At 36.8% G+C, this 71,403-nt stretch overlaps 2 long non-coding RNA genes and 20 other non-coding genes across 25 annotated transcripts; all 22 read right to left on the minus strand.

Annotated features, from left to right (window-relative positions):
• Nucleotides 1-16,068: 16,068 nt before the first annotated feature.
• On the minus strand, nucleotides 16,069-17,405 carry LOC149621652 (uncharacterized). The gene is made up of 2 exons (XR_016375018.1): nucleotides 16,223-17,405; nucleotides 16,069-16,158 (listed from the first exon to the last, which is right to left on the minus strand). It is a non-coding gene; the product is annotated as an uncharacterized LOC149621652 (long non-coding RNA).
• Nucleotides 17,406-17,480: 75 nt separating this feature from the next.
• On the minus strand, nucleotides 17,481-19,090 carry LOC149621653 (uncharacterized). 4 transcript variants are annotated; one of them, XR_016375021.1, is made up of 3 exons: nucleotides 18,525-19,090; nucleotides 17,918-18,410; nucleotides 17,481-17,659 (listed from the first exon to the last, which is right to left on the minus strand). It is a non-coding gene; the product is annotated as an uncharacterized LOC149621653 (long non-coding RNA). The 4 variants fall into 4 exon arrangements; XR_016375019.1 differs by having other exon boundaries at nucleotides 17,481-17,662; XR_016375022.1 differs by having other exon boundaries at nucleotides 17,481-17,662; nucleotides 18,521-19,090.
• Nucleotides 19,091-63,845: 44,755 nt separating this feature from the next.
• On the minus strand, nucleotides 63,846-63,917 carry TRNAC-GCA (transfer RNA cysteine (anticodon GCA)). Its single transcript has one exon. It is a non-coding gene; the product is annotated as a tRNA-Cys (tRNA).
• Nucleotides 63,918-63,975: 58 nt separating this feature from the next.
• Nucleotides 63,976-64,047, minus strand: TRNAC-GCA (transfer RNA cysteine (anticodon GCA)). The gene has a single exon. It is a non-coding gene; the product is annotated as a tRNA-Cys (tRNA).
• Nucleotides 64,048-64,105: 58 nt separating this feature from the next.
• On the minus strand, nucleotides 64,106-64,177 carry TRNAC-GCA (transfer RNA cysteine (anticodon GCA)). Its single transcript has one exon. It is a non-coding gene; the product is annotated as a tRNA-Cys (tRNA).
• A 318-nt stretch (nucleotides 64,178-64,495) lies between these two features.
• On the minus strand, nucleotides 64,496-64,567 carry TRNAC-GCA (transfer RNA cysteine (anticodon GCA)). Its single transcript has one exon. It is a non-coding gene; the product is annotated as a tRNA-Cys (tRNA).
• Nucleotides 64,568-64,890: 323 nt separating this feature from the next.
• TRNAC-GCA (transfer RNA cysteine (anticodon GCA)) lies at nucleotides 64,891-64,962 on the minus strand. Its single transcript has one exon. It is a non-coding gene; the product is annotated as a tRNA-Cys (tRNA).
• A 187-nt stretch (nucleotides 64,963-65,149) lies between these two features.
• Nucleotides 65,150-65,221, minus strand: TRNAC-GCA (transfer RNA cysteine (anticodon GCA)). The gene has a single exon. It is a non-coding gene; the product is annotated as a tRNA-Cys (tRNA).
• A 188-nt stretch (nucleotides 65,222-65,409) lies between these two features.
• On the minus strand, nucleotides 65,410-65,481 carry TRNAC-GCA (transfer RNA cysteine (anticodon GCA)). The gene has a single exon. It is a non-coding gene; the product is annotated as a tRNA-Cys (tRNA).
• Nucleotides 65,482-66,058: 577 nt separating this feature from the next.
• Nucleotides 66,059-66,130, minus strand: TRNAC-GCA (transfer RNA cysteine (anticodon GCA)). The gene has a single exon. It is a non-coding gene; the product is annotated as a tRNA-Cys (tRNA).
• Nucleotides 66,131-66,453: 323 nt separating this feature from the next.
• TRNAC-GCA (transfer RNA cysteine (anticodon GCA)) lies at nucleotides 66,454-66,525 on the minus strand. The gene has a single exon. It is a non-coding gene; the product is annotated as a tRNA-Cys (tRNA).
• A 188-nt stretch (nucleotides 66,526-66,713) lies between these two features.
• On the minus strand, nucleotides 66,714-66,785 carry TRNAC-GCA (transfer RNA cysteine (anticodon GCA)). Its single transcript has one exon. It is a non-coding gene; the product is annotated as a tRNA-Cys (tRNA).
• A 323-nt stretch (nucleotides 66,786-67,108) lies between these two features.
• TRNAC-GCA (transfer RNA cysteine (anticodon GCA)) lies at nucleotides 67,109-67,180 on the minus strand. The gene has a single exon. It is a non-coding gene; the product is annotated as a tRNA-Cys (tRNA).
• A 187-nt stretch (nucleotides 67,181-67,367) lies between these two features.
• On the minus strand, nucleotides 67,368-67,439 carry TRNAC-GCA (transfer RNA cysteine (anticodon GCA)). Its single transcript has one exon. It is a non-coding gene; the product is annotated as a tRNA-Cys (tRNA).
• Nucleotides 67,440-67,627: 188 nt separating this feature from the next.
• TRNAC-GCA (transfer RNA cysteine (anticodon GCA)) lies at nucleotides 67,628-67,699 on the minus strand. Its single transcript has one exon. It is a non-coding gene; the product is annotated as a tRNA-Cys (tRNA).
• Nucleotides 67,700-68,276: 577 nt separating this feature from the next.
• Nucleotides 68,277-68,348, minus strand: TRNAC-GCA (transfer RNA cysteine (anticodon GCA)). Its single transcript has one exon. It is a non-coding gene; the product is annotated as a tRNA-Cys (tRNA).
• A 323-nt stretch (nucleotides 68,349-68,671) lies between these two features.
• On the minus strand, nucleotides 68,672-68,743 carry TRNAC-GCA (transfer RNA cysteine (anticodon GCA)). Its single transcript has one exon. It is a non-coding gene; the product is annotated as a tRNA-Cys (tRNA).
• Nucleotides 68,744-69,060: 317 nt separating this feature from the next.
• On the minus strand, nucleotides 69,061-69,132 carry TRNAC-GCA (transfer RNA cysteine (anticodon GCA)). Its single transcript has one exon. It is a non-coding gene; the product is annotated as a tRNA-Cys (tRNA).
• Nucleotides 69,133-69,838: 706 nt separating this feature from the next.
• TRNAC-GCA (transfer RNA cysteine (anticodon GCA)) lies at nucleotides 69,839-69,910 on the minus strand. The gene has a single exon. It is a non-coding gene; the product is annotated as a tRNA-Cys (tRNA).
• Nucleotides 69,911-70,488: 578 nt separating this feature from the next.
• Nucleotides 70,489-70,560, minus strand: TRNAC-GCA (transfer RNA cysteine (anticodon GCA)). Its single transcript has one exon. It is a non-coding gene; the product is annotated as a tRNA-Cys (tRNA).
• Nucleotides 70,561-70,748: 188 nt separating this feature from the next.
• On the minus strand, nucleotides 70,749-70,820 carry TRNAY-GUA (transfer RNA tyrosine (anticodon GUA)). Its single transcript has one exon. It is a non-coding gene; the product is annotated as a tRNA-Tyr (tRNA).
• A 316-nt stretch (nucleotides 70,821-71,136) lies between these two features.
• On the minus strand, nucleotides 71,137-71,208 carry TRNAC-GCA (transfer RNA cysteine (anticodon GCA)). Its single transcript has one exon. It is a non-coding gene; the product is annotated as a tRNA-Cys (tRNA).
• Between the last annotated feature and the right edge of the window lie 195 nt (nucleotides 71,209-71,403).

A 71,403-nucleotide genomic window follows, 5' to 3' on the forward strand; every position in this document is an offset into this window, starting at 1 on the left:
TCTCGAAAGGGTGCTTGTTGTAACTTTTTAAAGCTGTGTTGCCAATGTGTGGGTAATTTTGTGGGGAAAAGGTAATATTTTTCCGAAATCGATCAGATGTCAGAATTTTCCTGTTAAAGGGTTAATAGTGAAGACTGTGCAGTTAAAATTTGTGTATTTTCCAAAATTTTGTCCGGTTTAATAATTTCAAGCGACATTTTGAAATAAATTCGGTGATTTTAAGTTTGGCACTGAAAAAGAAAGAAAGCATATTTTGAGAATTTTTAAGCTTTATAGCATTTTGGAGCATTTGTACATATTGTCAAATCCATGCAGAGTGATATTCCATATTAAGCTTAGTAGGATAAAATAATCCAGATAAATATGACTGTAAAAAAGGGGGTGCGGGAAATGAGTGAAATTTTAAAATGGAAGTGAGGAAATCCACTTTCTAACATTGGCAACACTGATTTGAAAGTGTTGGTCATGTCTAAACAGACCGCTCATTCAGTTTTTTATTGTTTTAAAGCTTATTTTGACACGTTATCTCTCAAAAGTAATTAATGTAATGATAAAATGTTTTGGGGGAATGGAATTGTGCCCGAAAACCCGAGATAAGTAAATTTTTGAAATTGATTACCTGTAAAATAAGTTATTTCAACGGAAAACGGTAATGGAACGTTGTTTTTTCTTAAGCATGCCTTTAAGTTTCAATTAAAAAGAAAAATTAATATCTGAACCTTAAGTCAAGTGATAACCTCAGTCTTATCGATACTTTTTTAAGTCTTGATTCTAATCAAGACATTTTTGATTAATATCTGCAACTTCAGTCTTAATTGTTTATTAATTTATTTTAATGTTGAAACCGGGGTTGCTATTAGCCATTATTTCATCGCGTATTGAATTATAACATAGAATCGGCGTTATTATTTAATTTCCGATTTCCACATACCATAGAATCGGCATTATTAATTAATTCCCGATGGGGGTTGACCAGAAATATACCAGATGTTCCCACGTAGATCATTCTTAATCACGTTCAACATGAATGACTTTAAAGTATGTCTTATTCCGCCAGTTGGTGAAATAGTCAATTTCTGGTAAACCTGACTATAAATAAACCAACTACCAATAATTTGGGAAAGGTAGCAATATTTTGGTGGAAAAACATCCAATTTAGTAATATCGTTCTAAATGGGGCAATTTGAAAATAATTTGAAAACAATAACAGGCGCAAATTTAGTGCAACATCGCTACTTTGGTACTGTTAGAGATTTTTTTGTGTGTTTTTGAAAAAGCTGGCATAAGCTACTTAAGGTCCGCCCTCGTATTGACTTCTAGTTGGTTTCTGACTTTGGTATTGAAAAATTGTAGGGTAGAATATTAGGCACCGTGTTAGGGCAGGCAATGGAACTGTTTAGCCTTAGCATTAAGCATTGAAAATAACTATTTATTTATACTTATGAAATGAATCGTGAAATTACGTGTTGTCAGCTATTTAGGTCTTGAGTACAGTAATTTAATAACTATAAAATTTATGGTCAATAATTTTATTCAAGAAAAGAGTTCTTTAATGAAAAATTATAACATTATCTGGAATTTTGAAGTTAACTTTTGTTCAATAATTCCTCGTGAATCATTAAAGAATTAAATAACATTATGAATATTTATTTTTTTGAGTATTTTAAAAGCTTTAAACACGTATGATGATGTTCTGTTAATGCACAAAAGATTTATTTTATGTACACTTTTGGTTTGGTATAGCTGCATTTATTTACAGCATTTAATTTGGGCTTAAATTCCCATGGTTTATTTGTTATTATGAATTGTATTATTAAATTTTTTTTTTCTAGTAATATTTTTGTTTTCCATGTTTAAGCTAATAGTTGCGTATTTTATAAGGTTTTATTCGTAGCTTCCTAACTGTTGTCCCCAGAATGGTATTTAAAATAATTAGTGATTTGTTCTCGTAAAATTCTCAATTCAGTAGTAAATGTAAGTTTCACTATGTAATCATTGAAGAGATTAATGAAATTTTCAAAGACAATCATACGTGAAGGATGGACTTAAGAGTCCAACATTATTGTTGAATGCCTATAATAATTTTGATAATCTCTCAAGTGAAAGATTCCATTTTTAAAAAGTGTTTATATACATGTAATCCTAGAACTCTCAAATTGGGAACTTATAATAGCCTAGTTGCCAGAAAAAGAGTAATTTTTTTGTCTTCTATAAAGGGGGGGGGCAGGGGTGTTTTTGTTAAATCACCTTTAACATTTTTAAAGATGCTTTTTAAAAGCGTACTGATATGTTGATGTAAAATATGAGTTTTTCTGATGCCCTTTAATTGTTAGTGATAATTCTAATTCATTTCATAAACATTTTTCGTATGCATTATTGCTTGATAGCGTTAGTGGTTGGTGAGTGTCATTGATTGACATCTTTAATTACTGATTTCATCGAGCTTGTTTTGTTTGTCAAACGTTCATTGCGATGGTTTTAATTACGAAGTTTCAATGTAAATTGAATTGCGATGGTTTTAATTACGAAGTTTCAATGTAAATTGAATTGCGATGGTTTTAATTACGAAGTTTCAACGCAAATTGAATTGCGATGGTTTTAATTGAGAAGTTTCATTGCAAATTGAACTACGATGGTTTTAATTGAGAAGTTTCATTGCAAATTGAATTGCGATGGTTTTAATTGAGAAGTTTCAATGCAAATTGAACTGCGATGGTTCTAATTACGAAGTTTCAATGCAAATTGAATTGATAGTCCACGGTGATGAAAGATTAACGAGTGAAGTAATTGAGGTTTAATCGGGTGGTGAAGGAGGGCGATTTGGGGTATTTCAGCACCCTCTGGACACGGGGTAGCCAGTTCCTGTAGGGTAGGCATTCTGACAAGTCCCTTATTCCCTCAAAACTTTGTCGCCCAGAAGCTAGGCTTACAGAAGTGAGCTAAACTTCCGACAGTACATATACAGCCGTTATTAGGCAACCTTTGTTTGAAGAAGTTATTTTGCGAATCCTTTTACGAGCTTCTATTTGTTTGTGGACCGCTTGCCAAGTCGTAAAGGAGTTATGTAGCGAAGTTGAAGAATTGAGATGTATTTTTTGTAATTGATATAGTTGAAGCCAACACAAAGGTTGTTTCTTTGTACATCTTTGTTGTTCTTGATCCTAAGTCACTTTCACTCTTTGAACGTGCCAGTCCAAAGCGTCTGAATATCAGTAGAGATATGGATATTTCTTGATATATCGTGTCTGTCGTAGGTCTTGTTGGTTTTTTCCATAATGATAGTTCGGGAAGTTCTATAGGGCATCGTGTTTTTAACTGTACATTTTAAGTATTTTATTTTACTCGTGTTGGCTATGATGAAATATCTTTCTGTTGGCGCATGTTGATACCATAGGAAATTACGGATTTGTCGAAAGAATGTTGTACTTGGTTATATCAGTTGTGTAAATGGGCGGGGGGGGTCGGGTTGAAGTAAAACTTTACCATTTACTGGCTATTATATGTTCATTTAAATATAAAATTTTAGGCTATGTTTTAAAAATTTTGTCACGCAACTATTAGCTTAAAGTAAAAGAACACTGTGTGCATGGGTTACCAAAAAGACAATGAAATGGTTATTAAACTTAAAAATATGTTTTTTTTTAAATTTTCCAGAAACTTTTTGCAAATTCTACCCCTGTTGATTTATAGGAAAAGTTACCTGTCACGCAGATAGATTACCTTAGCTGTTTAGAAACACTAAGAGAATATGCAAAACTTCCTGGAATAATTTGATTGAAAAAAATAGTTTAGTTATTTTTTTTTATGGGGGCAATGTCTATATTTTTTTGGTGACAATGTCTATATTTTTTTGGTGACGACAATAGTGAAAAGTTCTATTACACTTTAAAATCAACTTCTACACAAAGTGTAGAGTGTTAGTTAATCAGACAATTAAATTAGTTCATATATTTCTAAGCCAAAATACAATTACTGGTATATTATACAAAAATTATACAAAGAAAAGGATATAATAAAAGATATTATTTAAATATAAATTTTAAGCTATTTGGGTGTTCTAGTTGTAATGACTTAAAATTTGTTTAGATTTTTTTAACTTTTTAAAATGCGTAATGTATAAATTTAAAGAGTGTCTTAACGTTAAAATATGTAGAGCGTTGGTAGTGAAGTTGTGAAACTGATATTTAGTGAACCCTTTGAAAAAATTAATTGGAATTGATATTGGTTTAAAATTTGGATACTAGTGTCTAAATTTCAGTTCAACAAGTCTGTTCAGTTTTAAGTAGCCTTTTTACGAGCTTATTAAGAAATTTAATTTCATTGCAACGCTTTACTAACAGGGGTTACGCTTTTAGTTATTTTAACCTCTTGGAAATTCTATAATTAAAGCAAGATTCGTGTTTTTTTTTCTCTCGTAGCAATAGCTAGGCCCTACAACCCTCCCTCCGCTCGATCCCTTTTAACAGCTATTGCCAAGACGACTCCGAAATGAACCTTGAACCAACGTAAACCTTAAACTTTCTCGAGGGCCGATAATTTTACCTAGTCATGAATTACTCTAAGGCAGTAGGAAACTATTCGTCCATCTCTGGCAGGATGTATCGTAAAGTTATCCAATATAACGGTTCACACAGAACACTTTGGAATCACAAAGATATCTAATAGAGCGATTCACAAAGAACACTTTGGAATCACAAAGATATCCAATAGAGCGATTCACACAGAACACTTTTGAATCACAAAGATATTCAATTGAGTGATTCACACAGAACACTTTGGAATCACAAAGATATCCAATAGAGTGATTCACACAGAACACTTTGGAATCACAAAGATATACAATAGAGTGGTTCACAAAGAACACTTTGTACCTGCAAAACATTCAAAATAAGTGAGTACACGCTTCACACCGAGAACTGTGAATCCAAAGTACACTCAGATTTAGATGATGTACTACAAAACTTAAAAATTAATTTACGTTTTAATATCGAGGCGAACGATAATCTTTCTTAAAAAAAGTTACATTTTTTATCCTATATAGTTTTTTCTTCTGTATAACACTGGCCCAACAACCCTCCCTCCGCTCCCCTTTTCACAGCTATTGCCAAGACAACTCCGAAATGAACCTTGAACCAACGTAAACCTTAAACTTTCTCGAGGGTCGATAATTTTACCTAGTCATGAATTACTCTAAAGGTAATATGAAACTATTCGTACATCTCTGGCAGGACATGACACCATCTGATACGTAGCATAAATTTTAGAGGGTTTACTACGGGTTAATTTTTTTAGGAATCCGGACGCTTAACATTTCCTTTAAAATGTCTATACTCTTTCCAAAAGCAGAACAGTGACGTCAGTCAAGTTACTGACGAATCTCTCTCTTTTTCTAATCATAGTATCGCTGACCTCGTACCAGCCGTTATCTTTTCTCACAAAGTTCACATAATGTCCCTCGGCCAACGATTCACCTTTATGAATAATCACCCCTTTAGTTTTAAAAAGCATCTTGTTCATTGTGACTTTTTGATTTTCGAAACTTGATATTTTGGTCGAAATCTTAATTGGTCGACCATCTTTGTAGTCGCCACGTAGAAGACACAGAAATACGTACTTTCCGCTGGATATCAATACATCACGCTCTTGTATTGTAGGATTATTACAAAATACGCATCGCATTTCTGTTAATCTCATCCTTTTTTCTAAAGATTTCCAATCAATTTTATCTCGGTTTTCTAGTGGAAGATTGAAAATGTTGCTTTGAACAATGTTTTCCGAATTTTGTTCAACTTGACATTTGGGGCATTTGGTAACGTTTCGAGACTTTGACCAAAAAAGATCTTTTAAAGCCTTAGAGTAATCGGCTTCCATTTCTTGGCTTAGTGTCGTCAAGAGAACCATCAAAAATTCACTGGCGTCTTGTTGCTCATTTAGCGAAAAGTGATTACCAACAGCTATTCTCAGTTCCAAGCCTTTACGGCTAAAACTACCTTGAGAACTCTCGATGTCGTTTATTGAGTTATGAAGGCAGCGTAAAACTGGTTTTTCTACGAATGATCCGTTGTAAGATTTGACCAATTCTCTTAATTCGGGCACTAATAACAGTAATTGCAAAACGCTATTTGAATAGCATGTTACTTGATCATCGTTATTTAAACCTTTCACGGGAAAACTATCCAAACTCTGTTGGTCCTTCCTTTTCTTCTTTGGCATTTCCTGCGCCGTATCGTCACATCTCTCTTCCTCGCCTTCTAAAAGGCTTTTGGATAGAGTAGGTGCACTTCTTTTTCTACCTTGGCTTTGTTTTGACTCCGTTATTTTCAATAGAGGCAGATCTGGCCTATATTTTTTGCGAAGCCTGTTATACTCCATAATGGCTCGTCCATCCGCCTTAATTTTAGTCGGATCGAACTGTAATAGATGTAGTCCGGCTAAAGACGTCACTCTTGATAAAGCGACGTACGCCATGCCGGTTCCGAATAAATTCGGACCTAAATCCATAATGGCGCATTTTAAACTCATGCCTTGGCTTTTGTGTATCGTAATAGCGTACGCCAGGATGACGGGAAACTGGGAGCGCTTAATATAAATTTTTGCCATGAGCAAAAATTTAACGCTAATTTTCTCAACTAAAAAATCGGCGATATCGTCGTCGTTATTCGGTTCGCGATCTACTCTGAGAAAAATACCAGTAACGTTTCCTTGTTCGTCCTTCTTGAATCCAGTTATGAAACCCATCGTACCATTTACAACGCCTTTTTCAAAACTGATATTCCTTCTGACCATTATTCGGCAGCCAACGCAAAGAAGTAACTTGCTCTCCAAACCGCCCGTTTTGGACGGTTCGTTTTCTAGCCTTTGCAGCCTCCCGAGAATGTTTTTATTCATTTTTTTGTCACAGTCTGCGAGTCTATCCTGACAAGGAATACTTTCAACTTTTTCGCCGCTTTTTCGCAGCATTTCAAAGTTGAATTTATCGCACATGGCTAATTTAGGCATCAAACAAATTGGTTGAAACCCTTCATTGGACAGCTTAATGAAAAGCTCCATAGCCACCTCGATGTTTTTTCCTCCCTCAACGAATCTAGATTCTAGGGTTGTAACATCAGCTTCGGAAATATTTCCAATTCTAACTCTGCTAAGAATGTCGCCGTAACTTTGGTCTTTGGCTTGTCTAACATTTTGCGTTAGTTCATCGTATTTAAAAAACTTCCAAAGATCACTTCCTCCGATGCAATTGAATCTAAGTCTGGCTTCTTCGGAAGTGATTTTGATAAACGCGGGATTTCCTTGAACCGGAGGCAATTGGAAAAAGTCTCCCAAAACAAGGATAAATACAACTCCACCAAATGGTTGGTTCATTTCCCAAAATTCGTTCAGCCTCAAGTGAACGTGAGTCAGTAACACCGAAGAGACCATAGAAATTTCATCAATAATTAACAGTTTTAAATTTCCCAAAGTTTCTTTCATAATGCTCATATTGTCAGAACTCAGGGAATGGTATTCGGCGATACGCCCATGATCTACCGGCAACATTAGTAATCTGTGTAATGTTACGCCATTAACATTCAACGCTGCCAAACCCGTTGGCGCGGCAATTGCCACGCTAGCAGGATTTTGAAAACGTCGCCTAACGGCGTTGGCGAGAGTGTCGATAAGAAACGATTTGCCAGTGCCACCAGGTCCCGACACAAAAAGGCACTTGTTTCTAGACTTTTCTCCCTCTTGGGAGAAGTGATTCATGATCTGATCATATATTCGCCTTTGATCCGAGTTTAGTAACGCCACATTGTCAACATCAGTCTCGAAATTCATTTCCATGGCAGCTTCCACATCAGCCATCGCGTGTTCGGTTTCGATAACAATTTCTTTCCCTTGTAGCGCATTTTCATCGTCTTCACTTTCGGCCTCAGAAATTATGGTTTCTGGCTCTTTCGCCTTTTTAGAAGCCTTCCGTTTCTTTTCAACTTCTTTGGAAACCGAGAGTTTCTCGTGATATTCTCTCATATCTTTTAACACTGAAAGCGAGTTTTCGAAAGCATCCGCGTAGGTTTCAAACTCGCCCAATAGCTCATTTTCGTCACGCCACGGTTTGAAGAGGATCAGTAGAGCGTGACAATACTTTTCTTTCTCCTCTATCGGGTCGTGAATGTAGTGCTCTACTATGTAGGGCTTAATTCTCTTTCTCATGAAACCCAGATTGTTTTTCAACTCGATTACATTCGCATTTTTCTCGACACCATCAGAGTGCTTCTTATAATCGTAAAACCGTCCAAATTCCCGCAAACTAAGATTTTCCAAGCTGTCGGGACGATTTGGATACTTGTCGTCGACGAACCCTTTTAGGTAAGTGTCCTTGCTTTCGGGGTCAGTTTCCCTTAAACGTTCGAGTTCCTTGTAACCTTTCAAAATTCTCGATCGGTTTTCTTTCAAGTTAGTGTTTATAAATTTAGTGCTGTCGGATTTGTTGTAAAGATCTTGGCCCAACATAAGATCCATAGCTTCGTATATGCCTACTGACTTAGAAGTCAGTGATTTCAATCTATAGGCAAATAATCTTTTGGACAAACTTTCGTGCCCTAACTCGGCAAAACTTTGATCCATGTCAGCCCGGTCTCCCTTTGTGACGTACGCAGTGACATAGTTTGCCACTATTTCCGATTTGTCAGCGACAAATTGCAAATCCATGTTGGCTTTGGAAGCCAATAGTAGCGCGGGATTATAATCATTGATTAAAACTTCGTGCTGTTTTCTTGGCAAGTCGTACAGTCGTTTCTGCACCTTTTTCATTTTACGGTGACGAGTAACTGATCCAACGGCATTCATAGTGGCAACGTTTGTTACGTTTCGAGGGAAACCGTAACGACACACTTTCAATCCCTTTTTAGAATTTTTGACCTTCTTATAACAACTGGAGGTGCATTTATGAGTTTGGAATTTTTTTACCAGCCGGTACAGTTCCGGGCTTACGGATGCGCTTGGCATCGAACACGTGACGTGTTTTTGCACGTAATCCAAAATAGTCTCGGTCGAAGAAGTTCCGATCTTTGGAGCGTCCTTGGCCCACAAAAGCATGTGGTAGTGAGGTAAACCTCGTGATTGGTATTCAACCCGCAAAAAATGATGTTCTATCATGCCAAGAACTGGATTTTGCTTACACAAAACAAAGTTGTTTAGCAGCGTACGAACTTTGTTGTGAAAGTGCAAATTGACGCTAAGTGGGTCGAGATTCAACAATTCAGCCACCGTCATCGATTCTACTCCTGGAACGTCTGAATTAATTTTTCTCAAGTGATCGTGCAGTTCCAAATCATCGTATTCGGCCGGATTAAAAGTCAAGAGCCACGTGGGAGGATCAAATTCCCGTATCATCGCCAAAACGCACCTAAGGACCTTGTACCAGTAGTCCTTCGTTCCTCGAATATGACCCAAGAAAGTAGCTAAATTACTCTCAAGTTCTTTATCGCCGGATTCAACTCGATTGAGCAAATTTTCAACCCCAATTGGCATGGGTTTTTTAACACGAAGAACGTAGTTCAAACTGCTAGAGATCGCCTTCATTTCGCATTCTTGATAACAATGAAACATATAGGCGTAATCTCGTCTAAAAATTGGACTTTTGTTCAAAAGACGAGATAAACGATACTCTGTTTCAGTTAATTTCCCAAATGGTCTATCATCGTGCTTGCCGTAGCGACCCTTGGGGAACAAATGAACGAAGCTCAAGTATTCCAAGTTTTTGTCCCAAGTGCTAACTGGCTCGGCTTCGACGCGCTTCATTTGGTAAGCGGTCAATAAATCTTTCGGTGGTTGGACGTTCACCGGATGAATAGAGTAGTGATCGTACAGATCATTGGCTTCATCCTCAGAAAGTTTTCGCAACAAAGCCTCGGGCTGTGTTAAAATTTTGTAGTCGTTGCCTGGTGCAAGGCTAGACTGATTTTTATCCAGCTCCTGCATGTTCGAAGCGTTTTGGTCACGTTGGACGTCGTGAGGACTATCCGCTGGCCCTTCTATTGGAAGCGCAGCGGAAGCGCGTGTCACCGCATCAGATCCATCGTTAATCAACGCAAGTGGATCTGTTACGCTCAGTAATTCATGGGGAGTCAATGAATTTTCATTTCCTTCAATTTCTTGCGTTCCACAAATATATTCCTCGTTCATTGCCGAAATATCAATGTCTTTATACAAAGGATTAATATTTTTCAGCACAGTGAACGCTTTCAACACTTTTTCGAGGCAAACAACCTGTTGCCAAACTTTTTTGTCCGCAGTGGGAACGCCATTCACCAAGATATGCAGTTCGTGATTTTTGGGCAATGTCTTGGGAATCATCTTCAAATTACTCTCCACGGGTATTGGAAGATAAATTACTCTTCCCTTTAAAGCTTTAACCGTACCGAACTGCATGTTTGAATTGGTTTTAGTACCTAACCGTACCACAGTGTGGAAGGGCTTCACAAGCTGAATTAAAACTTTCTCAAACATGTTTAAATCAGTGACATCTGGTGGAGGACTGTCAACCAACAAGTTGTTTAGGAAGCTTCTGATGGGAACTTTTCCCTTTCGTAAATCCGTAGAGCAGTAACGGCATAGAAGCTTGTCTGCCTCTCTAGTTTCTGAATTGTTCATTATCCATCCAGCTCTTAATATCAGATAGGCCTCGTTATCGAAAACAGCACTGTCTACCATTTTTTCTATTGCTCTTAAATCAGATTTTTTGAACAATCTTTGGCAGCAGTCACAGGGAGTCTCATGAAATTCGTTATTATTTAACGCCGCTCGAACGAATTGAGTTTCGTAAAGATTCAAGATTTCGCTTTCATCAAGACTCGGTCTTGGAGCGTTTTCGCTCCCTGTGGACGCGTTGTTTTGCTCGTTATTTACATTTTTTCCTCGTGCGTCAAGGATTTTTCTCAATTCCCCCATTATTTTGGTGAGAGAATCATAATCACCACTTTCAATTTCAGTTGAAATTTTCGTTAACGCGTTGAGCAACGCTTTGACTTGATAGATCTTATTCAGAATAGTTCTAATTCCCGAATAATGAGGAGCGAGTTCAGCGAAAGAACGCAAATGACTTTGGCACTCTTCGCTATCAGGGCAGTAAAAAGTGTGTCCAAGGAACGGAACTACTCTCACCACTATTTCGTCCCCATCTGGTGGTATAAACACGTTTGATTTTTTAGAAAATTGTCTTTTTAGTTCGCAAAGGTCCAAATCAGACTCAAAAATTTTAGTCAGTGATTTTTCATTCGCATTTGCAACCGTATTTATGAAAGTTAGCACTTTCGCAATGGCTCTAGTTCGAACATTACATATATCACTGCATTTCCAATAAACGGTTTTGGGTTTAGTTTCAATAAGACCACTTTCATTGACCACGAAATTTCTTTTCGGATTGTTCTCCTCAGTTTCAACAATGTTGAAAAGGTTCGTAACCACTCCCGAATCATTTACTTGAAAGACTCTCTCAACATCATCAGCTTTGTTGTTATTATTAATGTCAACGAAATTGCCCGTTTCGTCAACGAATAATTCTTTATTGCCATTGATAACACAGTCTCTCAGCACTTTACGAACATGCCCATCAGCATCAAGTTGGATAACTTTGGCATAGCGTAATTCGTGGTCATTTTTCAGTATTTTTAAATTATATCCAATTGGGTAATAGGTGGTTTCATGGAAATAGGCCTCTTTGTGACTACTGTGAAGCCTTTTACCACCCACTATATGCGTTAAATTGTTCTGATTAACAGACCCAATTTCTTTGATTTTTTTGACAAAATCCTGAAATTCACTAACCATCCCTGTAAGATGGTAATTGTATGCCGAATATAATTGCCTTTTCAAGTGTAAAATTTTACCCGCTAGCAATTGGCATTTTAGGTTTCGAGAGAGTAACTTTGTATTCCCCTCTTTAGTCAAGCTGTCCAAAGATTTTGTCGCAGATAATCTTTCAGTGAGCCTTGTCACTAAAAATCGTTTGAAACTTTCAGCTATGAATTTCTTGTTTCTCGTCTTAAAAATTCCTTTATTTAGTTTTTTTGTCGCGAAACCTTTTTTACCCACTGGAAAATGTTTCTTACTAGTCTTTTTGTTGTTTGTCAAACCACTAGTGGCGGCACCTGGTGGCATAGATCTCTTATTTTTCTTTGCTCTCTCAATCGGAGATTTGTGGGTTGCATACCTTTTTGAATTTCTTTTCTGATAATACTCCTTGCTTTTCAAATAGTATTTCATATCCACAAGTTGTTTAGCTTGCTTTGTTTTCAAAGCTTTACTCTGTTTTAACCAACGTTGTTGGTTTTTTTGTCTCTTAGCTGTTTCTCGAGAAACCATTGTAAATAATATTGAAACCAATTAAATAGTTCACACAAGAGACTTTGGTATCGTAATGATCCAATTAAGTTGTTCTCACAGAAGACTTTGGTATCGTAAAGATATCCAATATAGTGGTTCACACAGAACACTTTTGAAATCACAAAGATATTCAATAGATTGGTTCACGCAGAACACTTTGGAATCACAAAGATAATCAAAAGAGTGGTTCACGCAGAACACTTTGGAATCACAAAGATATTAGATAGAATGGTTCACGCAGAACACTTTAAAATCACAAAGATATCCTATTCACACAGAACACTTTGTATCTGCAAAAGATACGAAATAATTGGAGACACAATTCACACGCAGAACTGCGAATCCAAAGTACATCCAGATTTATTTGATATACAAAAATAAATAAAAATCACGTCTTAATATTGTAATAACCCGAATGAAATATACATAAAAATATGTTAAATAATACAAAAAATGAGAAATACTCGAACGATATGAAAAAATACCTTAATGAAAATGAAAGTTATTAGTACAGTTTATGTACAAAAAAAGGATAACAAAAAAACTAATAATACTTTATTTAGTAACAGTGTACCACAGAAGGCCAAGGCCTGTAAAGATAGAAGCCTAAATAAAAGCCTAAATACGGCTTAAAAGTTTAATCGAGATTATTAAAACTTCCTTGAAGATTACCTTTAACCAACGCAAAGTCCTTGACTGGACAAGAAATATACGGACGAAAATAAGGGTTAAATCAGAAGTAAATAGGGTTCTTCTGGTCAAATTTTATAAGTGAAACGTGACCATGAATCCACGAGGTGAATTCTGGCCCAATCTTGTCTCGCGGTAATTTTTCAGCAATGTTGGTTCACCTCGGTTCATTCAGTCCTACGGTCCTTGACTAGGATTTGGTTACCAATGGTAAAAATCTGAACTGAACTACTTCTGTATCGACTATCGACACCAGGGTGGGAAATAAGGATTTTTTTTAAACTGGACATTGGGCCAGCGACCCCTCTGGCCTGGAATAAATAAACTGGTCCATGACCACTGACCAGGGCGCGTCGTCTGCTAAATTGAAGAAGTGGATAATTAAAATATATTAGCTAATGTCTGGACTCTGGAAACCCTTGAATTTTCTTAGTGGTCCTGTGGACCACTGACCCCCCTCCGATTTAATTTTTAAACTGGTCCAGGCAATTTTTAAACTGGTCATTTGCCCTGTGCCACCGCCTTATTTCCCACGCTGTTCGACATTATTTTTTTTTTTTTTTTTGCTCTGAGTTCGACACAACACTGTAGGGTTTTCAAAATGGCCTCTTTAACGGAGTACGATGTGTTTATCAATAACAATAATAGCGCAATTTTAAGAATAAAGTATTTAAAAAGTTGACAAGTTTAAGATATCATTGTCTGGATTTTATAAATACGCGTATAACAACGAAGGAGATTGAAAACGATGTCTAATGGAACTGGAAGGTCAGGAGAATATTTTATAAATAAATAAAAAGTGCAAGCACGTCATATTATGCAGCATACAAAGTAGAGACGACCGAGGCTTAACAATCGTAGAGAGCTATGGTTTAAAAAACAAAGTGATTTTCAGGGACTCAGCCTCTTAAAAATAATTTGTCAATTGAAAGGTGAAGATGAATAATAATAATAATAATAATAATAATAATAATAATAATAATAATAATAATAATAATAATAATAATGGCGACACTAAGCATGTGGCTTGTTTACAGGTGGGTGCCTTTACAATGAATAAAGAAGTGCAGCGCATATACTATTACCGTTAACCTCTGCAACTTTTGATGGAAAGAAGAATTCAGCCTTTGTGCTGCAGGATTAACCATAAAATGTAAACACTGTTTAGCTGTTAGTCAGAGCTTCATGTACTGCTATGGCTCTTCATAACAAAGATAGGCTGCATTGCAAACTTTCAGCTGGCCACTATAAACTGAAAAGCATCTTAAAAAGTTAAATTTTTAGGGGCACAAAAATACTCAATTAGGAAATGACACAACATCAGTAAAGCTACTTTGTTATTGGAAATAAAGTGTCCCACTGAAGGAGCCACCATTTCAATCCCCGTGTTAATTGAACCAAAGCAGATTCCATATTTAAAAACGGGAGGAGAAAAATGATGAAGTAATTTTTTAAGAAAAAACAAAGGTTATTATGGACGGATTCAGTTGGGGATAGCAGTTTAAAATTTGGAACAATGTCACATGGTCACTTATAGCAAAAATTACAAAAACATACTAGTCACTGTAGTAAAATAGACATTTTTATTTCAAATTGGTTAAAATTGTTTTTTACTACATAAATTATTGTGATGAAATTGTAAAACTGAGTCAATTAAATTTTTTTAAAAACCAAATATCCATTTTATTAAAATCTAACTTCATCTAATTTACATTGGTGATGACATATTTATAATACCAGCTGCAATTAAAAACAAAGGGTTAATGAAATATGTCATCTCTCAATCCAGGTTTTCATTAAAGATTGAAAAAAGTTTTAATCTTTGTATCACTCTCACTGCGTGCACCCTTGCTTTTGGTATTTTAAAGTTTTGAAGTGATTTCTTTTCCGCAAACTGTTTAGATTTTTTCAGAAATGGTGGAATAAAAATTTTAATTCCTTTTTCTAAACATTCCTTCTCTATTTTGAATCCTTTATCTACCATGCATGTGTCAACATTGGGTGTTAACTTGTCCAATACTTTACTGTGGAAAGTAATGAATTAGTCAGATGCTCTTCCTCCATAAGCTCTACTCAAAAATGCAATCAAAGCAGCAGGAGATACGCCAACCAAAATTTTAACCATATGGTTACCCTTTTTATGAGACTAGATTTTACATTTAAGGCATTAAGGTTTTTCTATTGTAATTTTGAAACATTCCAATACCACCACAGTTTTTTCAAAGCCTTTAAAACATTTTGGCATGCAATTAATGATTTCTTCCCTAGAGGGCCATTTGATTGCGCATTTAAAAACATTAGCCACAATAAATACTGTTTGTTTAAAGTATTTGCGGCAACTGGTATCAGACATATTAAACACAGTAGAAAGAACATCGTACGTCAAGTTTAGTTTAATTTTCATTAAAACAAGAAGAGAAAGTCCTTTTATTGGGATGTGAACTTTAAAATTTATTAACATCGTCATAGATTCCACAAGGGCGTAAAATAATTTGAAATTGGAAATACCGATCATACGGTTTAAATCCTTCTCAGTTTTAACTGAATTCATAATACTAAAGGGCTCAGAAAAGTAAGTGTTCAGTTGCACTGAAACATCTTTTCTCTCTTGATGTCAGCTCACAGACCTCAGTTTCGGAAGAATTCAAACCAAATTCATTATTTGCTTGCTTGTCAGTGCATACTGGGGCATCTATTTCTCTTTCTGAATTCGACCGGCTATAAGTTGAAGGTTCTGAATCACTTTTTAAGTTTCTTTGTCGATTATCAGCCGGTTGCTTCCTTCCCTTAACTTTCTTTCTGTTAACTTCGGAAATAATTTTGTCGTGGGTCAATATAAGCAAACATTGTGAAGGGCAAGTTCCAAGCTTTAGTTTCCTTTTCCTTGTCGGCATATCTGAAGTAACAAGCACATTAAATCCCGGTCTTCAATTCATAATACTTAAAAAAAAGAACTAACCGGGGGAAAAAATTAATCAGTATTCTTATTCTTGAAATGCAAACTGCATACAAGTACCTGATTTGAAACATATTTTCGAATTTTAAGGACGCGTTTCCATTATTTACGAAACTTCATTTCTTTTGGAAAACTATGCATACTTCAACCTGGGAAATTTAGTTTTAATCTGGAATTACACTGTGGGACACAGCAATACTTTTTGCTAGGCACCATGTTGTTAACGCTGTTATGTGGAACATAACTTATGTTCCTATAACTTAAGCCTTGCGAAATGTACAGCCTCGCCTTCCTCCTTCCTTACTCCCAATACTCCGTTAGAGCAGTTTCCAAAACTACCGCTAAATGGCGCGTCACTCTTTGGCGATAGCCAATAGCGTCTCTTTGGTTATAGCCAATAGGAAAACCTAATTTTATCCCTAATTTTTCAAACAAAACTGTTACATCAAAAGTAAGATCTGATATGCAATAATTTAATAAGTCATAATTTTCCATTTGTTTTTAAACTTCGGCGTAAAATTAGATTTATCAACACTTAATTTAGTTGCCGAGATTAAAAATGAATGAAAAATAATGGCATTTTTTGTTGTTTAAATCAACTAATTTGTCGTCTATTGTTTAGGCTTAGCAAAATGAACGTAACGGGTTGTAAAGTTACTGTTTTCAACAGTTTTGGGGACAGCGGTCCCGGCAATGGTGGTGTACGTGGTGGGAGAGGAGGTGGAAGAGGAGGTGGGAGAGGAGGTGGAAGAGAAGGTGGAAGAGGAGGTGGGAGAGGAGGTGGAAGAGGAGGTGGGAGAGGAGGTGGGAGAGGGGGTAAGAGACCCAGAGGAAAAAAAATATGTTACAACTGCCGAAAAGAAGGCCATTTTGCCAGAACTTGCCCAAAAAAACTAGGTATGGTATTATTTTAATAAATTTACCTGTGGTTCCTGACGGTTTTAGGCGCTACTGCTACTGTTATTGTTTTATTTATATGAGCATAGTTGAAATATACTGGGGTTTAGGAAAGTAATCTAGGGCCATGTTAATTAAGTTATATTTTTTAAAAAGTAGACGAAAAAAAGCCTGAGGGCGCAGAAAAAAAAATTGAGGAAAAAATAGGGTCATGTTAATTAAGTTATATTTTTTAAAAAGTAGACGAAAAAAAGCCTGAGGGCGCAGAAAAAAAATTGAGGAAAAAATTGGGTCATGTTAATTAAGTTATATTTTTTAAAAAGTAGACGAAAAAAAGCCTGAGGGCGCAGAAAAAAAAATTGAGGAAAAAATAGGGTCATGTTAATTAAGTTATATTTTTTAAAAAGTAGACGAAGAAAAGCCTGAGGGCGCAGAAAAAGAAATTGAGGAAAAAATGGAGGTAGCCTCCGGCCAGGAGCAACCCTCCACCGAGAGAGAACCCTCCACCGAGGAAGAAGCCTCCGTCTCGCAAAATTAAAATAATAGAAATGTTTTTGATGTAAGTCAAGTCACGTTAAATTTTTTTACTGGAATACAATTTCAGTTTTATTTCAAGAAAAATGATGTTGAGATTATGTTTTTCGTAGGTTCAAAAATTAACTTTGGTTTCCTGGATATTTTTTTTTAATTTGTTTTTTTCTTCATGTTTTTTTTAATTTGTTTTTTTCTTCATGTTTTTTTCCTTGTTTTAAACTTCTTTAAAAATAAAAGAAATTAGAAAACATTACTTGGATTTTATTGAATTTGAAACTCTAAAATCCGCTTTCTTATTTACTTCGACTAATTTCAGAGCCTTAAAAGGTAGAATTCATAAACGTCGGACGCAACGCAATTTAGTACAGGCAAAGGCAGGGCGTCGTGCGCAAAAGGAGGAAAGTTTGGCCACGACGCCCTGCCTTTGCCTGTACTAAATTGCGTTGCGTTCGACGTTTATGAATTCCGTCTACTAACCGTAAGTTTGGAATCATTTTTTGGTAACGTACACTTGCGTCTAAGAAACATATTTTATTTTCCCAATAATTTCAGAAACTTTGACTTCTTTGAGAAGGCTTAGTTGCAAGACCACTGAACAGTATTTTACATATTTTACATAAACCAAAAGTAATATCATTTAATTAAACATCGTGTTATAATCGACTTTAAAAAACTAGGCCTCAAAATTGCGAGAGTTACGTTGGTATGTCAAAATTAAGAAAACATGTTAGAGATTGAATGAACAGCAATGGGTTTACCTTTAATGTATAATTTGAATTTAAATAAGGCGAATGTTAAATGTTATTAAATGAAAGAATCTGCACAGTTCGGTTTGTCATAATTTCCATTGAAAAGTTATGTCCAACGTTTAGTCAGTGGAGCGGAGCTGGAGGTTTCAACATTAAGGTGTAAAATTTACCTCTACAATGTGTCCCAGCTGTCACAAATAACACTGTAGTAATTGATTGATCTACAAGTAAGATAAATAATTAATTTGTTTATAATTTATTTGAACGTACCGGTAATCGTAATGCCTGGGCAGCCTGGCTTTTGAAATTACCGAAATTGATGTTTCCTTACTTGCCTATATCGCTATTTTGACCGAGGCTTAGCGAAATTGCTTAATAATAAAATATTCAGGTTGTTTTAAAGTTTAAAATTTATTATAGTAAATTCCAATGATGTTTTTGTTACGAAAACAATAAAAATCAGACCTAATTAGCCTCCATTTTAATTCCAATTAAAAAAACTTTGGTTTTAAGCGCTTAAAGGCGCGGGGGATCTAACGCCATGTTTTTCTTGCTTAAGTCCCCCTAACGGTGTGAATCACGTCGAAAACGCCGTAAGTCATGGTAAGTCCAACATAAAAAATTAGGAGTAAATTGCGTGTCTCTATCAGTGGTAATACGCCGTAACTTCAGTACCCAAAGCAACGTAAGTCGAAGTATGTGTTTATAATGATTAAAACCAATACTTAAACTTAATTGATGTTTATGAAACTTGAAAAGTAGATACATTGAAGTGTTATCTTTCATTTAAGATGGTTCCCAAACGTAACGAGTGAATAGTTTTCCTTATATGTCTTCGGAGAAAATGTTCTTTTTTATAAATTTCCCATGTTATGTCTATGGAAAAATATAGTATCTTTCGCCAAATGTCGGATTAATTTTATGGATTCTAAAACCACCCTTAGCAACTTCATTCTTTATAGAATTAACTATTAGATGGATCTCTTTGAAATTTTAACCACAAAATTAGGGCCCAAATTTTAGTTCACTTGCAAAATTTCAAAGCAGCAAACACAATACGAAAAAAGTTACGGCCAATAAAAAAACCCTCCTTAAGCATTAGAGGCAGTATCAAGTCTTATCTAAGAGAGCGACCGCTCTCCTAGAATAACGCCCACCTAGTTGAAAATTGCCCTTTTTTATCCGCGGGAGCCATTCTTAATGAGAATTTCGATGCTAGTAGGTTGTCAATTAAACTACCGGTATATTATTGTTGTTGGAAACTGGATATTATGTCAAATTAAGTGGTTGTAAAGAGCCAGCAGGTTTTTGCAACTTCTTTTTGTGAGTATTTGATTTTTGTATGTAAAATGGAGGAAGATAATGTTGAGAGAAAGGATCGTGGAGTTAATGTTATGCTTCTATATTGCATATGTGAATTAAGTTCAACCGAAAATTTGTCTCCTCAGCAGGCAAAAATATGTTTCAATAAAAGGTTTCTATAATTTTGTTTCTCAAATATCGAGAACCTCACTTATCATGGACACGTGATATTAAATTCTTGACCAATTAAGACGTTAAAGATTGTAACTTTTCTCAAATAACTAATTTTATTAGTTTATATTTTGCAAAACAAAGAAATTTGTGGTATATGATAAGCCCTACAATGCAGTTTTAACAATTCGAGCAAAAAAATGGTCCGTTGGTGAAGTTTTCAATTCTGATATCTTCACTTTTTTATGTTTTATTTCAATTTTTGTATCGACTTCTATAGGCCAGTTTCACATAATATAGCGTTTCCAACATTAAGTTGGCGCCTTGGGACTTAGCAAAATCAAAATGATGTGCAGATAATCGGTGTGAATATCGTCCGAAATGTAGAGTCCACCCATGCTTGCTAATATTTCTTTCGAATCATCATCTCCCGTCAGCACTTCTCCTAATAACCAAGTCAGATAGGTTTTGCCAGAAGCGACATAGAAATAACTATAACTATTATTATAACAATAATAGTGATAAGTTAGGTTGAATGTTATGCTTGAAGTTAGCGGTTAGAGCTACAGTTAGTAATTGCTAGTAGAACTATAATTCACGAATTATAAAAATACTTTTTTAAGTGTCATTAATTTCAACTTTCGGCCACGCCTTTAATTGCTAGTAGAACTATAATTCACGAATTATAAAAATACTTTTTTAAGTGTCATTAATTTCAACTTTCGGCCACGCCTTTAATTGCTAAGCTATTCCTAATTGCAGGGATGTTTCAACTTTCACTATGGAGTGGAAACCAGAAAAAACTTGAGATATGCCACATCATTGATTTTGGGTCGCTTTCATACCATAAATTAATATCAAGAAGTGATATCTAGTTTATTAGGGAGAAGGTATAAATTCGCCACATTTCCAGCTTTATCTCCAGTCCAAACGTAGGTCCGGAGTTAATACCCGCTTCTAAATTACAACCAGCTCTCATTGGTTCTTCAAAACTCACTTCAGCGCGACGCGAATGACGAAAATTACGGATTTCCGCTGAAGAGAGGCGAAATAGCCTGGCCTCCTTTTACCTCCCCCCTCGAATTTTGAAAGGGGGACTGGAACTATGGCGCGTGAATACATAGGCAACTTATACCTTCTCCCTAATAAACTAGATATCACTGCTTGATGAGACGTTGAAGATTGTAAAGGTTCACAAATAAATAATTCAAATCTATTTGTTTATACTTTGGAAGTTTAAACAATATGGTCAGGAAAATTTATGGAATATGGCAACCCTGAAAATTCCGGGAATATTTTTTTTGTACAAGCCATGCAATGAAGTTTTAAGGATTCGATTGAATAATGCCTAAGTGGTAAAGTTTTTCAATTATAATAACCTGCGGAAGTACAAGGGTTATTGGATTTTTCAATTTAATTTTTTATGTCTACTTCTATTTGAAATTTTCACGTAGTCGTATTATAGCGTTTCCAACTTCAAGTTAGCGCCTTGGGACTTTGCAATTTGAAAAACAACATCTGAGACTCAAAATTAAACCTTTCCATGCGTGCCCACTTATGCTCAACCCACTTTGAAAACGAACAATTTTTCTATTATTTGAACGTAATATTTTATTCAGTTCCGCTAAAAGCTTAGTCGCGGAACAAGTTTAATGGAAAACGTGGTAAAATATTAAACTACTTTTCATATTAACCACAGAGAACGCGCAGTATTTTGAACCAAATACTAGGGTTAATTGTCTGCCAGCGATAGCACATTAAAAAATGGATCTCGACAAATTTGTGTATATGGAGTCCAAATTCTTCAAATATCGGTATGTTTAAATGGTCTGTAGGTAAATAAGAAGTTCATAAAATGATGTGGGCCAAACTTGATCTAGCCTGACATATAATACAATAGGGATGCATACGCGAAATAAGTTTCCGACTCTATATTTAAAAATAACGCTTTTCCATATCAACTGTTTCGGTAATTAGATAATATGCCTTAACGAAACGCTATTTTCTATGAAAGTCAGTTTGGAGAAGCAGCTTTTTTGAATAGAAAACACTGTTTTAACTGCTGTTTTAAGAGTAGAAGATGCTGTTTTAAGAATAGAAGACGCGGTTAAATTTGGTTAAATTAGAAGGAACTCTTAAAAGATTTCGTAATTTTCAGATATGCTCAACCTTTTCCAGGAAAGTATGGCACAATTGCTGTAATACGTTAATTTATATTCGTTCGCTACTTCTGAAACCGTAATATTTAAAGTTTTAATAAAATTTATTGCAGGAAACAAGGAGTATGAAGAGTCAAGCCTTAAAATACATCTTTACCAGGGAGTTTTTGGATCGTGCCGTTAATATCAAGTATATTAAAAACCGCAGCATCTTATCATCAAAAATATAGGGAAATTTACATTTAATTAGCATTTCTTTAAATAATTTTTTTTCATTTCATAGACTTAATTACGAAGACCACAAAATAGATTACATGGAATTAGTCAAAATACACGAATCACCATCAGAGTTTTATGTAATATACAAATATATATAATACTAAAAATTATAAAAATTAATTTTATCATTATTTAAAAGGATAAACACGTCATTGTGTTTCCAATTCAGCTTTCATTCTTCGAAAAAGTGATAGGTGTATTTACACCTTCCTCACCGTTTGAGTTTAGTAGCACCGTTATTGTCACTGGTCCACCTGAAAAAATTATCTCTTCAACATTATCATTTCTATCCATGGACACGAATGTAAAAATATATTTTTATTACATTCCAAAACCTGTACTTAGCATAATAATATATACATATATAGATTTTGAAGAGCAAAGGTCCTAAATAAGAATCTTGCGGAACGGCACAATAAAGATTGTACTCGACCGAGGTGAGCGACCCATTGCATTTGAGGACATCAATACGTTCCTTCAGGTAATCAGTAATCCATTCAAGCAATATGTTGTTAACGCCCATAACGCAAAGTTTGTGTCTTAAAAATTTACTCGGTCAATGTCCAAGTAAATGACATCTACTTGACCACGAGTCTCCACAACCGGCACTACGTAGTGCATAAAAGCAGCAAGAATAGTTCCAACAATAGTAAAAGAATGGCCTCCCAGCCCTTTAAAATAAAGGCTGGGATGCCATCAACTCCCGTCAAGAACTTATTAGGAAGACTAGCAATGGCATTAGGATGTCTGAGCTTGAAACAACTTGAGAGAAATAGGGGGTATTGACACAAGTAGGAGCTTGAAAATGAAAGCTCTCAATAGGGTTTATATTGTCAACGGAGACACGAGAAAAATTAAGGGTCATACTTTGGATAATCGTAGCGTAGATAAACAGATAACCCTATATCAACATGTCCTTCGGTGGTAGTGATCAATATGGATAAAAATTACTGATTCAGATGATCGTCCACATTAATCAAATACATTACATTTTTAATTGCGAATAATTTGACCAATTCGCGATCTTCGTATTGGACATATGCATCAGTAAATAATTCTCCTTTTGTATTGCATATATTTGAAATTTTGATAGAATGTGCACGATCTCGTGATTTGTAACCTAATTTTTTCATTGCACAATAAGCCGCTTAAACATTCATTCATAATTACTCAAATAAAGAAAATAGTAGACATGATCCTGGAGTTAAATTAATGGATCATGAAAGGCTTAATACTTTGATAATTTTAGAAATTTGGGAAAAAAACCACTATAGCCTACTTCCATTTCAACCACTATTGCTAATAACCATTGCGCTTTACTAGAATTATTTAATGGAGTATTTTCGAACGGAACTACTACTACACGAGACGCGCCTCTAGATGCTTCAAATTGGTCTAAATCATCATTTAGTATTGTAAGGAGCGAGTACTTATTTACGGGTGAGTGAATAACGGTTTTTGCAACAGACAGACTGATAATATTACCTAAAAGTTTTATCTTAAAGATTTAGTTTAGACTGCATTTTTGCTTTTTTACGCCATCTATTGATGCATGAAAAAGTCATGCATTTATACGGAATATTTACTACCCCCACTTTTCTCTCTTTTTAGCGCGTTCCCTTTTTTCCCCATTATAGCCTATATTATAGCTAACTGGGTCCCTTTTCTACGCCCTCTCCCCGCCCATTTTCGGGATCTGGGAAATAATCAAATTCGTAAATAATGGTCAGATGGATCTGGGTAGCTAAACCTACATTTATTTTATTTTATAAATTTTGATATCTGCAAGGAGTCTCGAACCTACCAACGTTAACGCTATCGATCAGAAAACCTATTTGCTAGCACTGAGTTTCGGATACTTACACAGTTAGAGTACTTTTAAAATAAGTGGCGCCAAAACTTGCAAAAGAGAGAAATTCAATAATCGCCCACTGCCAAGTTAATATGACGTTCAGTCAGCCTCAAAAACACGTTCTAAGCTTCAAGTTCTTTTCTTTAAACCTTAGCAGTATTTTATGTAGAAAGAAACGAATGAGCAGTCAAAGTTCATCATGAGTTAACCAATGATATCGTGTCATCAGAACTAGCCTGCTTGTTAAGCGAGCGGTCCAAGCTCAAGTGTGAGATTAATAATAACTTAGTAAATAATGATGTAGTTCAATTAAGTTTAAAATTAACCGATTGAGGAAGTTACCATAGTTTAATGAATATTACTCTGTTATTTATAAAAGATTGAAATAAACCTATCTTCATGAGTGAGATTAATGATAACTTTATAAATAATGACGTTTCAAGTAAGTTAATTGAGGAATTTACTCTTGTTAAATTAATTTAATACTGTAATTCAATTAATATTATATTTTAGGTTATGATAACTTGACAAATAATGATGTAGTTAAAATAAGTTTAAAAAAACAAATTTAGAAAGTTACTATAGTTTAATTAATATGATAAAGTAATAAAATTAAGATAACTTATTGTAGAATAAGTGTAAAATGAAGCTCATGAGTAAGTTACTGTAGATAATGATGTAGTTTAATTTTTTTTAAAATTAACTGATTGTGGAAGTTACTTAAGTTTAATTTATATTATTCTGTAATTTAACTCAGAATTAAATTAACCTATCTTCACGAGTCAGATCAATGATAACTATAAATAATAATGTTTCGAGTAAGTTAGTTGATAAGAATGCGTATAGTTTCCGTGATGTTTTTATATTTAAGTGTTTATATGGGTTGGGCATTAAGGGTCTAATCACTCAAACATTATGTATGTCTGTTTTGGGCTACGTCCGGTTTACGGGTAATAATTTTATCATTGTGAAACGTGGCGCATCGAGGGGCTATTATCTCGTACTTTAATTTAGTTCTGTTAAGGGTTACATGTGGATTAAAGGTACAGGTAATAATTTTAGGAATGGCGATGGAAAGCGCATCTATGGGCAATTCACTCAAGTTTTTTGTAAGTACGAAACAGTACGATGTGGCTACTATTACGAGCACTGCCTTTGGGCCATCTTGTTAAATACAACTTTAAGGGCTTTATAAACCGAAAGACAACATTTTGAACATTACCAAAAGTATTGAACCAAATTTAAAATTTGTATTATAAATTAATTTAAATGCAATTAAAACTATGGTGACTAATTCCAATATTTTTAATCTTGAAATTGAAGAAAATTTTTTGATAAGTGCGTAATTGTACTTTATGTAGTGTTTAATCGATAAAATCTTTTGCACGATCCGATTTAATAAAATAATTTAATTAGTTAAAAAATCAAACTGTGGAAAGTTGTCTCCATTTCTCAATATAGTAGAGAAAATCATGCAAAATTTGCTCGTGTGAAGGGAACTTAATTTTTTGAAATAACACTGAATATATTTCTGGAACCCCTAGAAGGAAAAGGGAGAAGGATCGTCTCTTTCTTAGGCAGGTGTTTTGTTTCAGAATATGGTTTTAGATTTTGAGTAATGGGTGATTTCCTCTTACTGCAATATAAGTTACGATTATTCAACCTACGATTGATTTGTGAGCTCGCGAATTTTGGAAAATACCGTGAAACTATATTTATAGCAAAACCCAAGTTTATTATTGTTACGTTCAAGGGGGTTGTACGCGTTCCATAGGATTTTGGGTAGACTAGTGAGTAAATGGAAACCTAATCATATCCAAGTCTTTTCTTAATTTTACGACCAAATGCAAATTTTCACGTTGAAGCCATCAGCGTATTCGGTAATTTTCGCCTTGGAAGAAGCGCATTCAATCTTAAAAGTTAGGGACGATTCCGAGGTTTAGTGGTGCTCTTGAAAGCCTTACACCCACAGATTTGTATAAATCTCGGCGCAAAGCAATCTCAGTACATGCTTCTAATATCCTGATAGTTTGGTTTTTGTATGAACTAGTGGTATTGATGTAACAGAAGGATAAAAAATATGACGTTTCCTTAAATAAATAGACTAATTATAGACAACAAAGCCTGATGGGGTGCTCCACTAAAAGAGTGGCTGCAACGTTGGAAACATAGCTACCAATTTTCTCACTACCAAAAATCTTCGTGTTCAATGAAAATGTTTTTAGTTAGTTTCTTTACTCCAAATGAATATGGTAAAAATAGAACAGTTTAGAAAACGTCGACCGTCTAAGGCTTATCCCTTCACACAACCCAAACACAATTTCAATTCAAACAAACCTCTTTTTCATCGGCAGTGTAGTAGTAGTCAGTAAACATGTACGAGGGAAAAATGTCCACTTGTTTTTAAAATGTTACAAGATGTTTTCGAGTTTTTTTAACGAATAGTTAACTCTGTTTCCCACTGGCTGCTAGCAATTTATCACCCTAAAGCACAATTTAGGAAACCAATTAATGCATTATTAATGAAACTTCCATTCTCTCTGTTAAAGCTGCTCCGTCAAAATTCCTATAGAAAAGCAATACTGACATACCTTTGTGGGCATACAATAAAATACCTATTGTCCAGTTTATGGTTGAAACGTACTAATCAATGTATAATATTTAGTTTTTTTAAACAAAATGGAGAGACAAGAATTTTACGAACTTGCTGTTCGAGATGGTACTATAAATTTGAAATACACGACCGATTATCATCCACAACAACCATAAAATGTCAATAAACCACGATAATGATTCTGGTCGTTAAAGGAGCGAACATTACGGAAATTACCGAATGCAAACAGTGGTATCTACCATTATCTGCTGAAAAAAACGATTAACGGTGGTTCCTAGCTAACAAAAACATAATTCACCCCTAATTGTTTTTCGTAAATTTTCCCGATATTATTAGGTACACAAAGATAAGCTACTTTCAGATTTCAGCCGTGATTTTTAACTGTTTGCTATCGAAACTTACGGTTGAATAATGTTCGAACTACACGTTCCTCACGAAGGCTTAACCTACTTTAATGCACGTTTTATGTACTTTTTTACATTAAAGGAAAATCTGAACAAACATGCCTTTTGTTTTACTTTTTACATAAACGGATAATAACATTAAGTGCGACAGTACACATTATATCCATACACCATCGTAATGAATGTCCGTTTTAAGACTGACAAGACAAAAATTGACTGATCTAGGACTATCTACCTTGTTTTTAGGTCCTATTAATACTTGGAATTTACAAGCGTTATCAAAGGGTTCACGTGACTTTATTTTCTACCAATGATGTTGACCCTATGGATATAGTGCACCGCTTAAATGCCAGAGTTGTTTATCATGACCCGCTGACTCGCTTTGCAGACAATCGCGTTTTAGTTTAACACGTATTAAACATGATTAGTATACCAAAAACCGGTAAAATTGAATAAAATCTATTTTGCGTCCTGTAAGTAATGACAATTTTAGTAAAGACTGTAAAAATGATGTTCCAAAATGCGGTGAATCTCGATCTAATGAAAATGAGCCAAGTCTTAATGTGTTAGTAAGCTATCAGAGCGGGGAGAGTACGACCCAGGAGAATTTAGAGAACGTCCAAACCAACCAGCCGTTAGGTAATATTATTGAGAGTAAAATCGTTCAACCTGAGAAAGGTATGTTAGATCAATATTAACAGTGAAGTATTTAAATCAGACCTTATATGCTTGTTTAGCAAGGAGCTACCCTAGAAATAGTGGGGGTCCGGGTGAAATTGCTGTTCCAATAAGAAAATTGATTAGAAAATATCATCTTTTGAGGTATGTCTAGTTGTCGATCTGTTTCGGTTTCCACATAGAATCTTTCAAATACATCATAACAAGCCAATGTGTTATGAAAATCGTTGTTATGTTTCCGAGTATCTGCATAAATGAGTTCTCGATAACAGAAAAGCGTTTATTTCAGTTTGACTAAGTTGAAAAGCAACTGCAAATCTTTCAAATTCTAATTGGGTTTATTGCAATGGGATCACTGAAGAATCCCGAAAAATAGTTTTAAAACTACCCAATTCACCATAATTGATAAAAAAAACAGAATCTAATTGTATCCGTATCGCATATAAAGCCTGTGAAGGATGGAATCTCAAACCTGATAATAAATCCGAGGTACAAATTAATATTTGCAAATACTATAGGTATCTTCAAAGTTACCTCAGAGTTTGTATGAAGAGAAGAATCAGATTTATCTTCTCCTGCTCGAAAAGGACGAATGCTGCCATCTCACACCTGTTCGACCAAATTCCTATTTCCACTAAGTCTTTGGAAAAAGAAAAAACAAACGACCTACAAAAATAAAAATCTTAGAAATCTGCAAAACTTAAAATTAAAGAACTTGAAGTAACCCTTCATGAGAAACAAAGACTAGTCTACTGAATTGGGCGACATTTTGAGGTATGAAGAAGGAATGCCGGAAACCACAAAAGAATTTCAGAAGCGTTTAAGAACAGAGTGGGATGAGAATGGTAATGGGTCTTTGCGAAACGAGAAACAACAATTTCTTAATGATCAAGCCCAAAATGGTAAAATCAATGTTTTGGCTAACGTTCTTTCTAATGGTTTCAGTCCTTGGGTCAAAAGGTAACCGTTGGAGCACAATAACTCGTAGAATAGGTAAGCATGTGCTAATGCACGTTGTTTAAGCTTAATTAATTGTCAATATCCATTCTAGAGGGCCGGTAGGCCCTTCTAGATAAGAACCCACACCCTCCCGTAATGTTAAAGAAATAATTCACAGATTTTAGGCTTAGCGTCCCATAGAAAAAGCATGGGATTTTTGGTGGTCCACTCCATCGAATAACTCAGAAACTACTTCGAAGTTAAGGTTCGGAACACTTTTGAATTATCAAGCAACTATTGAATGTTGAACTTCTGAAATTTGATTAAGAACAATTAATTCTAAGTATTTTATTTTAATTAATTTATAAATCATGGTAAAACCGTTACATATATTACACTGTTTGCATAGCATTTTATTCAGCCTTCGTCGGATTTGTGGCGCAAAGGATAACGCGTCTGCCTATGGAGCAGAAGATTGCAGGTTCAAGTCCTGGCAAGCTCGGTGTTTATTTTTACAGATCTTTTATTCAACATCAATGAAATAATCCTATAAATACAATGTTTGGATAATTTTATGTTGCGAAATACGGGCTTGTGGCATAATGGATAACGCGTTCGCATTCGAGGCAAAACATTGCAGGTTCGAGTCCTGGCAAGCTCGGTGTTTATTTTTACAGATCTTTTATTCAACATAAATGATATAATCCTATAAATACAATGTTTGGATAATTTTTCTGTCACGAAATACGGGCTTGTGGCGTAATGGATAACGCGTCTGCATTCGAGGTAAAACATTGCAGGTTCGAGTCTTGGAAACCGCGTTGTATATTTTTGATGAAGAATCTTAGTATATAAAAGGGAAAATTATTAAATAACAAACTTTCAATGAAATAGGCACGTGCTGGCGCGTGGTTTAGAAATAACGTTTTTTTAAACCTATACAAAAAGGTCATTAAACTTAATTGAGTCACCAACCGCCTTTTTGTGTGAAATAAGTTCCCACCCGCCCATCTATGGTGAATTAATTTACCACCCTTCTACTAATTGTGAATTAATTTACCACTTCCCTGCCAAATGATTTAAAATTTTAATCTTTCCCATAAAGTAATGAGAAGCACTTGGAGTGAGCCAACTGGAACATCGAATTAATGACGTTTGACAAGCATATTATCATTTTTATAATAGATTAATACAAATTAAGGCTGAAGGAACAGATATTATTTAAAAAAGACTTGGTTTGCCCAAGCCTTAAAAACAAAAGGATAAGAGTTTTTCCAGTTGTCTGAAGCGCGGATATTTTTTCTATTGAATTTTAAAGACAATCCGTATTTTACTACTCTTTAGAATTTAATTCAATCACCTGATTTTACTGCTAATGGACTAGTTTCCTAAAAATTAATTGAAATAAAATAATTACTTATCTCAGATTTTTCAACAACAATTCCATTTTCCTGAAACATTTAATCATGCATTTATTATTTTGAGGGATATCGTGTAAACTCAACCAACACTTCTAAAATCTTCCCCACAAGTACTGATATACACAGTTCAATAATTGTGACTGTGCTTAAAGAAGAAACGAACCTCTTTATCAAATATAAGAAAGGTGATAACAGCCCCCTTTTGTATTCGAAAAGACCGCATATAATACATAATTAATGAGAATATTATTTGAAAATTAAAGTACGTTCTCCATTGAAAAGAAAAGAAAATTCATGATAAAATGTTTCAGGAAAATGGAATTGTTGTTGAAAAATCTGAGATAAGTAATTATTTTATTTCAATTAATTTTTAGGAAACTAGTCCATTAGCAGTAAAATCAGGTGATTGAATTAAATTCTAAAGAGTAGTAAAATACGGATTGTCTTTAAAATTCAATAGAAAAAATATCCGCGCTTCAGACAACTGGAAAAACTCTTATCCTTCTGTTTTTAAGGCTTGGGCAAACCAAGTCTTTTTTAAATAATTTTTAAAAGAATTGGCAGTAGCTTGCAGCCTATGAAGCCTTACTAAGATTCAAAATGGGTATGATTTAAATGGCCACTAAAACAATGTAAATAACCACTAGATTTTGAAACCACTAATAGAATTTAATCTCCCGGTTGTCATAGCAACCACTTAAAAAAATTAATTCGCCATTAATTTGCTTAATCACTAAAAAATGGAATAAGACGTTAAAAAAATTAAATCTACCTTTAACCTAATTCTCATCGCATTTTCTGGTCAACTGACCGAGACCCATCATATATTAACGCTAAAATCTTCAAAACAATGCCTACGTATAACTTGCACATAATGACCAGAGCGTATCAGTGGGTTCGTACGGCTCCCGTGGTGTTTGAAGACGAAGGAACTGACACAATTGATTGTTATGTCGCTGCAAGTCATCGAGCTTCTGTGACAGCAGAAGTTGTTAAATTACGCTCAAGACGATTCCGTAGCTTCGATGCGTTTAAGGAAAATTATTTGAATATTTATCTTATCAAGTTGAGTTTTATTCATCGTGTACTTGTGCTTTTTTTAAAGAATTTTGCGTGACTATTCATCTACGGACTTTCTGTAATGCGAAAACTTTATATCTTTCCTGACACTGCTAAGCAAGTACCAGTTGGCCAAAAACGTAAAAGAGGCCGGCCTGCAAGTACGAATTCGCCAGTAAGTAAAAGTGGTGAGATTGTTTTGAATAAAAATTAGAAATGTTTTTGGTTGATGTAAAATTATTAAAGGTGAATTAATTATTTTGGTGAATGCCCACGTTAAGGGCTAATTAATTTTTTTAAGTGGTTGCTATGACAACCGGGAGATCACATTATTTTAGTGGTAGTAAAATCTAGTGGTGAATTACATTGTTTAAGTGGGGGATTATATATAAGCGATTCAAAATATTCAACCTACCGTCCTGAAGATCAATTCAGCGGAAAGCCTCCAAAAACTTAGATGAATCTGGCAATAATCATGATTACTTAAGGATGCAAAAACAAACGTAAGATCTATTCGTTGAGGAGGAAGTTTCTTTGGATCATGCGAAACCGAAATGCGATGGAGCTCTCATTTTTGATGAGGTTAAAGTCGCTGTGAAAATGGTGTGGAACAGTAAAAACAACAAACTTATTGGTTTATCATTGCCACCTGAGGAATACGCATTCCTTGATGACTTACATGAGGAAATTAATGGTGATAAAGATTTGTGCAAGGCCAATTACATGCTGCAATTTCTCTGGAGAGATTTGACGTCTAATTACGACACCATAGGACCATACTTTTCATTAGATACAACTGCGGATGCCCATGAGACCTTAGGGTGCGTTTTTCAAGTATAGAAAAAATTTCAAGTTCATGGCTTTAATGTTGCAACTATGGTATGTGATGGAGCATCTGCCAGCCTTGCACTCATCAAACAATGTGTTGTTGCAAGGAACGTTCAGCTTTGAGCATGATGAGAAAGGGAATGTTAATATCAACGTGAGTGCCAGTTTCCCTAACCCATTTAAACTAGCAAGTAACATTCACTTCACAATTTACCCATCACATCAGGTAATTATTATTTTATTATACAATTCGGGCCCTCAATATGTGGTTAAAATTTCAAAAAGATACACCCATTAGTTTATTGTATAAAAAATAAAGTTGCTAAGGGTGGTTTTCATTTGCATAAAATTAATCTGCCCTTTTGGAGAAAAAGTTAAATTTTCCCATAGAAATAACTTGGAGTTTTTCTCAAATTTAGCCATTTTGTGGCCACCCTTTTGAAATGAAATATTCATTTGTTACGTTTGGGAACGGTTTTATATCAAAATTTAAACCTTTTTCTAGGAACGAATTTAAGGTTTTTGAAAACAATTAAGTTTTAGTGCTAAATTTCATGTTTTTTAATCATGCTTTGACTTACGTTGTGCAGGCTACGTCATTTATGGCGTAGAGGGAGAAACTAAATCTTTTGGGCAATGGCCGCCGCGCTTTGTCACCTTAAAGATTACTTTTGAACTTTGAGAACGTTCATGAGCTTTAAAAGATCTGATTTTAATATTTTTTGTAAGTAATACTTTATTTTGATTCAATAAAAAAAAATTAAGGGTACGATTTAGTCAATAATTTACGAATTAAATTTCATTTATTGATTGCTAAGCCTCGGTCTTAGCAATAGTAGTTTTCGGCTGTAGGTAGTACGGTAGGTAGGAGATATTTACAGCAATAGTCATTTTTTGTTTAGAAAATACGTCGTCCGCTCTGCCTAGTGCCTATGTTCGAGCCTAAGCCTTAAGGGATTTTTTTTCCCTTTTCATATAAATGAAGGGGCTAATTAGGTCTAATTTTATTTTTTTTCGTAAGTTAAACTTAATTATAATTTATTTCAAAAGAATTTAACGTTAGGTTTTAGCCGATAATTTATAAATTCATTTATTTTTGTAAGTATCGGTTAAAAGTTCAAGACAGCTGTCAGTGTCAGCTGGTTGTTGTAGTTAGAAGACCAATTGGCCGTGTAGGGTTCGTTTTTAGGTGTCTCACCCGGTGCCATCGGCCAACGATAACCGCTGATTTGTATTAATTTTTTGCTTAAATTAAATAAATTTTTGTTGTTTAAAATAGATAAATGCAAACTCTACGCATAAGGGTTCGCTACCAGGTTTCTAAAATGGTGCCATTGGCCAATGATAACCACTACGTAGATCATTTTGTTCGTTTAAATTGCTGGTAAATTAATCGATAGATCACACGATCACTAAACCCTGTCAACAAACCAATTAATATTTTTTATTCAGACTCTTCCAATCATTTTAGTTGGGTAACTATTAAATTTTTAATTATTTATTTGTTAGTGCTTATTTTTAAGTTACCTAGGAAAAAATTAAACGATGGCCAGTTTATTTATATAATGCTTATTTTAACATTGCCCAAGAAAACAATAAACGATAGCCGGTTTTTAATTTATATTTGTGCTTAGTGCAGATTTTAAAAATGAAACAGTTTCTTAACAATCTTAATTAAAATGAAGACTGAAGGATCAGATATTAATAAAAAATTTCTTAGTGGACAAAGACTAGAAAAAGTAATTGATAAGAGAACAAAATGGAATGACCGAAGTACAGATACTAAATTTTTTCAGTTTAAAGACATACATCAACTATTTGGGAAAAAATACTTATCTTCGTTTTTTTCATCAAAATTACATTTGCCCAAAAATTTTGTATAATTGCCCAGAATTATAATCACGCGGCGGGCGGTCGCATGTTTTTTTTTTGCTCGTGCCGTTTTTAAAAAAGTTTAAATTCAACTTTCAAACTCGTTTCTTCTCAGGTCAAGGCTTAGTGTTTTCTTTTAATTTTACAACCTTGCAACCATTAATATGCCTCGAAGACGCTCTCTTTCGACCTCGGTTGTCTCCACTTTTGCGGACTCGGACCTTGATTGCACCATTATGACCCGGGGTCGGTCGGTTCGCAAGGCGTTGTCGTCCGTTACGTCCAAGTCATGTACTACCACAAGTGTGCTCGATGTGTTCGTTAAGTGTTGCCGATGGACAAACTGCGTTTACTTGTGGTTTGTGTCGTTCTCTTTGCCATTCCGGATGCGTTCATTTGCCTGACAGCCTTTGCAAGGACCATTGCAGTATGGATGCCACCCAGGCATTTACCGTTTCTTTGCCCAAGTTGTGATCTCCTGGTTCCAGACCTGCGTACAATTGTGAATGACAATGTGTCTACCATACGACGCGTCGAAGAATCTCTCGCTGCGCTTCAAACTTTAAGTGCCGGACTTTCATCCGGAGGTTCTTTGCCTCCTGAAATAGCGAAGCTACCAGAGGTCCTCTCCAACCTTTCTGTGGAGTTTAACAAACACTCATGTTCGATTACCAACTCTTTGACTACTCTGCAAGGTGACATTAACTCTGTCAGAGTCCTTTGCGAGAAAAGTTCTCGTTCGTTGCAACTACATTATCAGTCTTGTAAAAACTCAACTGCTGTATCTTACCTGAATGAGTTTCGCAGTGAGATGAAGTCCCTGAGAAATGACTCGGTGAGTGCTAAAAGTGAATAAAACTCGCATGGTCTACAAGAATTGTCGGCAAATTTCAAGGCTTCTCTTCGTTCGACTCCATCAACTGGCGCAGAGGGTCTACTTCCTCGGGTTGATGGGGGTTCCGTCGTCAATGGATCCCATACCACTGATCGTTTTGATGTTGAGCGGCGCAAGCGTAACATTTTGATCTATGGCGTTGCCGATAATGCTTCACTTGATGATGACGAGAACTTCTGCAAGACTCTTCTGCGCGACAGCGGTGATACTGTCTCAGACATCAAGCAGGTTCACTTTTCTCGTTTGGGGCGTTTTTCAAAGGATTCTCAAAAGCCGCGTCCATTGGCTTTTCGTTTTCTGACGGTTCATGACCGTCGATACTTTTTCTCGCGCCTACATGCCTTACGCAAGGATCGTCATTACGGTTTCAATTATTCTTATTCGCTGGATAGACGACTACATTGGTCGTTTCTGTTGTCAATCGCTCACCGAATCCAATATACAGTAATCATGTTTCACTACCAACTACATAGAGGCCCTCACGAACTTCTGTGATGTTAACCATCATTTGCTTCAACCTTCTTGGGGACTTCAACTACACTGGACTAGACTGCACATCGGTTTTTCCCTACCCGGGGGCCACCCAGCATGCCCAGTCGTTTTTAGAGTGCATTATCGACAGCAGTTTAACCAAAATCGTGTTGGATGCAACGCGTTTCGGCGGAGCTTCTATGCAGGACTCTGTCCTGGACCTTATCTTCTGCTCGGATCCCATTCTGTCCTTCAATCCGACGATCCATGCTCCTGTGGGTACTAATGATCATTGCGTTGTGCTCTTTGAAACCAGCCTTAGTAAAAAGTCCGATACTTTTCGCCCTTCACGCAACTTCTACCAGGGTGATTATAATTCCTTCTCCGGCTAACTTTGGAACATTGACTGGGATAATGTCTTATCCGCTGGCAACATCGATGACTTGTGCACTGCTTTCCTTTCGGTATTACAGGCTGGGATAAACGCTTTTATCCCATTTCACAAGGAATTGCCAACAGCTTGGAAGTAACTTTCTAAACTAATGCGTCAGCAAACCAGTGAGTGCGTTAAAACATATTGGCTTCACGTATAAAGGATAATCCATAAAGTTTCTACAATTACATAAATCGGTTTAGAAAATGCCGTCACAAAATTACGCAGATAACTCGTTCTGATGGCTCTCAAACCACTTCTATTCGGGACGCGGCTGATGCTTTAAATGAGTTCTTCGTATCGGTGGTTTCGGATTCTGGTCACCGTTCTTGTCCTCGCTTGTCGACCGCACTATGCTTCCTTCTACTGCTACCCATACTCTTGCCCATATTGATTGTCTACCTGAAGCTATTTTCGTCGAACTCCATCAATTACCTACGAATAAGCCTCCTGGTTCAGACGGTATTCACCCTCTTCTACTACGACGTCTCGCACCAGTTCATCAGCTACTCAATTATTCCTTCTCTACGTGCACTCTCCCGGACCAGTGGAAAGAGGCCAACATCACGCCTTTACATAAGAATGGGTCGCGTACAGATCACTCTTGTCCACATTCAGTTGCGTGATCATCTCCAAACCATCAACTTCTTCAGCCCGGCTCAACATGGGTTCCTTCCACGTGCATTTCCAATTTGCTCGTTGCCACCACTACGTGGGCGAAAGGGTTAGATGATGTTTCACGTGTTGATATTATATATTTGGACTTTTCAAAGGCTTTCGACACTGTCTCTCACTCTGCATACATTGGAATTGGCGGGCGTCACTGGCGGCGCTTTGGAATGGTTGATGTCATACCTATGCGGTCGTACACAGAGAGTGGTTCTCCACGGTGAAATGTCTTCTTTTGGTGCTGTGATGCGTGGGGTACCCCAAGGTTCCATTCTTGGGCCTCTATTATTTAACGTTTATATTAACTCGCTTCCATCTGTCGTGCGACATGCTCTTGTCCTTTTATTCGCGGACGACACTATGTTATCCTATCGCATTCGAAATATGGCTGATTGTCGCCTCCTACAAGACGATTTGGACGCATTTACGAATTGGGCACTTGACCAGGATATGCGGTTCAATGCCAATAAGTGTGCGGTTCTTCATCTTGGTCGTCATAACCCGAAAAACGTATACCTCATTAATGGTACCCCAATTCGTTTGCTCGCGACGGAAGAGGATCTCGGGGTTCTTGTTGACACTAAGTTGAAATTTTCAAGCCAATCCATCAAAGTCTGCAAGCGTCTCAAATCCACCACTGGATTTGTTGGGCGAAATATTCACCATAGATCGGAGAAACTTATTCCTGGGTTGTATAACTCTCTAGTTCTACCGATACTCGACTATGCATCGCCAATTTGGACACCATCTCTCTTAGGTGATGGCAAGATCCTGCAGAATGCTCAAAATGCGTTTTCGAAGCTTCCGCAACGCCTATCAAGACTTCCTGCACCCAGTCGTCTAGCAGCATTGCGGATTCAATCAGTGTCTGTAAGGCATCGCGTAAACATCATTTGCCTTTTGCACGACCTTTTCCACGGCCGCCTCGATTTGGAGACTAGTGACTTTTTTTACAAAATCCACCACCATCACCCGTGGTCACGCCCATAAATTAGTCAAGACTCTTGTAAAATCTAATTTTCGCCTCAATCATGTTACCTTTACTGCCATTCATGACTGGAATAATACACCATCTAATTTAGTTCAAATTCAAAATCGTTATACGTTTCGTCAAAAACTTTCTATCCTTTATAGTTTAACTTCCTAAATTTTTTTGTTGTTGTTCTCCCACTCCCCCCTTCCCACGTTTTTTGCATACTTGTATACATGTTTTCAACTCGTAATGTTTTTTCTATTTTGCATAGAAGCCTACACATAAAAGGCTTAGCGAATATGTAATACTTAACTAAATAAATATATATTAAGTGAAGGTGGTAGATGTTTTAATCGCATTTCATCATTATGGGAATATAGCCCCCCTTCTATCGCTACTTATTCGCTGTGGCCAAGTTAATGCAGTCAAAGCTTAATTATACGGCTTTTATATGGAAAAACCGCTTCAATTCCCGTATTACCCCATATATCGCGGACAAACGGTTGAACGTATGTATAGGAAATCGGCGTCCCGAAACCTGGTAAATTGTAGTAGTAATAATACGATGTGGGCTGAACAGTATCGCGTCCCCCAGAAATAGGCGTATATATATGAACAAGTTGGGAAAACCAAAATATTACCTCTCCGAGTACAAACTTATTTACCTAGATATGGAACTTTTTCTCTTTTTTGAAGTAAAAATTTACGAAATATTGAAGCAGTATTCCAAGCATAGCGAATATACAGTAGAGCAGACGAAATTTTACATCCAATAAGGATAAATCTTGGACACATGGAATCAGTCAATGGCGAAAAGAACAGGAAATGAAGTCTATAAATTTTGGAGATATATAACCTTTGTGTTCGTTAAGGCCCAATTGTCTACCCTATATTCTGATAGCTACATTCACAACTGGTTTGCAGTGTAAACACTATCGTCTCGTCTCACCTCAACAATATTGATAGTCAATGCACACCATGAAGAGAATAAAAACTCTGTAGCTTCAACCCGTTTACCATTAGCCCTTAAAGTAATCTAACTGCCACCATGATCTTTTCTTCTATTATAAAAACTTAACCTGATTATTTAAGAGTGTATTAAACTTTCGGCTCATTCTGAACCGTTGACGTCTCTTCATTTCAGACACGAAAATCAAAACCCAAAGTTTACTACACCTTGGGCCTCAATTATTTACTCTTTGTTTCACTAAGCCTATTGCGGATAATACTTGATATACCCGCCGGTCTTAGCTATCTTCACGAAATCACTAAACCAAGAATTATTCTATATACAGATGTGGTATAGCTTAAGTAATATATAAACAGCCATTTCAAATAACAATTAAAATTACGAAAAATACTTCCACATATTCACTTTATATTATGGAAAAAGGGAATATTAAGGTTCTGTATGATTTCTTAACACATCAACGCAAGGCTAACTGCTAACGCGACGCACTAATGTAACAATGGACGGACACACACAGACAAAAACATGGACTGTTTTTAACTCTTTCCGTATTAATTTTGAGTTGAGAAACAAGATTATCTTAAATATTAAAATAAATATAATTAATATTAAATATTTTCTTCGTTAGTTGTTCGCCTTATTGAGCGTTACATCGTTTTGATAAAGAACATTTAAACATTCTGGAGAGACTTGACTAATATTGGCGTTTGAAATGAAGCATACGCCGGTTGCTTCGCCTTACTCAAATAGGTAGTATATAAGGGTGTCGAACTACAGGTAAAAGCAAGAACAACCGCAAATGCGAAAACCTTTGGTAGACGATCCTACCTTAGGGAGGCTAGACGTTTCTCGTAACCCTAGCTGATCGCCGTGAATGTCTTAAACCAAACGATGACGATGGAGTTAGAAGCCAATGAGACAGATTGGTGTCTATGTGGAATAGACGGAAGACCAGTAGATGGTGGAGTTTAGAAGCCAGTATGTACAGTCTGGTGTCCAAGTGGGATGGACAAAGACCAGAAGATGGTGGTGATTAGAAGTCAGTATGTACAGACTGGTGTCCGTGTGGGATGGACAAAGACCAGAAGATGGTGGTGTGTGAACTCAAGTAGAGGAGCCATTTCCGTGACTGTGAAAGCAGTTCGGAAATGGCGAACACGTTTGCTCCGATTTGGAAACTGCGAACGCGGTAACGTGGGTGTAACAACGGACAGACAGACAGACAGACACACAGACAGACAGACAAACAGACAGACAAACAGACAGACACGGCCGTTACAGAACCTCTCCGTGACATACGTCACTCGGAGAGGTAAAAAGACGTACAAAATGCGAGGGAGGGAGCCAAAAGGCTAACGCTATACGCGAAATCATACACTGCATGGCACGCGGCAATGGATTTAATAAAGCGATCGATGTTTGTATTTCGGGTGACTAAACTCTATTATAGACTAGTTAAATTTTTATCCGCAGTTTCAACCATCGTTTTAAGTTAGGAACTACTATGTACGTACTATTGTAAAGGTGCCCATAGGGTTTACTTTGATACGAGTAGATTTATCAATTTGATATCCTTTTTGAAATATAAATAGGTGTTTTCTGTTTTGAGTAATCGTTTTATTTAAACCGTTATTTTAAATTATAAAACATCACTTGGAGTAATACAGAGTGGTTATACCAATTCAAATATATCTAATTTCTAAAACGACTTTTTGAAAGAAAATTAAAAAAACTTGATCGTAAAAATAATTATTAAATTACGGGTTTCGTGGATGTACTGTTCTAGGCCAATATTCCTATTAAATATTATGTAATGGTACGAGAAGGACTCGTTCGTTTATCGGAATTTATTTTTAGTATTTGTGTGTTTTAAAAATAGATTAGAAACAAAAATGTCAATTTACTTAAACAAAAAACTCAATTTATTTAAAGCTGTTAATCTCACAAATCTTAATGAAATATAAAACGTTAAAATGGTCAAAAACTACTCATATTTAAAAACGGAAAAACTAGACACAAAATAACTCAATTAACGGCAAAACTCAATAAACGTTTTGCAGTAGGGAAAAAGTGGTCGGTTTCCCCTTGTTGCTTACAATTTTTCGATCATTTAAGTGGTCAACGGCGACCATAGCTTTTTTCTTGAATGGTTAAAATACCCAGCATACGGGTACATCGCTTCTTCTCTTAATTTTAAGTATTCCTTGAATGGTAAAAATACCCAGCATACGGGTACATCGCTTCATCTCTTAATTTTAAGTATCTGTTTAAAGAAAGAAAAAATTATATATATACATGAGAACAGGAGGATTGAAATTATATCTACGGCAACCACGCCCCACAGATTCTGGGGAGGTTTATCTACTAACAAGAAGTCACTTACTGGGCCATATTACTTGAACCATCTTTTTACTTCCACACTACCGATGGAAAAGTCAAAATTCCTAATTTTAACAGCTGCTGGGTATTTATACGCCGTCTCCGACCTAGAATAATTCATATTGATTTGAGACAAGACAACTATCGAACGCTTTCTTAATCAAGACCCAGGTCGTGAACTGAAGTAAATAGGGATTCCAGCTTACTCATACTCCCTCCGATGTAGTTTTTTTTAACCAGACGAAGTGCTTTTTTAATCCACCGAAGTCTGTTTTTATCTGCTGTAAGCTGCTAAACACAAAAGAGGATATAAAGAGAAGGAGTCGAAATTAAGATCCCCCCTGTATTATTTTAATCTCAGCTTTTTGGCAGTGTCGTATCTAGGGGTGGGGTGGGAGCGGTATTTCCTCGCCAGATCACTGAAAATTTAAGTTTTTAGTTAGCTATATTTCCAAACCAAAGTATTCAAGATTCGTAAATCTCCTAACTTTAAAAGTTTTTTTAAGTGAGAAAGATGGAAAGAATTAGTTAACAAAGCGGTGGTGTAAAGTTCAATATAGAAATTGGTGAGGATTTAGGCATTGCCATGGATCGTCTATGGCAGGATAGAAGTCACGTTACTTAATCATTGTGCCAGATAATCTAATATTTAAATATAATTTTTGAATTTTTTTTCAAACGCTCACTTAGCACGCGTTTTAATCTAATAACGGCTTTGTTACCTTCGAAACATCATTATCTCTATTTGGAGTCATTATAACTGAAATGTTTTAAGAAGAGATAAAGAGCTCCTGGCACATTCGACCGAAACCCATTTGACTGAAATGTAGCCGAATTTGGCGGTAAATTATTGCACTAATTTGGTCTAAAAAAACATCTATAGTTATCTTCTTATAAAAATGTTTTAGCCAATTAATGTTTTTATATTTTGTACGTAAATATATGAAAAATTAAAGGCCATATTGCACTTATAACTTTTTGGGTACTAATTAAGATTACTCTAAATTTCACCCGATTTAAAACACCCAATTCCCTTTTACCCAAAACTCATTCAACCCAATTCCCTTTTACCCAAAACTCATTCAACCCAATTCCCAGTTCTCCTATTCCAATTAACCCAATATTGCATACCCAAAAAGACTCAAATAGAGTAGAATTTGATAGTTTTATTTTTTTATTTTTTCATTCCATAAGAATACACTTACTTGAAGTGTATAACCGCTCCAAAGAGGAAGATACGTCCTCCTAACCAAACCAAACCTAACATAACAGTAATGTTTTGTAAAAGGCATAATATTTGAGGAGTCAATGAAGGTATAAAACATCAATATTTTGGAAAAGGCGTAACACTGTTAAATGATTTATAAAATATTACTAACCTAACTTAACCAAACATAACAGTAATGTTTTGGAAAAGGCGTATTATTGGAGAAGTCAATGAAGCTAAACATCAATATTTTGGAAAAGGCGTAACATTGTTAAATGATTTATAAAATATTACTAACCTAACTTAACCAACCTAGCCTAACACAAAAGTAATGTTTTGGAAAAGGCATATTATTTGAGAAGTCAAAGAAGCTAAACATCAATATTTTGGAAAAGGTGAAACATTGTTAAATGATTTATAAAATATTACTAACCTAACTTAACCAAACCTAACCTAACATAATCCAACCTAACCTAAAAAACCAAAATAAAATACCCCAGCTATAACATCCAATTTGTAACTCAACCTAACAATGATACATTTCTCGTTGTGAAATCCTTAATACTGTTGAATTATAAATTCGCCTTCTAAATTCAGCACCTGCAAGGAAATTAAATTCGATTATTATCGATTATTCGGAATTATACTTATTATTCGATTTTGGTAAACTCACCTTCCTGATGGAGATTCGAACGAAGATTTTCTGCGTGACGATCCGACGCTCTACCACTAGACCACGGTGGGACGCAGACCACTTCGAAGTCAAATAAACTAATATACTAGCTTGGAACTTTCGGTTGAAGGGAATTCGTTCCAATGGGATTCGATTGAATGGGAAAATATTCCCTTTTAATAGAAAACCGCCATTGGCCTCGATTTTAAAATACTGGCTAGAAATTTTCGGACGAATGGGATGCGTTCCAATGGTAATCGGTTGAATGGGTAGACTCCGATATAGAGGCCGTACTTAGGCGAGTCGTGATGTTCTTAAATCATTAAAAATCACCCAATAATGAATGAACTGATTTCTCTCTTCAGATTAATGCTTTTTAAAAGATGAATCACGCTCTTTTTTCTTTTTCCTTTTGAGTGAGAGAGGAAAATAATTTAGAAAGAAGCTGTTTCTTTATGTTTTATAATAATAATTAAAATAATTCGGGGGCGAGCTCTGGCCACCGCCAGGAAATTAACAATTCCGATCGTGCAAGAAAATAAACGTCTTATCTGAAAATTGTTAAGAAAATATATAGCCACAATACATAAACTACTATGCACGATTCACGCGATTACGATATGCGAGTGAGTTTCCAGTTTAAATGCGGTAGCTAATTTCCAATTATTTCCCTATATATACAGTCTATAGCTTAGCCTTTATGGGTCGAAACAATCTGAGAAAATGTAATTTAAAACTTATCTATAACCAAATTTGAATACACAGGGACTATGCAAGAAAAAACATTGACTCTTTTTTTAAATATTTGTTTTATTTTAAAAAAATTATCAGAGAAAAAATTTGGTAAAAAAGAACATTTTTGTAATAAAAAAAATTTTAAACAATAGTAATTAGGAAAAAATATAGTTTAAAATAATTTATTATAGTTTAAAAAAAATTTACATTTAAAAAAGTAACACTTGGAAAAAAGTAAAAAGTAAATTATTTACAAAAAAAATTAATTTTATTTTTTTGCCAATTTCGTAAAGAAATGGTTTAAAATTGTGATTTAAATTATAATGATGAAGGTCCAATTCTGTAATTGTTTTAGCTGTGATAAGTATTTCTATAGGGTCAATGTCAATGTCGGGAGTCAGCAGGCAATTTTATGGCAGCGAGAGATATAAATAGCTGCAAATTTTATTGTTTGAGATAGACACTAGCCCATTAGTTAATTGCTATCACATGCTAAATATTTTTAAAGAATTGAACCCCCCTCCCAGAAGAGAAAACAGGAAGCCTGTTATACAGGGTGTTTCTGGAAAGTCTGGCACAAATTAACAGGCATGTTCCTTGGGTCATAAGGAGTCCAAAAGGTCCTATAACGTTTTGGGTTAAAGCGCTCCGTTGCGACGTTATGGGCTCTCAAAAGTAAGCCGAAAAACAAGGAGATCTTGCAGAATTATAGCACTAGTATTGTGGTTTTGAACCAATTGTTTTCGATTATTGAGCATAAGGCAATAATCGAAATAAGTTCAAACCTAGTGGAAGAACGTGAACGTGTTAAACGCCCAAAAGCGTTAATCCCTTTGTTATTATTAATGATTGTAATTAAAGGTAAGGAAAGTAGCTCAGATATCGGTTACTTGTTTGTTCAGATGTACTGGTAACTGACCAGTCTTTTATTCTTTATTTGAATTAGACGCATTACTTTTACAATAATTCGAATGAACCCCTCAAATTTTACAATAATTCGAATGAACCCCTTAAATTTTACAATAAATCGAATCGATTGCATTAATTTTACAATCATTCGAATCGAACCCATTGCATTTACAATAATTCGAATCGAGCCCCATGACTTTTACAATAATTCGAATGAAACCCTATTACATTGTTCTACAAAAATTGTTCAAAATGGGCACCAGCAACGTTTAAGCAAACTTGTGCGCGTCGTTTGAAAGATTCACGAACACGTTCGAAGATTCCTGGCGTGTTACGGATGCTATCACATCCATCAATTATCCTTTGTCGTAAATCGCGAACTTCACTTCGTGCACATTTGGAAGCTTATCTGGAACTAATCATGGTCTACTTCACGAATGCAAAGTACTCAGATATCCATCTTATGTATGGACTGGTTCGGGGAAATGGGGTGGAAGCTTGGCGCTTGTACCAGGAGCATTTTCCTCAACGACAAGTTCCCAATCGACAAACATTTACGGCAGCCGACAGACGCTTGAGAGAAACCGGGAAACTTCAGCCGTCGGGACCTGAACCTCGTGCGGCGATTGTTCCCGAGGATGTAGAGGACACCGTTTTGACAATTTTCGAAGATGATCCAACAACCAGTACCAGGAAAGTCGGGCGGCAATTGTGCGTTAACCATGTACTCGTCTGGAAAATCCTTCGAGGACATCAGTTCCACCCATACCATTTGCAAAAGGTACAAGCTTTAAATGAAGCTGATTATCCGAGACGGGTCGATTTCTGCCAGTGGTTTGTGGCACGGGTGAATGACTTAGACTTTCCGCGTACCTTGCTAGTTTCCAACGAGGCCAATTTCTCGCGTGTCGGGATACTTAATTTACATAACTTTCACAAGTGGAAGCAACAAAACCCGCACGCGACCACTGTCATGAAACATCAAGTTCAGTTTAGTTTGAACGTCTGGTGCGGAATTGTAGGAGATCATTTAGTTGGGCCTTACTTTTTGCAACCGAGGTTAAATGGGGAGGCGTACTTGACCTTTCTGCGTGACAATTTACCGGAGCTTTTAGAAGACGTACCGTTACGACTGCGACAAATAATGTGGTTCATGCAAGATGGCGCACCGCCCATTTTAGTCTTCAAGTTAGAGCATATCTTGATGTCGCGTTTCCCCGGAGGTGGATAGGTCGAGGCGGAACTGTTGCGTGGCCAGCAAGATCTCCCGATCTCAACCCATGCGATTTTTTCTTTGGGGCCATCTCAAGGACTTGGTATACCGAAGTGAAGTTCGCGATGTCGAAGACTTACGACAAAGGATAATTGATGGATGTGATAGCATCAGTAACACGCCAGGAATCTTCGAACGTGTTCGTGAATCTTTCAAACGACGCGCGCAAGTTTGCTTAAACATTAATGGTGCCCATTTTGAACAATTTTTGTAGAACAATGTAATTGGGTTTCATTCGAATTATTGTAAAAGTAATGGGGTTCGATTCGAATTATTGTAAAAGTAATGGAGCTCGATTCGAATTGTTGTAAATGTAATGGGTTCGATTCAAATTATTGTAAAAGTAATGGGGTTCGATTCGAATTATTGTAAAAGTAATGGAGCTCGATTCGAATTGTTGTAAATGTAATGGGTTCGATTCAAATTATTGTAAAATTAATGGAATCGATTCGATTTATTGTAAAATTTAAGGGGTTCATTCGAATTATTGTAAAATTTGGGGGGTTCATTCGAATTATTGTAAAAGTAACGTGTCTAATTGAAATAAAGAATAAAAGACTGGTCAGTTACCAGTACATCTGAACAAACAAGTAACCGATATCTGAGCTACTTTCCTTACCTTTAATTACAATCATTAATAATAACAAAGGGATTAACGCTTTTGGGCGTTTAACACGTTCACGGTCTTCCACTAGGTTTGAACTTATTTCGATCATTTCCTTATGCTCAATAATCGAAAACAATTGGGTCAAAACCACAATACTAGTGCTATAATTCTGCAAGATCTCCTTGTTTTTCGGACTACTTTTGAGAGCCCATAACGTCGCAACGGAGCGCTTTACCCCAAAACGTCATAGGGCCTTTCGGACTCCTTTTGACCCAAGGAACATGCCTGTTAATTTGTGCCAGACTTTCCAGAAACACCCTGTACAGGGTGTACCAAAAAAAAGTGGGGGAACCAAAGTACAGTTGGCTCTATTGACGATTTAGAATTCGAAGATGTTCTATGAAATTTTTGCCACCGTTTATGACTGAATTTTCTAAATACTAATTTATTGTAACCTTCCGTAATAGTTTAGGGACCTCCCTAGTTTCTACTCCAGGGGTGTAGGATTTATATGGATGATTAACACCCTGTGTTACCTTTGACCTTTCCCAACTATGTAAGGGTAGACTGCTTATGATAATAAGTGAGGCATTCTCCACTACTAAGATGAAGTAGTTCGCTCGAGCGTAGGGCTTTGACCCTGATATTGGACTTCATCTTCGCAAGTAATTATTTTTTCATTTCTTTAATTTATTTTAAATACAAGTCGGTATTTAGTTTAGTCTTTAGTTATTTATTCAGTTATTGTAATAAGGTATGAATGAACCTAAGGTACTAGAGTAGTTTAAGTATTAACCAAGGTTTTTAAGGACACGTGGGGCGAGTTTAGAAATTTCGGTTACATTATTTTTCATTAATTTTAAATTATAATTTGTAAAAGGTGACCTGGGCAGCAAAATCTCAAAGAATAAATTCTACTCGAAATTGCATCTGAAGCAAACCAAGCCACGGTTATTTGGTCCTACCACTCTTTTTTGGGACATAAAGCTTACGAATTTATCGCAGCCTCCAGTTCATCCAGGGACATGTCGTCCCCGGAGCCCTCCTCAACCGGCTCCTCCCCAGTGCCTTGAGGCTGGGCGGGCTCCACTCCAGCGCCTTGAGGAGGGGTAGGCGCCCCCCATGCGTAACCTCCGCCAACGGAGTTTGTTGGACCCCATTAAAAGAATTGAATAATACTTTGTACATTTTCACATTTAAGTATCAAATGAGTTTTATACCACGAACGCGGCTCCAACAGTCGCGTTCCAAGTGGCCATAGTGATCGCAATTATTGCAACGCTGGCCCCTGGCGTTGCTACCGCTATGGCCACCACGACCTCCACGGCCGTTACCCCGGCCTCAACTACCTCGAGGCGGCCCCATTGCCCCCCTTGAAATACGGCCCCCTCCTCCAGAATTTAATTGGCCGCCTTCCTGACGTCCATTATTGTTAAGATGCACATGATGCACCGTTACATTACAGTGCTCGGATATATAAAATAGTCTATCCATTTTCTTAACTATAATTTGAAATAAAGATCCTATGAAATACATTAACATGTACAAAAATTGGCAAAGTCTCGCTTCGTGCCCTCTCCGCCATAAAACGTTCTGAGATCCCATGTAGAGCCAAGTCTGCTTTTTTGTTCTCATTAAATCGCCAATTGAACAATTATGTTATAAATTAAGTCATTTTCCTAATTAATAACCAATATTCTTTGACTCTATCATTATTATACATCTTTGTTCGTATCAAAAATATCGCAGGTAAGTAATATTAAAAGGAAGTCGAGGGGATATTCAATAAATCGTTTATGGTCGAGGGGATATGTACAAGTTTACAAAATGAGCCAAGTACAAGTTTATATGGTGAGTTATGCATAACCCTATTTACAATTTTATAACGCGAGTTATGCAAAACCCTATGTACACGTTTATAAGGTGCGTTTAAGGACCTGCGATTGCCAAGTCACGATATTTTTGATACGAACAAAGATGTATAATAATGATAAGAGTCAAAGAATATTGGTTATTAATTAGGAAAAGGACTAAATTTATAACATAATTGTACAATTGGCGATTCAATGAGAACAAAAACGCAGACTTGGCTCTACATGGGATCACAGAACTTATTACGGCGGAGAGGGCACGAAACGAGCCTTGGCCAATTTTTGTACATTTTAATGTTTTTCATAGGATCTCACTTCTTTTTGTAGACCCTCTCGTTATACTTCGGTAGTTATAATAAAATAAGACCCTCTCGATGTACTTCGTTTGCCAATATAATTGCTAACGTGTGGCGGAGGGGGGGCTCATTACTCCCCCTCTTTTCATTCTTCTCTCTAGGCGGTGATAGTCTGCAGGCAGGGGAGGGGCGCATTGCTAGGGAGGTGAAATTGATAACGTCACGTATCATGTGATGGTGTTGGCGGGAATTTTGAATTTATTTTTAGTGTATTGGTATAACGTCACGTGACTTGTGAATGGTGATGGCACACAGTGTCCATAGTGGTATTATTTCGGTGTATTTTTAGGATATTGTGTCTATTTAAGATATAATTTACGGGTAATTCTATAGGTTCATTAGGCCCTTTCTATACCAACCCTGCCGGTAATGTTATTCTTTGTTTGTATGGATGCTTATGTTATTGTTATCCTAAAGAACTAGTTTTAATTGAGATAAGGTTTACGTAGTTTATTGAATTCATGTTTTGTATTGTTATTATTTGGTGTATCTTTAGGGTATTGTGTTCATTTAGGGCATGATTTATATAGGTTCAGTAGGCCCTTTCTACACAAACCCTTCTAGTAATGTTATTCTTTGTCTGATTTTGAGGTCTCTCCATGTATGCTTCTTATGTTATACTAAAGAAATAGTTTTAATGGATATAAGGTTTACGTAGTTTATTGAAAACTAAACTACGATGATGTTCTTGGTGTACTCGTGTTTTGTATTGGTTATACCGAGAAAACAAACTTTATGCTAATCTCTCCGAACAAGCAGATGAGACAACTAGCAAATTGTCTAACCTCACTATGTGACGGGTCAATAAAAAGAGTAACACACTACAAATATTTGGGTCTGTGGCTTGACGAGCTCCTTTCTTGGTCAAATCACGTAGACTACGTTCTTAAAAAGGTAAACACTCGTCTCTGGATACTTAGACCGTTACAGAATAATCTTCCCACAGAGACATTACGTACACTTTACAATTGCTGTATAAAACCGATACTGCAATATTGCAACATTTTTTACCATAATACATCAAAGGCCAACCAATCTAAGCTGTATTCCCTTCATAATAAGTGTGCTAAACTAATCACAAATGAACGCAAGTACTCTTCAGCGACATTGGCCAGAGAAGTCGCGCAAATAAACACACCGGATTTTAACTATTTTATAGACCTGTTAATTATCATGTTTAAGGTCAAAAACTCGATTGTACCAGAATATGTTTCAAACTGGTTCCTAAAAAGCAGTTCCGATTCAAGAACTCGGGGAGATAAGTTCAACTTTTACACTGAAACTTGTACCTCACGTAACAGAGATAGAAGTGTCAAATTTCAAGGTATAACATGTTGGAATAAACTGGACAATGAGGTTAAATCGCTAAAATCAATAACCCAATTTAAAAATGCGGTGCGAAACTACATCTCTGACAAACTGAATTAAACAATAACCACAAACCTGTAATACATAAAAATAGACATTTCATAAAATATAAAAACTCTTTTAGTATTCTTAACTTAAGTTAATTTAATTTAATGACGGGACATCCTTGTAAACAAGGCTATGCCTTAATTGATTGATCCAATAAAAGCATTTATTATTATTGACTTACTATGTTAAAACAATAGTACATTTTAATATCATAAAAGGGGAAATTACGGCAGTTTTTACACAACTTAGTAGCTGGTAATTTGTTAAAATGAGCAAATATTACTATAAAACATCATAAAATGCTGATCTTAACAAAGGTATACACGAATATAGCTAGACTGCTTCATATATTTTCTAATAAGCACACATTTTAAGCGACATTTTAACCAAAAAAGAATTACATATACCGTAACCCATGATTTATTACTAACCTTGTCAACAACCTTTCTCTCCAGAGTTCGGAAGTGAAATGACTTTCAATAGTTTACAAAATTCGCTTTTGGCCACCCAGCAGGTGTATATTATATGACATTAAGGGGGAGGAGAAGGTCGAATTTGGTTCATAACAAAGAATTTATCCCAATCTGTTTTTATTTATACGTAAACACGTTCAAACGTGTCTAAAGGGCTTAGGGGGGCGTGGCAATGCCACTTGATTCCTTGCATTGTTATCAATGTAATTTATTTTTCTTTAATTGGACCACCCACCAGGTTTTATGACATTAAAGGGGGGAGGGTAAACCTTTATCCCCATCTATTTTTTATTTATACGTAGACATGTCTAGGCGTGTCTTAATGGCTTTGGGGGGAGGGTCGAACCATTTGTATTGAATCAATGGAATTTATATTTAGAGTGATTTTTGGCTTTATTAATAGGGGCTGGTGACACATCCTACAATTGGGTTCCAGGTGTTTGCCACCGAGGGCATTATCCGGACAAGTTTCAACAAGTTTAAGATGTTTCCGTTGCGTTAACAGAAAGGCAATATATCATTAGACCGTAGCATTGACCTAAACGTACTATATTTATCAAAATTATCGGCAGCGTAATCAAAAATTTGTGGAAAACGTAAAACAGTAAAGAAAGAAGCATCATTCACAACGCATTTCGTGTTAAAAGTAAAAAACAATCGAAACGGTTTTGATCAACTACGTTACAATTCATCGAAACGAAATTGATCATTTAAAATTCCTAAAATCCCATAGGAATACATGGGAAAATGTATAGACCACCGACACGAAATCAGTCGTGTACAGTCCCGGACAAAAGTTTCTGGACATTTTCATTTGGCTGCCATTTTGTTCCTATTTGAGCTAGAGTAACAAAATACGACTTTCTAGATAGGTAGCCTTCTCAAAATTATTTTAAAATTAAAAATGACACGGTGGCACTAATTGGGCGTAAGCCATAGCGCAAATAGTAAACCCCCCGATAATGACGTCACGAAATAATGCTTCAAATTGATCAACAATGCTATCGTTGCACGCGTCTTGTCATGTAGAATCCAAAACTGTTTTTAAATTGAACATCGGTTCAGACGATCAAAAGTTATGACAAAAAACGTGACGTTAAAAACATTGGAAAATAAGCCTAACGAATATTTATTTCATCCATATCAACTTAGCTCAGTAGTAAAACATTACGATCAAAAAACAGGATGTTCAAGCCATAGCATAGTTTTACTCTGAAATTATAGAAATGAGGTTTTAAGAATTACGTTCAGTAATGTGACGATTTATTAGTTAATTGCCAGTAGGGTCTCAATTTTAAAAGGACAATAGGGTTCCAACTTAGAAATAAAGGTTTTGGATGGCGCTTTGGAAAGTAGAAATTGTGGATTTGTGTCCAGGGTAGTGTTAAGTCTGTGAATTTGGAATAATAAGCAAGTTGTGATTGCTAAAGTGGAAGGATTTTCGACAATAAAAATTTTGCAAATATTCTATAATGCACGAAGTTTGCGTTTTGGGTTGAATTCTTTCTGTAGTAAATGTTTTAAGTTCTTTAAGAAAAAATATTTTGTGTAGCTTTCGGGTGGGTGGGTTTTCGATGATTAATGTCTTTGTGTCTTTTCGGTATAAAAATGTTTATTTGGATTTTGGGTATACTCCTATTGGATAGTATCCCGTTAGACCGAATTCAGATTTGTACAATTGTAGCCAGATTTAAAACAATTTATAGCCCAAAGAGCGTTTTTCTGCTGAATGGAAATATTTATATGGAAGAGCTTTCGACTGAATGGGATGGGTTTTCACATATAAAATCATAGCGTTTTCCTTGAGTTGCCGAGAACCAGTAGCGCAATGAAAAGAATAAGCTGGATGATCGAAGAAGTTAAGCAGCATCGAGCGCCGTCAGTATTTGCGAGGGAGATCTCTTAGAGGTAAGGTTGGATTAGAGTTAGGCTAGTAATATTTTATAAAAAACTAAAATCTTACGACTTTTCCAAAATATTAAATTTTTTCTTCATTGAATTTCCAAATTAATATGCCTTTTCAAATGATTAGGCTAGGATAGTAATATTTTATAAAAAACTAAAATGTTACGCCTTTTCTAAAATATTAAAGTTTATCTTCAATGACTATCCAATTTAATATGCCTTTTCCAAAGGTTAGGTTAGAAATATTTCATAAGAAAAACTACAATGTTACGCCATTTCCAAAATATTGATGTTTATCTTCATTGACAATCCAAATTAATATGCCTTTTCCAAAGGTTAGGCTAGTAATAGTTTATAAAATAACTAAAATGTTACGCCTTTTCCAAAATATTGATGTTTATCTTCATTGACTATCCAAATTAATATGCCTTTTCCAAAGGTTAGGTTAGTAATATTTTATAAAAGAAAACTAAAATGTTACGCCTTTTCCAAAATATTGAAGTTTATCTTCATTGACTTTCCAAATTAATATGCCTTTTCCAAAAAATTACATTTTATATTCACTTCCGATATAACGTTACTCCTTTTTGAATAATAATGTTCTTATTTTTGTACTAAGATATTCGCATTACAAATGAAACCATTAGCTCTGATCATGCGAATAAATACTAACATAAATTACAACAATTTGACAATAAACCAGAAATGAAAGAAAAATTCATGATTGGAAAACCGCCCTAATTGCGGTATTCGGTCCAACGGGATTCGGTCGAACAAGACATTCGATCCAATGGGATTCGACCCAATGGTAGACAATCGGATTTTGTTAGGAAATGTTTTGAGTGCTTGGAGAATAAATATCGTGGCAGAACTCCAGTTTGCAGAATAGGTGGCGTGTCTACCATGGAAATGTTGGAGAATCGGAAATGAAGATTAACGATGACATGCATTAGAGAAGAATGTAACAACGACAAATTCTTGAAGAAGGATGCGAATATTAATTCTCATTGTGAAATGGATGTTAATTTCCGAAGATAATGTTTCGAATTATTATATTATTTAAATTAAAAAGACTCACCTGTCCTAACGACAAGAAAATATTGATATTCGAATACTTCTCCTTTTGTCTGGAAGTTTAATTTTTCCACCACTTTTGAAATTAGACCACTATCTCTTTAAATTTTAGAATGCCATATATTTTTTGTTAAATCTAAGGTTAATTATAGAACGTTGTATTTAAAAAAGTAGTCTTCAAATAATCAATGAAATGGATTTTTAATGTGCATATAAAAACTATATAAGTAGTTCACTGGAAATTACACAATCATCAACATCATAATAATAGGGGCTGGGCTCCATGAAACGAGAAATTAATACCTTTTGTATTTTATTTCCGAGTAGGTAGGCTGCCTTGTTTTTTAAGCTTGAAGCATGGCAATCACTTAATTCATCAGCCACGCCAAAGTGTATAGTCACGGTAAACAATTGCCTGCCTACGTTGGAGATGATGTTACGATTTACGTTTAATCACTAATGAAAATGTCCAGGAATTTTATCATGAATGTTTGCAAAAATTTAATCATGAATATTTTTGAAAATTTGATCATGAATATTTTTGAAAATTTGATCATGAACATTTTTAAGAATCTCATCATGAATATTTTCAAGAATTTAATCATGAAAATTTAGAAAATTTAATCATGAAAATTTAGAAAATTTAATCATGAAAATTTAGAAAAATCAATCATGATAACAAAGAAAAAATCTATCATGAATATTTAGAAAAATCCATCTAGAATATTTGAAAAAAAATTCTTCATGAATATATAGAGAAAAAATGCATCATGAATACTTGGAAAAAATACATCTTGAATATTTTCAAATTATAACGAATGGTTTTATAGATGTTAAGCCTAAAAGTGTCTGACCTTTCCTAGACGTCCTTAATATTTAAATTGAAATTCCCAATGTAAAAAAACTCGATGTCTTAGATTAGTGGTGTCTTTGAAATTTGAGTAACAAATGGTATATAGGGCATTGTAGAACATGGGTTTGATTTATTTGTCTTCCAGTACTAATTTCTGTATTGGTATACTTACGACGGTTTATTTACTTATGCAAAAAACCGCGATACAGGATCGATTGACGTATAAGCAGCTGGTAGTGTGTTCAATATCTCGATTTACATATTAGAACTGAAAAATAGCTTTTAGGTTTTATCGATTCACATGGGTATACGGACTAAACACTTCCAAGACAAAGAACCCCAGGCATAATCTCCCATTACTGAAATTGTACAAAATCCCCATCCCAGACAAAATCCTCGATTGTTAACCCTATCCGAGAAAAGTGCAAAATCCCCCGATAATTATCCCCATCATAGAAAAAATACAATATCAATATAATCCGAAACACTTCAGCAATCCGGTAGTGCAATAGATCAGGCGTTGGACTATTTCTAATTAATTCGTTGACTTTTATTCATTTCAAGGGAAAAATGAGTTCAACCACTGAAAGAACACTTGTGGGAGTTTTAGAATTACTCATACCATTCACGGGGTCTCAGGAAACTCTTTGCCAAATTTCAACCTTCTGTTTTGGATAAAGAATGCGTGCGAGGAAATTTGTTTTCACGCTCTAGGAAAGGCAACTCCCCTATCTCCGACAGCAGCTTATTCTGTATATACTCTATTTTCAGCTTCGGTTGTTAGCACGCGCAAAGCTAGGTCTCTATGTTATGTAGGTTTGTGCGTGCTGACAAGAGACGAAGAAAAAAAAAGATTATAAATATCCGCGAGATTTTTATCTCAAATGCACGGACCTGTAGACTTTAGTTTCAAATACGTGCATAGTCGTATGTAATCAATTGGTGGGTCCTTCAAACATTATCAAGGTACGTTGTGCTATTAAAAATAGCGAAAATTATTTCTTGAGATTCCCAAAAGATTTAGAAACGTAATAAATATTTATAATACTAACTCTAACATCCTTCCTAAATAGTCTAAATTAGTATTACTTGAAATTTTAAAAGTCACTGGCTCGACTATAAAGTTGACACTCGACAGTCGAGGCACTTCAACTTTTTTCGAAGCCTACTAGAATTTCCGCCCATACATTTGAGCTAAAACTCTCGGATATTACCTCTCCGTGTGACGTAGTCCAGGAGAGGTTCTGTAACGGCCGTGTCTGTCTGTGTGTCTGTCTGTCTGTCTGTGTGTGTGTCTGTCTGTCCGTTGTTACACCCACGTGACCGCGTTCGCAGTTTGCGTATCGGAGCAAACGTGTTGGCCATTTCCGAACTGCTTTCACAGTCACGGAAATGGCTCCTCTACTTGAGTTCTCACACCACCATCTTCTGGTCTTTGTCCATCCCACACGGACACCAGTCTGTTCTTACTGGCTTCTAATCACCACCATCTTCTGTTCTTTGTCAATCCCACATTTACACCAGTCTGCACTTACACTGGCTTCTAACACCACCATCCACTGGTCTTCCGTCTATTCCACATAGACACCAATCTGTATCATTGGCTTCTACTCCATTATCATCGTTTGGTTTTAGGATATACGCGGCGATCAGCTAGGGTTACGAGAAACGTCTAGCCTCCCTAAGGTGGGATCGCCACCAAAGGTTTTCGCAATTGCGCTTTTTCCTTACTATTATAATGGAAACGAATCGTATATATACCCCAAATTTGAAAAAAGCGGGCAAGAGGGGTACCCTTCACTTTAAACGTCAATATTAGCAAAGTTTGAGAAGATAATAGGTATAACTTTATTTTAAACGATTTAACTATTATTAATGTTAATTATTGAAGATTAAAATAATTAAAAATAATTATATTTATTTAAATATTAAAGATAAACCTCTCGTGCAAAGAGAGAGATTATCATTGCCTCCTATATCTACCAAGGCCCGTGCATGCGATATATTTCCTTCATTGCCTCCTATATCTATCAAGGCCCGTGCATTGTGATATATTTCATTCATTGCCTCCTATATCTATCAAGGCCCGTGCATTGTGATATATTTCATTCATTGCCTCCTATATCTATCAAGGCCCGTGCATTGCGATATATTTTTCAAAACAACAACAAAAATGGGAAACCCCAACTCAGAAACATAACGTTTTCATTGGATACTTAAGTTTATATAATCTTCTTGACACGGAGAGGTAATATTTTGGTTTTCCCAACTTGTTTTAACTCCAGAGAATCATTATTTTCTTCGTCTCTTGTCATCACGCACAAAGCTACGTTACATAGAGACCCAGCTTAGCGCGTGCTGACAACCCTAGCTGAATCATATTATATAGAAAAAGCTGTCGTCAGAAATAGGGTAGTTGCCTATCCTATAGCGTGAAAACAAATTTTCTCACTCCTATGGCACCCGAAAGTAGGATAAAAACCCTTGGAAAGAAAAGGAGACTGAGATCCGCCTTTTTACATAAATAGAAATTGATTTTTAACATTTTTAGCGGTAGAACTTTTGGTAAACATTATATTTTACAATATTATTACAATATTTACATAGAAATATACGAAAAGGTTTCCTCTAAAATAGCAATAATAGCGCTTAATAAAAATTTTAATATTTGAAAAATGCTAAAACCATTCATAATTTGATATCGCTGCTTTTTGAAGATCATTTCATCACCTAATAGAGAAATTATGAAAGCCAACATATAAATTCTATTATTTGAGTTGTAAAAAAATGGCATTCTTTAACTTCCGTTTTAAGAATTTTACCCTACTAAACCGCATTAAGCCTTTCGAGTGCTCGAGTGAATGGGCATAAATTAGTGCACATCGATCTTCTAAAAAATTACCTGGCCATTGTGCCCGACGACGAAACGTTTATCATTCGTAAAGACTACACATTCCAACTGCTCGAGTGTCTAATTTGTGTTCTCTGTTCCAGGGTTGTTTGATTTAAATCAGTTTTATTTAAATCAAGCGATTTTTTCAAAAAATCATTTGATTAAAATCAAGAATATATTTTTATTTTTAAAAAATGTTTTCTAAGATTCCAAGAAGTAGGTTAAGAAACTCGAGAAGAAACTTAACTAGAAAAGACCTATAATTAAAAACAATCATAGTGTTGTTATATTTCAGTTTAAGTTTTTCCCAGAACTTCAGTTTGTCTTGCTGGATAGGCTAAGAAATGAAATAGCGGTCAAGCTAGTCTTTTTATACAAGCATTTGAATGGTAACAATATCCAATAGCTGCTTAAATGCTTAAATGTCATGATTATTTTCTTTTTGGTTAGTTTTGACTCAAGACTTTTCATGTTGGTAATTTACTATCTAGTAGTTCAATAAAAATACAATAAATCAATTAAAATAAAAAAAATCCGATTTAAATAAAAAAAAATCGATTTTTTTTTTTGGAAAAAATCAAAAAAAATCAACAACCCTGCTCTGTTCCTAATTGAAGCCCCTTTAGACTTTTAGAGAAAAGGAACTTCATGTTTCATAAGTGCCACGCGAAGCGTTCAAAAAGACCCTGTCTCACCAAAGTTCATCTTACGGTTTTAAACTTATTTGAATTTGCTCAGAAGTATCACGCTTAAAAAACTTCTCGGACGTCAAATCTTTGGTCGTCCATTTCATTGCCTATCACCTCCATCATTAAATTAAGTTTTTAAGAATGTCTATTTTCAACCAAAAACTAATTTTTACCTTCCACTCGAAGAAAAAATATTTTCACCTATTCCAAGTTTAGTATATAAAAGAGACCGCAAACCACTCTTTTTATCACTTAATTTTCATATTCTCCGAACAAGTAAAGTGGCTGATAGAGTATTAATTCGTCGTCAAATTGTTGAACTTCATGAGCAAGGTTTTGGTAATCGTGAAATCGCTCGGCAGTTAAATGTTTCACCTACGACTGTGGCTACTTGGATTGACCGTGACAGAAATAACGAGTTTAATGGTGGAGCTGATAGGCAAAGAGGAGGACGACCAAGGGCTTTAACCAATAGAGAAGTTCGAATAATTGGTAGGACAAGCAGGGCACAGCCATTTCTAACAGCGCGGCTTGCTAGAACGGAACTTGAGCTGCAGACAAGTGTGAGAACCGTACGAAAAGCCTTGGCAAGTCAAGGCCTTCATGGAAGGATCGCGTGGCCTAAAGAAAGGTTGAGCGCCATGAACCGACGAGGGAGGCTGGAATTTTCTCGTTTACATTTAAATTGGACACTAGAGCAGTTTGAAAGAGTAGCTTGCACGGACGAGAAAAGTTTCGTCGTCGGACATAATGGGCAGGTAATTTCATTTATTGAGAGGAAGCAATGAGATGAATGACAGAATAAGATCAACATAGTCTAATAATATAATTATCAGTGAACTTGAGTATTCAAATATTTATATTTCTTTAATGTTATAAAGATATGGGTGAGGAGACCTGCCTGCACGCGCTACAATGAGCCTTACATCGCCGAGGTCCAACGCAGCGGCCCTTTCTCGATCAACGTTTGGGGCTGGCTATCGGCAACGAATTCCGGGTGTTTGGTTCATATCGAAGGACGGAACAATGCCCAACGATATGTCCAACTCCTGGAAAACAATTGCTTTTCTTGCATATTGGAAAGGTTCCCCGACGGGATCTTCACCTTTATGCACGACCGAGCTCCGATCCACACGACAAGAGTGACCACTCAAGCTTTGGAAAGGCTTAGTGCGGTTCATGGATTTACGGTAAATATCTTGTCACTGTAGTTAACAATGTAATTCATTAGACTGATTTAATCTCTATTTTATACGTTGCAACCGTTAATTTCTTATGTAGGTGATGAATTGGCCTTCAAAAGGTTGTGACTTGAGACCAATCGAAAACCTGTGGGCAGAGATGGTTCGAAAAGTTGACCATGTCAACGACAGGAACCCTGCTGAGTTGTTGGAAGCGGTACAAAATGATTGGCGCGATCTCAATTTGAACGTGGAACTATTCCAGGCGTATCATCATTCAATGCCTAGTAGAGTTCGGGAGGTTTACGAAAAAAACTTTAATTGGTGTAATTTTTAGAGTATGTTTAGATCTAATATTAGATTTGATTAAAATTTTCTTAAAATCTTGTGTTATAAATATCGTAGGAATTATTTCTAACCGATAATTATTGGTTTTAGTGGAAAGGTGTCCACACATGTAAATACTGAAATGATAACTGGCGATGTCAACTGTTTTTTCATTGATCAAGTTTTAATAAAAAAGCATTAAATATGATCGTATAGTTCTTTTAAAATTCATTACACAAGTTGTCCTGTGATCTTATTTAAAACCTAATTACTTCCAATAACCGAAATGGCGACATTGAACTGCACGCAAACCTCTATCGCGTTTTTAGCAAAAGTAAATTAACCGTCAAAAGTATACTACAACCGGAAACAATACTCGAAAACCAACAAATCAAACCCGTGTCGTAAAGTGTTCTCTTAACCATTTAATACTCAAACTTGAAAGACATCACTAATCTAAGACAACAAGTTTAATTTTAAACTCGAAATTTTAATTTAAATCACAAGGCCGCCTACGTAAACCTCAGTAACTTGTATGCTTAACATCTATAGTTAAAATTTGACTGATAATCTACTCCGAGTCCAAACAGCTTTACCTAGAGGTATGAAATTTTGCAGGGACGGTACTTAAAGGCAGTAGGCGGGCTCTTAGATTTTTTTCAATTCCTCATCATCTTGAAAAATGGCGGCGTCTACTTGTTTCAACCGAATCTATAACATTTAAAACACTGGTTCCCAATCTCCGTAAGACTGTCTTCATGTCTTTTGAAGCTCGATTTGCCACCTTCGTTAAAAATGGCGGCCTGAAATGTAGTAATATATCTCGATGGGCAACGCTGGTTGTTTTTCTTGTCTACTCTGTAAATACTAAAGATTGAAGATGGGTTTTTTATTCTAAATATTCAAGTTGGAATTCTCCTAAATATTCAAGATGAATTCTTTTCTAAATATTCATGATATAATTTCAGTTAAACTTCGTCTGCGAAAAAATACATAAATAAAATAAGATTTCTTTCCGAACAACCCTGGAGGAGTTTCAACCTTTGACAGGGCAAGAAAATGGTATTTGACTCTCTAGGTGGGCGCCCGTTAAAATTCTCATTTCAAGTAAAAAATCCAAGGCGTCTTAGATTATTGTGTAAATCTAAGTGTCCCTCTATCCATATAGATTATGAAACGTAAACTTTAAACTACAAAAGAATAATATCAAATTATTTTAGGGCAAATAGTCAAGGTTAATAATGGAAGCAGACTCAATTTAGTTTTTTGCCAAATTAACGATAGTAAAATTGACATATTAAATTCTCAATGTCACAAACCAAGGCGATTACCGACTATATTATAGCAGGAAAAGAATGGGCTATTGAGTCTGATTGTTTTCCGATGATCATTGAAATTGTTCTACTCTAAGCCACAAAATATATAGAGCAACCTTCATACGCTGAAACACGTCACAATTGCAAACGCTGTGCTCTTTATCGTTTTTAGGGCCTCTCTCTCTTTTTTGCTCTATGTTCCAAATACAGCCATAGTTTTCAAAAAACCAAATTCTTAAGTTAAGTTTAAAGGGATAGTTATCACGTTTAAAATGTGATGGGAATAAGAAAGCTTGCAGAATAAAGCCAAGAAAGCGGGAAATACGTTAAAATTATACGCGTCGTAAAATATTTTCATGTCATAAGAACTTGCGAATAATTTAATATATATTATTATAATTCAAACCATTCTCATCCACTTTTAATTGAACAATGTCTTCTCAACCATCCTCATGAATTTGCCGTCGAAATATTATTCCCTCAATATTATTTTCAGAGCATTTCTCAACATCCAATTCTCAAGCGTCCAAACATTAATTACCGAACGTCAAATGAGTTCTGTTACACCTGTATTTTAGTCATGCCACCTATTTTGCTCCATAAACTATCTCTGTTACACCTGTATTTTAGTCATGCAACCTATTTTGCTCCTTAAACTTTCTCAAAGTATATTCTTGAAACACTGTCCATCATCCAATACCGCGGCTCGTCCAACTTTTAATAGCGATCCAACAGATAACGCCGTCTGCCGTAAAATATCCGTCAAAAGAATTATCCCCAAATATCCACCCACTGTATTAGCAACTAGGAAATTATAAAAAAAACATTAAACATATCCAAATCTCTAAATATTTAGACGTTTTCAAACCGCCACCAACAACCCTCCATTTCTGAAGACTGAGTCTAATTCATAAGTTCTCATATGTCAGTGTGGAACTAAAAATTCTCGGGTTGGAACATCTTGTTTTTCTGATCGTAATATTTAATACGGAGCTAAGTTGATATAGTTAAATTAATAATCGTTAGGCTTATTTGTTAATGTTTTGAACGTCACTTTTTTTGTCATAACGTTTGATTTTCTGAACCGATTTACAATTTGAAAACAGTTTCGGATTCTACGTGACAAGACGCGTGCAACGATAGCATTGTTGATCCATTTGAAGCATTATTTCGTAACGTCATTATCGGGGGCTTTACTATTTCCGATATGGCTAACGCCCTATTAGCGCCAAAGTGTCATTTGCAATTTTAAAATAATTTTGAGAAGTAAACCTATTTAGAAAGTCCTATTTTGTTACTCTAGCTCAAAAAGGTACAAAATGGCAGCCAAATGAAAATGTCCAGAAACCTCTGACCGGGACTGTCCACCATCAAGGAGTTATACAGACATGTTACAGTTGATAACTCTATTTTTTCTTCTTGAAGAGTTTTGCTAGTTGAATTTATTCGATTTACGACTGGAGTCCACAATACGATCATAAAGGCGATTTCCAAGGTACACATTTTTTCTAGAAGAGATTTAGTTTCATGAAGCGTCGACGATTTTTGCATTCTCTTCATTTCCGGGTTGGATGAAACCCGGAGGCTGTTACATATAAAGGTCCTGGACTATGTCTCCATGCAGGAATGCGGTTTTGACGTCAAAGTGTTTGACCGTAAAGTTCTCGGATACGGCGATACTGAGTAGAAGTCGTACGGTCTCGAACTTCAAGACAGGTGCGAACGTCTCGTCAAAATCTTCGCCAAACTTCTGAGAATAGCCTTTGGCGACTAATCGAGCTTTATATTTGCTGAGTGCTCCATTTTGATCATGTTTGGCTTTGAAAACCCAACAACACCCAATGGCCTTCCGATTTGGTGGTAGGTCTGTTAACTCTCAGGTGCCTCTTTCATGTAAAGATGATATTTCTTCTTTAGCAGCATCTGTTCAGTTCTTCCTTCTCTCGGATTTAAGTCGGCGAGTTCCTCCTATGAGCTTGGTTCGCGAGGATCTTGAACCGTTGCCTTGTACATCAATCTTTTTGATGCAATGCCCCTATTATCCCTTTCCGATCGCCTTGGAAGAATAGGAACTGATGGTATTTCTTCAGATTCTTGTTCTCCATCAGAGGATGATTCTGATTTTTCCTTTTTCGTATGTGACGTGATCAAGGAGTCAGCTGAATTAGTTTCTTTTTCCCCTTCTGGTTCTGATATGATGCTTTCTTCAAAGGTGTTGTGTCTTGTTCCTTCGTCGAATGTGACAGAACGGCTGAAGTGAACTTTGGCAGTCTCAGGATTGAGAATACGATAGCCTTTCGTTGCTAAGCCTTATCCGACCAGGACTCCTTTAAAAGCTTTGTCTCCGAATTTTACTCGTTTCTCCTTATACGAATAGGCTTTACTTCCGAATACACGGATGTGTCCAATACGTGGCTTTGAACCACTCCAAAGCTCATAAGGTGTTACGTCAATGGCGCTTGTTGGCAGACGATTTTGAAGATAGGCGGCGGTCGTGACAGCTTCACCCCTTTAACGGTCCTCGAGTTGTGCGTCTAACAGCATGCATTTGGCCATTTTCATCAAAGATCGATTCTTGCGTTCCGCAACTCCGTTCTGTTGTGGATTATACGGTACGGTCAACTGGTGTTCGATGCCAAGTTCCTTGAGATAATCTTCAATTTCATGGCTGATATATTCTCCACCATTGTCTGATCGAAGAGCTTTCGGGTATCTTCCAAATTTGGTCCTAACGGATGCAATGAAATCCTTGAATTTGAAATTCTTCCGATCGCTGGACATGTGACTGGTGGCCCCTGAATCCACATACCATGAGTTCGCTTGTGAGCCATTCGAAGCCTTGAAGGCTGTATACTCCCCGCTCGTTCTCTTTTCTACCGCTGCTTTACTTCGCTCACTTCGGGATGCAGCATGTTCTCGATCCAGCTTATCTTTGTAGCCTCGGCAGTCCTTCAGATAGTGCCCTGGCTTGTTACAGTGTCTAATTATGTAAAATAAAGGCAATGCTCCGTGCTGTTACAGGATGAACTCGGGTTTGAATCAAGGACCTCTCGAGCTGCAGTCGAATGCTCTACCACTGAACTATTCCCCCTTGTTCAACTCCGTAATGTCTAATTATGTAAAATAAAGGCAATTCTCCGTGCTGTTACAGGGGGAACTCGGGTTTGATCCAAGGACCTCTCGATCTGCAGTAGAATGCCCTACCACTGAGGTATTCCCTCTTGTCCACTATGACTAATTAACCAAAATGAACGAAATGATCAGTGCTGTTACAAGGGAACTCAGTTTGAACCAAGGACCTCTCGATCTGCAGTGGAATGCTCCTCCACTGAGCTTTTCCCCCTTGTTCATTATCGTAATATCTAATTAACTAAAATAAACGCAATGATCCTTGCTGTTACAGGGGGAACTCGGGTTTGGACCAAAGAGCTCTCGATCTGCAGTCGAATGCTCTACCACTGAGCTATTCCCCTTGTTCATAACCGTAATGTCTAACTAACTAAAATAAAGGCAATGATCCGTGCTGTTACAGGGGGAACTCGGGATTGAACCAAGGATCTCTCGATCTGCAGTCGAATGCTCTACCACTGAGCTATTCCCCCTTGTTCGTAACTGTAATGTCTAATTAACTAAAATAAAGGCAATGATCCGTGCTGTAACAGGGGGAACTCGGGTTTGAACCAAGGACCTCTCGATCTGCAGTCGAATGCTCTACCACTGAGCTATTCCCCCTTGTTCATAACCGTAATGTCTAATTAACTAAAATAAAGGCAATGATCCGTGCTGTTACAGGGGGAACTCGGGTTTGAACCAAGGACCTCTCGATCTGCAGTCGAATGCTCTACCACTGAGCTATTCCCCCTTGTTCATAACCGTAATGTCTAATTATTTAAAATAAAGGCAATGCTCCGTGCTGTTACAGGATGAATTCGGGTTTGAACCGAGGACCTCTCGATCTGCAGTCGAATGCTCTACCACTGAGCTATTCCCCCTTGATCATAACCGTAACGTCTAATTATGTAAAATAAAGGCAATGCTCCGTGCTGTAACAGGGGCAACTCGGGTTTGAACCAAGGACCTCTCGATCTGCAGTCGAATGCTTTACCACTGAGCTATTCCTCCTTGTTCATAACCGTAATGTCTAATTAACTAAAATAAAGGCAATGATCCGTGCTTTTACAGGGGGAACTCGGGTTTGAACCAAGGACCTTTCGATCTGCAGTCGAATGCTCTACCACTGAGCTATTCCCCCTTGTTCATAACCGTAATGTCTAATTACGTAAAATAAAGGCAATGCTCCGTGCTGTTACAGGGGGCACTCGGGTTGGGTTTGGACCAGGTACCTCTCGATCTGCAGTCGAAAGCTCTACCACTGAGCTATTCCCCCTTGTTCATAACCGTAATGTCTAATTAACTAAAATAAAGGCAATGCTCCGTGCTGTTACAGGATGAACTCTGGTTTGAACCAAAGAGCTCTCGATCTGCAGTCGAATGCTCTACCACTGAGCTATTCCTCCTTGTTCATAACCGTAATGTCTAATTAACTAAAATAAAGGCAATGATCCGTGCTTTTACAAGGGGAACTCGGGTTTGAACCAAGGACCTTTCGATCTGCAGTCGAATGCTCTACCACTGAGCTATTCCCCTTGTTCATAACCGTAATGTCTAATTACGTAAAATAAAGGCAATGATCCGTGCTGTTACAGGGGGAACTCGGGTTTGAACCAAAGAGCTCTCGATCTGCAGTCGAATGCTCTACCACTGAGCTATTCCTCCTTGTTCATAACCTTAATGTCTAATTAACTAAAATAAAGGCAATGATCCGTGCTTTTACAGGGGGAACTCGGGTTTGAACCAAGGACCTCTCGATCTGCAGTCGAATGCTCTACCACTGAGCTATTCCCCCTTGTTCATAACCGTAATGTCTAATTATTTAAAATAAAGGCAATGCTCCGTGCTGTTACAGGATGAATTCGGGTTTGAACCGAGGACCTCTCGATCTGCAGTCGAATGCTCTACCACTGAGCTATTCCCCCTTGTTCATAACCGTAACGTCTAATTATGTAAAATAAAGGCAATGCTCCGTGCTGTAACAGGGGGAACTCGGGTTTGAACCAAGGACCTCTCGATCTGCAGTCGAATGCTCTACCACTGAGCTATTCCCCCTTGTTCATAACCGAAATGTCTAATTAACTAAAATAAAGGCAATGATCCGTGCTGTAACAGGGGGAACTCGGGTTTGAACCAAGGACCTCTCGATCTGCAGTCGAATGCTCTACCATAGAGCTATTCCCCCTCGTTCATAACCGTAATGTCTAATTACGTAAAATAAAGGCAATGATCCGTGCTGTTACAGGGGGAAATCGGGTTTGGACCAAGTACCTCTCGATCTGCAGTCGAATGCTCCACCACTGAGCTATTCCCCCTTGTCCATAACCGTAATGTCTAATTAACTAAAATAAAGGCAATGATCCGTGCTGTAACAGGGGAACTCGGGTTTGAACCAAGGACCTCTCGATCTGCAGTCGAATGCTCTTCCACTGAGCTTTTCCCCCTTGTTCATTATCGTAATATCTAATTAACTAAAATAAACGCAATGATCCGTGCTGTTACAGGGGGAACTCGGGTTTGAACCAAAGAGCTCTCGATCTGCAGTCGAATGCTCTACCACTGAGCTGTTACTCCTTGTTCATAACCGTAATGTCTAATTAACTAAAATAAAGGCAATGATTCGTGCTTTTACAGGGGGAACTCGGGTTTGAACCAAGGACCTTTCGATCTGCAGTCGAATGCTCAACCACTGAGCTATTCCCCCTTGTTCATAACCGTAATGTCTAATTACGTAAAATAAAGGCAATGCTCCGTGCTGTTACAGGGGGCTCTCGAGTTGGGTTTGGACCAGGTACCTCTCGATCTGCAGTCGAATGCTCTACCACTGAGCTATTCCCCCTTGTTCATAACCGTAATGTCTAATTAACTAAAATAAAGGCAATGCTCCGTTCTGTTACCGGATGAACTCTGGTTTGAACCAAAGAGCTCTCGATCTGCAGTCGAATGCTCTACCACTGAGCTATTTCTCCTTGTTCATAACCGTAATGTCTAATTAACTAAAATAAAGGCAATGATCCGTGCTTTTACAGGGGGAACTCGGGTTTGAACCAAGGACCTCTCGATCTGCAGTCGAATGCTCTACCACTGAGCTATTCCCCCTTGTTCATAACCGTAATGTCTAATTAACTAAAATAAAGGCAATGCTCCGTTCTGTTACCGGATGAACTCTGGTTTGAACCAAAGAGCTCTCGATCTGCAGTCGAATGCTCTACCACTGAGCTATTTCTCCTTGTTCATAACCGTAATGTCTAATTAACTAAAATAAAGGCAATGATCCGTGCTTTTACAGGGGGAACTCGGGTTTGAACCAAGGACCTCTCGATCTGCAGTCGAATGCTCTACCACTGAGCTATTCCCCCTTGTTCATAACCGTAATGTCTAATTACGTAAAATAAAGGCAATGCTCCGTGCTGTTACAGGGGGCACTCGGGTTGGGTTTGGACCAGGTACCTCTCGATCTGCAGTCGAAAGCTCTACCACTGAGCTATTCCCCCTTGTTCATAACCGTAATGTCTAATTAACTAAAATAAAGGCAATGCTCCGTGCTGTTACAGGATGAACTCTGGTTTGAACCAAAGAGCTCTCGATCTGCAGTCGAATGCTCTACCACTGAGCTATTCCTCCTTGTTCATAACCGTAATGTCTAATTAACTAAAATAAAGGCAATGATCCGTGCTTTTACAAGGGGAACTCGGGTTTGAACCAAGGACCTTTCGATCTGCAGTCGAATGCTCTACCACTGAGCTATTCCCCTTGTTCATAACCGTAATGTCTAATTACGTAAAATAAAGGCAATGATCCGTGCTGTTACAGGGGGAACTCGGGTTTGAACCAAAGAGCTCTCGATCTGCAGTCGAATGCTCTACCACTGAGCTATTCCTCCTTGTTCATAACCTTAATGTCTAATTAACTAAAATAAAGGCAATGATCCGTGCTTTTACAGGGGGAACTCGGGTTTGAACCAAGGACCTCTCGATCTGCAGTCGAATGCTCTACCACTGAGCTATTCCCCCTTGTTCATAACCGTAATGTCTAATTATTTAAAATAAAGGCAATGCTCCGTGCTGTTACAGGATGAATTCGGGTTTGAACCGAGGACCTCTCGATCTGCAGTCGAATGCTCTACCACTGAGCTATTCCCCCTTGTTCATAACCGTAACGTCTAATTATGTAAAATAAAGGCAATGCTCCGTGCTGTAACAGGGGGAACTCGGGTTTGAACCAAGGACCTCTCGATCTGCAGTCGAATGCTCTACCACTGAGCTATTCCCCCTTGTTCATAACCGAAATGTCTAATTAACTAAAATAAAGGCAATGATCCGTGCTGTAACAGGGGGAACTCTGGTTTGAACCAAGGACCTCTCGATCTGCAGTCGAATGCTCTACCATAGAGCTATTCCCCCTCGTTCATAACCGTAATGTCTAATTACGTAAAATAAAGGCAATGATCCGTGCTGTTACAGGGGGAAATCGGGTTTGGACCAAGTACCTCTCGATCTGCAGTCGAATGCTCCACCACTGAGCTATTCCCCCTTGTCCATAACCGTAATGTCTAATTAACTAAAATAAAGGCAATGATCCGTGCTGTAACAGGGGAACTCGGGTTTGAACCAAGGACCTCTCGATCTGCAGTCGAATGCTCTTCCACTGAGCTTTTCCCCCTTGTTCATTAGCGTAATATCTAATTAACTAAAATAAACGCAATGATCCGTGCTGTTACAGGGGGAACTCGGGTTTGAACCAAAGAGCTCTCGATCTGCAGTCGAATGCTCTACCACTGAGCTGTTCCTCCTTGTTCATAACCGTAATGTCTAATTAACTAAAATAAAGGCAATGATTCGTGCTTTTACAGGGGGAACTCGGGTTTGAACCAAGGACCTTTCGATCTGCAGTCGAATGCTCAACCACTGAGCTATTCCCCCTTGTTCATAACCGTAATGTCTAATTACGTAAAATAAAGGCAATGCTCCGTGCTGTTACAGGGGGCTCTCGAGTTGGGTTTGGACCAGGTACCTCTCGATCTGCAGTCGAATGCTCTACCACTGAGCTATTCCCCCTTGTTCATAACCGTAATGTCTAATTAACTAAAATAAAGGCAATGCTCCGTTCTGTTACCGGATGAACTCTGGTTTGAACCAAAGAGCTCTCGATCTGCAGTCGAATGCTCTACCACTGAGCTATTTCTCCTTGTTCATAACCGTAATGTCTAATTAACTAAAATAAAGGCAATGATCCGTGCTTTTACAGGGGGAACTCGGGTTTGAACCAAGGACCTCTCGATCTGCAGTCGAATGCTCTACCACTGAGCTATTCCCCCTTGTTCATAACCGTAATGTCTAATTATGTAAAATAAAGGCAATGCTCCGTGCTGTCACAGGATGAACTCTGGTTTGAACCAAGGACCTCTCGATCTGCAGTCGAATGCTCTACCACTGATCTATTCCCCTTGTTCATAACCGTAACGTCTAATTATGTAAAATAAAGGCAATGCTCCGTGCTGTTACAGGGGGAACTCGGGTTTGAACCAAAGAGCTCTCGATCTACAGTCGAATGCTCTACCACTGAGTTATTCTTCCTTGTTCATAACCGTAATGTCTAATTAACTAAAATAAAGGCAACGATCAGTGCTGTTACAGGGGGAACTCGGGTTTGAACCAAGGACCTCTCGATCTGCAGTCGAATGCTCTACCACTGAGCTATTCCCCCTTGTTCATAACCGTAATGTCTAATTAACTAAAATAAAGGCAATGCTCCGTGCTGTTACAGGATGAACTCTGGTTTGAACCAAAGAGCTCTCGATCTGCAGTCGAATGCTCTACCACTGAGCTATTCCTCCTTGTTCATAACCGTAATGTCTAATTAACTAAAATAAAGGCAATGATCCGCGCTTTTACAGGGGGAACTCGGGTTTGAACCAAAGATCTCTCGATCTGCAGTCAAATGCTCTACCACTGAGTTATTCCTCCTTGTTCATAACCGTAATGTCTAATTAACTAAAATAAAGGCAATGATCAGTGCTGTTACAAGGGAACTCAGTTTGAACCAAGGACCTCTCGATCTGCAGTGGAATGCTCTTCCACTGAGCTATTCCCCCTTGTTCATAACCGTAATCTCTAATTAAGTAAAATAAAGGCAATAATCAGTGCTGTTACAGGGGGAACTTGGGTTTGAACCAAAGATCTCTCGATCTGCAGTCAAATGCTCTACCACTGAGTTATTCTTCCTTGTTCATAACCGTAATGTCTAATTAACTAAAATAAAGGCAACGATCAGTGCTGTTACAGGGGGAACTCGGGTTTGAACCAAGGACCTCTCGATCTGCAGTCGAATGCTCTACCACTGAGCAATTCCTCCTTGTTCATAACCGTAATGTCTAATTAACTAAAATAAAGGCAATGATCCGTGCTTTTACAGGGGGAACTCGGGCTTGAACCAAGGACCTCTCGATCTGCAGTCGAATGCTCTACCACTGAGCTATTCCCCCTTGTTCATAATCGTAATGTCTAATTACGTAAAATAAAGGCAATTACCCGTGCTGTTACAGAAGGAACTCGGGTTTGGACCAAAGAGCTCTCGATCTGCAGTCGAATGCTCTACCACTGAGTTATTCCTCCTTGTCCATAACCGTAATGTCTAATTAACTAAAATCAAGGCAATGATCCGTGCTTTTACAGGGGGAACTCTGGTTTGAACCAAGTACCTCTCGATCTGCAGTGGAATGCTCCTCCACTGAGCTCTTCCCCCTTGTTCATATCCGTAATGTCTAACTAACTAAAATAAACGCAATGATCCGTGCTGTTACAGGGGGAACTCGGGTTTGAACCAAAGAGCTCTCGATCTGCAGTCGAATGCTCTACCACTGCGCTATTCCCCCTTGTTCATAACCGTAATGTCTAATTAACTAAAATAAAGGCAATGCTCCGTGCTGTTACAGGATGAACTCTGGTTTGAACCAAAGAGCTCTCGATCTGCAGTCGAATGCTCTACCACTGAGCTATTCCTCCTTGTTCATAACCGTAATGTCTAATTAACTAAAATAAAGGCAATGATCCGCGCTTTTACAGGGGGAACTCGGGTTTGAACCAAGGACCTCTCGATCTGCAGTCGAATGCTCTACCACTGAGCTATTCCCCCTTGTTCTTAACCGTAATGTCTAATTATGTAAAATAAAGGCAATGCTCCGTGCTGTCACAGGATGAACTCTGGTTTGAACCAAGGACCTCTCGATCTGCAGTCGAATGCTCTACCACTGATCTATTCCCCCTTGTTCATAACCGTAACGTCTAATTATGTAAAATAAAGGCAATGCTCCGTGCTGTTACAGGGGGAACTCGGGTTTGAACCAAAGAGCTCTCGATCTACAGTCGAATGCTCTACCACTGAGCTATTCCTCCTTGTTCATAACCGTAATGTCTAATTAACTAAAATAAAGGCAATGATCAGTGCTGTTACAAGGGAACTCAGTTTGAACCAAGGACCTCTCGATCTGCAGTGGAATGCTCCTCCACTGAGCTATTCCCCCTTGTTCATAACCGTAATCTCTAATTAAATAAAATAAAGGCAATGATCAGTGCTGTTACAGGGGGAACTCGGGTTTGAACCAAAGATCTCTCGATCTGCAGTCAAATGCTCTACCACTGAGTTATTCCTCCTTGTTCATAACCGTAATGTCTAATTAACTAAAATAAAGGCAACGATCAGTGCTGTTACAGGGGGAACTCGGGTTTGAACCAAGGACCTCTCGATCTGCAGTCGAATGCTCTACCACTGAGCTATTCCCCCTTGTTCATAACCGTAATGTCTAATTATGTAAAATAAAGGCAATGCTCCGTGCTGTTACAGGGGGCACTCGGGTTGGGTTTGGACCAAGTACCTCTCGATCTGCAGTCGAATGCTCTACCACTGAGCTATTCCCCCTTGTTCATAACCGTAATGTCTAATTAACTAAAATAAAGGCAATGATCCGTGCTGTTACAG

Source organism: Phalangium opilio, unplaced genomic scaffold (genome assembly GCF_054372755.1).
Source record: "Phalangium opilio isolate 3A_F unplaced genomic scaffold, DU_Popi_V2 ptg000201l_1, whole genome shotgun sequence".
NCBI lineage: Eukaryota > Metazoa > Arthropoda > Arachnida > Opiliones > Phalangiidae > Phalangium > Phalangium opilio.